This window comes from Oncorhynchus nerka, linkage group LG26 (assembly GCF_034236695.1).
Source record: "Oncorhynchus nerka isolate Pitt River linkage group LG26, Oner_Uvic_2.0, whole genome shotgun sequence".
NCBI lineage: Eukaryota > Metazoa > Chordata > Actinopteri > Salmoniformes > Salmonidae > Oncorhynchus > Oncorhynchus nerka.
The window spans coordinates 39,963,004-40,028,631 of record NC_088421.1 but is presented as its reverse complement, the minus strand read 5'-3'; the positions used below and the strand labels follow the sequence as shown (position 1 = coordinate 40,028,631).

Genomic DNA, 65,628 nt, shown 5'->3' with positions numbered 1-65,628 from the left:
TCTCTTGGTCCTCATCTTTGTAAGTCACCTTGATTTCACACCTGTGTGTTTATCAGTTTCTTTATGAAAATATTTAGTGAACTCCACGACAGTAGCTAAAGCAAGGGGTTAAAGCAGCACACAAGTAGCCTACAGATGCATGCTGGTCCGGGCATGGACTGAGCTGGTGAAGTGAGCGGTACTGGAGTGGTAATGGAGCAATATTGGAGGCGGTCGAGAAGACCGATGCTCCAGCCTTTGGGCAACTTGCTCTGCTCTTCAGTCAGATTTAAGAACGCTCTAACTCCGCTCCAGCTGTCCACTGCACCACCAGGATGGAGCTAGCATGCCATGTATCTTTAACTCATACGTAGCTGTTCATTTATTTTAGTCCATTCAAACAGACCCCATTTCAAAGGAAAAAAGCACTCATTAAGATCAGGTGTGGTACGGGAAACACACCTAAACACACACACAGGATAGATTAAGTTTTGTTGACGTTGAGAACAGAATGTTTATGTTTTTAAATAACATTTTTAGAACGTTCTTTGAGCATTACCAATGTTTTCTTGTGGTTTTTATAGAACGTTTTCTTAATGTGCTGAGAACATGACCTTATAAAGAACCAAAAGGAAACCTGTAGAAAATGTTATGTTGAAGTACTGCAATTCCCACAGGAGAACGTTGTTTCTTAATGTTCCCTGGAAAATTTGAGAACATTACTTTACATAGAACCATGAGCAAACCAGAAGGAAACATTATGCGGAAGTACTGAAATTCCCACCTAAGAAACATATGGTTCTCAGAACGTTATGTGCTTGCTGGGTATCCTGCACCATTCCCATAAAGTTGTGGCAGGACCAGCGCTAGAAGGAATCAGTTGGAAAGGCATTTGATTTCTATATGCAGGCACGCATTTTTAATGGGTGTAAGAGTAAAGACCATAGGCCGCTCGTGAGTTTCAATTTTGGGGAAGCTTACAACTTATCCTACTATTACTACTTCAACTAAGTAACATACATAGTCCTAAACCCAACAAATAAAAACAGAAGAAAATATCCTGATGAAAATGCAGGTTCTATCAATCACATGAATCTATCTTCTCTGCCTATCTGCCCCCCTTTCTATCTGTCTTGACTCGCTGGTGAAGTGCAACATTGTAGGCTACCAAATCAATCAACTGGGTTTGGGCTGAAGCTGTTGCTAGTGAACTTGCAACATTGTATCAACTAGAGTAGGCTTATTCTGGGCCTTCAAAGTATCAGACAGCTTTTAAAAAAATTCGTTTCCACTGGATATATGGGATCATCCATGGCTGGATCATCAGATCATGATATTTTCACATCGAGGCTTGGTGATTATCGGGTGTTGGAAAGATTTTTCAAACACTGTGAGGAACAATTCTTATTTGTAATGGATGTTTTAAAAAAAACAGACTTCATTGACTCATTGAAACAAATACTGAGAAGCTCAGCTTATTAGTGGTGGACGTGATGAGTTAAGACAATCAGAAATCCGATATCCCCTAATGGGCACTTTCCTACATTTGCCCACAGCAGGTCAGTTCGCGTGGCTTTATGCACGCTCAGGTGCGCGCTCACTCGACATTATCAGGAGAGAGAAACCAGACACATGCTCATTGCGCACATCCGGCACTCCAAACAAAGGTAAATGGGAAAATGACAAAACTCGTAAATGACGGTTATGAAATAAAGTGTAGCAGGTTGAACTCTGCAAATAATGTTTCCACACGGAAAGTGAGAACGGTAAATTAATGTAATTAATATCTGCATTAACAGAAATCTATGTAACCAAACGATGGGTATTAACAGTACAATTACTAGGCCTACTGGTACATATGTAATGGGGAATTTATCAAAATTAACAAAGGGCAAACAATTCACACAATGAAACAATGAATGTGAAAGAATTGTTGGGAGAGCTGAGCACATTCTAGAGAGCTGAGTGCATGCATTCTGGACTGAAACGCGCCATATCCTCGCCACACACCCCTCCCCGCCACAACCCTCCCCTTCTCCATCTCAATATTTTAAATTATACTCAAAACACTTTATCTCCACATATTTTTTAGTTGCTTTTCACTGACAGCCACAACTCAATAATCAAGTATTTCTACGGCCACGCGTGCTAACACAATTTCGGGCTTCCCAATAAAATAGGCCTGGCCTACACACTTGTAATTTGAAACAATACAGAGCTATTTTTTTTAAAGAAGCTAATTATACTCTATGGTTAAGTCATGGTCTCTGGTGAAGTATTTTCAATTGTTTTTTTTTAGACAGGAGTAATTATATAATTTTGGCAAAAAATACATTTAATTTAGGGGAACCCAGCATCCGAACAGTGCACTGTGCACCCACCAACGTACTGAAACCAGATATCTGTTATAATGACTGGATGCTCATGTCTCCGCCCTAACAATGGGAGTCGTTCCAAAGGCAGGAAGGCAGGCGACAAGCTTAGGTCTGCATTTAATGCCCATAGAAACGCATTGGGCTCATTCTGCACAGATCTTTTTGTGAGAGTGTGTCCTCTCGCTTCGACTCTTCCTCTCTGCTGAAAATATCATACCAGAGAAAACATCTGTGCGAGCAAAACAGCGCCACTCTGTCTTACTATATGTGACCCATGTATCTGATGCTGTCTGGCCAGAAATAGCATGACATGCCGTGCTATTTTTGTCCAGACAACGTCAGATACATCTTTCTATCTGCATGTGTAACGGATGTGAAACGGCAAGCTTAGTTAGCGGTGCGCGCTAAATAGCTTTTCAATCGGTGACATCACTTGCTCTGAGACCCTTGCTCTGCAAGGGCCGCGGCTTTTGTGGAGCGATGGGTAATGTAATGATGCTTCGTGGGTGACTGTTGTTGATGTGTGCAGAGGGTCCCTGGTTCGCGCCGGGGTATGGGCGAGGGGACGGTCTAAAGTTATACTGTTACACATGCATGTCTGTCAAATAAATGATCAATATGTTAATGTTTTATTTGGACAGGCAAGGAGGTAAGGTGCGGTGGACGAGAACACTTAAGGCCCACCCCTAATGATGGGCCTGCATTGGTGGAAGATTTTACGCAAAATAACCATAGCACGACCTCACTCACACCAAGCTCTAAGAAAGAAATGGTTCTCAGAATGTTATGTGCTCGCTGGGCTAACACTGCCTTGTTGGCAATAGAATACCTTTCAAATGATGCCCACCCACCTAACCCAGATTGCGATTTATAGTGGAATGTTTTTGGATTGGAAACTACAAGTGTGCTTGATTCAGTTCCTCAATGGTAAGCTAGGAGCGCTCAAAAAAGCGCCTTATAGTTTAAGGCTCTTTTCTTGAGTCATAATAGAGCATTGAAATGATTTAGGAACGGTCTACAGTTTGGAGAGTTGTGTTGCCACTTGGAGACACCAGTGGGACCTCTCACTCAAACCCTTGTCATCGTTCTTTCTTATCTTGCACCTAATCCAAAATGTGAATGAATATTCTTATTTATGTTACTGAACGTTTACAGAGTATTTTCAGATTTCGTTATTGACAAATGCTGTAAATAGTGCAGTAAATGTCAAATGCACATAAATTCAACAGTGTAATGTTTGGATTCAGTCTTGTGTCAGGTGAACTGTTTTGTCCTCACCTTTGGTGTTCCTTTCCAATTGCTACCATGTCTTGCATATCCTTTTAATAGTTATTCTGTTGGCAAAATAAAAATGTTTCTCAATCCATACAGGCCAATTTTCACAAGATTAAGGAGTTAAGAACCCTGCTACAACTAGGTTCCAAAATGTTACCTGGTTACCATCAGGAGACAAAAAATGGCCACTGCCACCTCTGTGTCCAATCAGATTCCCAGAAATCGCAGGTCAGGCATGGCACAAGTCTATAGAAAGCAGAGTGCGCATTCCACTTTCATAAGGTATTATTTTAGCAAAAATAACAGAAAACACAAGCAAAAACTCTTTAGAGAAATGTTGTAGCAGCCTAACTCACTCATTAGTGATCTGACCTGAAAGACACAAGCAAAAACTCTTTAGAGAAATGTTGTAGCAGCCTACACCTAAACATTAGTGATCTGACCTGCAGTATCAGTCTGATCAACTGTAGGCCTCTATACACCCTGTCCCATCTGGCCAGGGGAAACAAAGTGGTGGTAACAATGTTGTAGCAGCCTACACCTAAACATTAGTGATCTGACCTGCAGTATCAGTCTGATCAACTGTCCCATCTGGCCAGGGGAAACAAAGTGGTCTAGCCTACGTGATCTCTGTCCCATCAATCAATCAATCAATCAATCAAATGTATTTATAAAGCCCTTCTTACATCAGCTGATGTCACAAAGTGCTGTACAGAAACCCAACCTGAAAACCCAAACAGCAAGGAATGCAGGTGTAGAAGCATCTGGCCAGGGGAAACAAAGTGGGAAAGTTATGTATTTATAGCCTAAGACAATGTATTTGTCTTATGAGAAAATGTGAATGTGATTAACTTCTTTAATCCAAATAGTGATGACATAGGCTAGACTGTGTTAATGGACCTGTCACTTAATTACAAATGTATATAGGCCTACACAGGGATGGAATTGAAGGATTTGGGGCATTGGCTGTTTCCATCCATGGGCCTACATGATGCAACCCTGCCTAAAGCAAGCTCAGTCCTGTTAGTTCTATTGTCTAATCACAGTTGTCTGTGTAACAAAACCCCTTTTAAAATATAATTCATATGAACAAGTACAAGGTTTTACTATAACTACTGCTCTCCACACCTTTTCTATGCATTTACTGTCCAGACTGTCTATATTTCAGACTCTGATATTGCTCGTTCTGATAATTATTCATTGTTTTACTTTCTAGATTATTTGTGTGTTGTTTTTTAATTTATAGATATTACTTCACTTTTGGAGCTAGAAAACACAAGCATTTCGCTGCACATCGATGTACACAACCAAACAAACTTTGATTTGAAGGTTGCTGCAGTTTGACAGAGTTTTCATCCTCCCTATAGGCCCAGGAGTTTTTCCAGGAGTTTAAAACTATGTGATTAATCACTATATCATATCCTGTCCTGAGATTTAATTTCAGGTCTAAAAGACACTTTCCCATCGGCCAAGTCAGCAGTATCAAAGATGATGGTCACGAAAAAGTGAGTAAAGTCTTAGAGAGGTCAGAGAGTAGTTTGACCAAAGAGGAACTCATACCGTTTAACCCTCCCGTGGTCCTGGGGTCAGGGTGACCCAGGTCCTGCGTGTGGGGGGCTCCCCTTTCTGTGCTAGGTGCACGCGGGTCAGAGCGACCCAGGCCCTGTGTTTTCCAGGGCTCCCGCTCTGCGCTCGCGGGTCAGAGCGACCGTGCCAGCCACTGGCGAGGCGTGTGCCGTTGAGCGTAGTAGAGAGTCTGCGAGTGTGGCGAGGTTGTGCCCGGCTCCCCCGCTCTGCGCTCTGCTCTCTGCGCTCACGGGTCAGAGCGAACCTGTCAGCCACTGGCGAGGCGTATGCCGTTGAGCGTAGTAGAGTGTCTGCGAGTGTGGCGAGTGTGGCGAGAATGTGCCCGGCTCCCCGCTCTGCGCTCTTGTGTCAGAGCGACCCTGCAAGCCGCTACACAGGTCCAGACGTGCCCCGCTGTGTGCTAGAGAGCAGCCAAGTGTTATAGTTGCGCTCTGCGCTCTGCGCTCATGGGTCAGAGCGACCCAGGCCCTGTGTTTCCAGGGCTCGCGCTCTGCGCTCCTGAGTCAGAGCGACCCTGTCAGCCACTGGCGAGGCGTATGCCGTCGAGCGCAGCCGCTCTGAGCGACCCAGCCAGCCGCTGCACAGGTCCAGATGTGCTCCGCTGTGTGCTAGAGAGCAGTGTTAGAGTTGTGCTCTGCGCTCGTGGGTCAGTGCGACCCAGGCCCTATGTTTCCAGGGCTGGCGCTCTGCGCTCTGTGCTCTGCAAGTCAGAGCGACCCTGTCAGCCACTGGCGAGGCGTATGCCGTTGAGCGTAGTCCCAAGAAGACTACTCGGATTGCCAGGAGGAGGAGGAGGAAGAAGTTTCGGAAGACGAAGACGGGGAGGAATACAACCCCGAGCACCGCGAGGTCGACGATGCCTCTTCTCCCTCTTCTGAGGAAGAGTCCGAGGAAGAGCCGCCCAAGGACGAGCCCGAGGACGGGCACGAGGACCGACGCGAGGAAGAGATCTCCTCAGCCCCGGACCAACGGGAGACGCCGTTGCTGTCGAAAAATGGTAAAATCGAGTTGTCCCCCGTGGCCTACGGCCGCCACCGCGGGGCCTTCGCGATCTGCCACGCCGGGCCGGACCAGACTCCGGGCCCCACGGCCTATGCCGCGGCCCAGGCCCGCGACATCGCGTCGGCCTTCCACCTGTTTGTCACACCGGCGATAGAAAGGATAATTGTGGAAATGACGAACCTGCACGGGGCCAGAAAATACGGTGACGGCTGGCGACCCATGGACACCATGGACCTGCGCGCCTACGTAGAGCTGCTGATCCTTGCGGGCGTCTACAGGTCCCGAGGCGAGGCCGCGGCAAGCCTGTGGGACGCCGAGAGTGGCAGGACCGTGTTCCGAGCCACCATGCCGCTCAAGGTCTTTCACAGGTACTCGAGGCTGGTGCGATTCGACGACCGCCAGTCGAGACCCGCCAGACTCGCCACGGACAAACTCGCAGCCATACGGGAGGTCTGGGACCTGCTGGCCCTCTACAACCCGGGGTCCGACGTGACGGTGGACGAGCAACCATTCAGAGGTACTGTGCTTGTGCGTGTGCGTGCACGTGCGCGTGTGCTTATATGTCTATAGAGAGGTAGTGCTGCCGTAGCAGCGGTACAAGCAGCGGCTGTAGCAGCCCTGGCAGCGTGTGTAACACAAAAGGCCCTTGGCCCCCGTGACACAGTAACGACACTAATCTCTTGTCCCCTTTCCAAAAGGCTGCTGTCCTTTCCGTCAGTACATCCCCAGGAAGCCGGCAAAATACGGCATCAAGTCGTGGGTGGCCTGCGACGCCAAGTTCAGCTACGCTTGGAAGATGCAAGTGTACACCGGCAAGGCGGCCGGCGGAGGCCCCGAGAAGAACCAGGGGATGCGCGTCGTCCTCGATCTGACAACGGGGCGGAGCGGTCGCAACGTCACCTGCGACAACTTCTTCACCTCCTACGACCTGGGCCAGCGGCTCCTCGAGAGGAACCTCACCATGGTGGGCACGGTGAGAAAGAACAAGGCTGAGCTCCCGCCCGCGCTGCTCGAGTCCAGGGGCAGACAGGTCCTGTCCTCCAGGTTTGCCTTCATGCCAACCACCACTCTGGTGTCCTACCTGGCAAAGAAAAACAAGAACGTGCTACTTTTGAGCACGCTGCACACAGAGGGCCACATTAGCGATCGCCGCGACAGGAAGCCGGCCGTCATCCTAGACTACAACTGCAACAAGGGCGGCGTGGAAAACATAGACAATGTGGTCTTCACCTACAGCTGCAGACGGATGACTGCCCGCTGGCCCCTGGTCGTCTTCCACAACATCCTCGACGTGTCCTCCTACAACGCCTTTGTCATATGGCGAGAGATCAAGCCTGACTGGATGCCTCGCAAGCGGAACAAGCGCAGGGTGTTCCTCGAGCAGCTGGGAAAGGGACTTGTGAAGCCGCTGATCCAAAGAAGGCAGCATCTGCCCCGCACCGAAGCGGCGTCAGCGCTTGTCAAAGTCCTACAGAGTGCTGCGGCGGCGCCTTGTGATCAACAGCGCGAGGGCCCCGCCGCTGGCACGGCCGCTGCCCCGCTCGTTGCCCCGGCCACCGGGGCAAGCAAGAGGAAGAGGTGTCAGCTCTGCCCACCCAAGTAGGACTCCAAGACACACACGGTGTGCTGCAGGTGTAAGAAATACATCTGCAAAGGCTGTTCACACGCCTACTGTCACACTTGCGCACATTGGGCCTTTAGCCAGGATGGGACAGGGTGACCCGGAGGATGCGGGGACTAGACACAATACGAGGACGACGGGAGGGATAAAGCAATGAAATGATGTCATGATCTGTATATAAACTGTTGCTCGTGGTTAAGTGGCAGCGCGATCTTCTGTTGAATCTGACAATTAATCTTAATGGTTGTACAGTCGTCTCAAATAAAACTGTGAAGGACCTCGGCGTTACTCTGGATCCTGATCTCTCTTTTTTGATGAACATATCAAGACTGTTTCAAGGACAGCTTTTTTTCCATCTACGTAACATTGCAAAAATCAGAAACTTTCTTTCCAAAAATGATGCAGAAAAATTCATCCATGCTTTTGTTACTTCTAGGTTAGACTACTGCAATGCTCTACTTTCCGGCTACCCGGATAAAGCACTAAACAAACTTCATTTAGTGCTAAATACAGCTGCTAGATTCCTGACTAGAACCAAAAAATGTGATAATATTACTCCAGTGCTAGTCTCCCTACACTGGCTTCCTGTCAAGGCAAGGGCTGATTTCAAGGTTTTACTGCTAACCTACAAAGCATTACATGGGCTTGCTCCTAACTATCTCTCTGATTTGGAGAGATCTTGGCAAAGACTGGGGAGTTTTTCAGGATAAAAAGATACAGGATGGAGATAAGCACAGGTCAAATCCTAAAGAAAAACCTGCTTCAGTCTGCTTACACCAGACACTGGGAGAGGAATGCACCTTTCAGAAATACAATAATCTACAATGTTCCTGACTGGTCACATTAGTTTTGACTGAAATGTCATTGAAAATTGCTGTCTAGCCATGATCCCCAACACTTTGACAGAGCTTGAAGATTTCTGAAAAGAATAGTGGGCAAATATTGCCCAATCCAGGTGTGCAAAGCTCTTAGAGACTTAGGGCTCTATTCAATTTTTATTTTATTTTACCTTTATTTAACTAGGCAAGTCAGTTAAGAACAAATTCTTATTTTCAATGACAGCCTAGGAACAGTGGGTTAACTGCCTGTTCAGGGGTAGAACGACAGATTTGTACCTTGTCAGCTCGGGGATTTGAACTTGCAACCCGGTTACTCGTCCAACGCTCTAACCACTAGGCTACCCTGCCGCCCCAATCAGATCCTCTTTAGCCAACATTCGTATAGCAGTTGTTTTGGCGGTGTCTGAGGTGGAACCGTGTTAGAGCTGTCAAATCCACAAGCGGCTCCTGGAATTATAGCTAAAACAGATATTGCCGTTGACTGCACGGAGTTGCATTAAGAGAAAACCCTGTAATCTTGTTTAAAGTTTCAACCACCCCAAAAGATCTCACTATAAAGAACACATAGCCGATAAAACACTATATTACTACCATTACTACTGCCATCACTACCAATACTACTACTACTACTTCACAATAAGTACTACTTCACAATAAATACTTCTAGACGAGCAAGCATACCACATTTACTTCTGTAAATGTCCTTTTCTAGTTGTTTTAATACATTTCATAGGTGTCCTGATTAGACAAACTCTGTTCTCATTATGGCCCATATAAAACCGTTTTACAACTGATGAATCACTGTCTTACCCTACACCGAGATTGATAAGGTCTGAAAGGGACATCCCCATTGGCCAAGCCTGCAGTCTTTCTTGGTTAACTGATGATTTTGGTAACTTGCCTGAAAAAGGGAAAATTGTTGTTTACACACAGAAATGCCAGAACTTGTCGGTCTCTTAATTAAACAACAGGAAAGAAGCTGAAAAATCTAGTTTTCTGACAATGTGTAGCACTACCTAGCATGCTTGCTAGCTTGTTATCACCCACATGAGGGCAAAGCTGGTGTGGTTAGGCTGGTTAGTTACCGCTAAATAGTGTATCTCGGCCTGAGTAATAGGATAAATGTGTCTCTGCTCGCCCTGACTAAAAGTTACACTTCCAGTGTAGCAGGCTTAAAAAACATGTATTTTGTGACGCCCCTGGAATTCTTTGCAGTTTGGTTGTTTTCTGTTAAAAATTCCCTGCCTAATGGGACAACAACAGAGCAGGCTCAACTTGCCTAGCTGTCATAATGGACAAATATTGTCCATCTTTCACTTAAAAAATGGGTATAAACCAGAAAGATCAGTTTTTTTACTGGAATTCCTTACAATTTTGTGGTTTTCTGTAGAAGAGAACACTTGGGTCAACTCTAACCCTGTAAGCCTTAAAGTCCCTGCATCAGCTCTTGGACCAACGGGCTCTGAGACAGCTTCTACCCCCAAGTCATAAAACTGCTTAATAGGCATAAGACGACTAAATAGTAAATTAATTGGTGACTCGGACTACATGCATTGACCCTATCTTACAATGACTATATTCACATCCACACGACTCTAAATAAATACACAGTACATACTGTACACGCACACTGAACGTACACTCTCACACAAAACCCACACATGTTGACATACACTACACACACACTTTTACACATCATATGCTGCTACTCTGCTCTTTATTTTACTATTATTATTATCTATCCTGATGCCTTGTCACATTACCCTGCCTTCATGTACATATCTACCTCAAATACCTTATTATTATTATCTATCCTGATGCCTAGTCACATTACCCTGCCTTCATGTACATATCTACCTCAAATACCTTATTATTATTATCTATCCTGATGCCTAGTCATATTACCCTGCCTTCATGTACATATCTACCTCAAATACCTTATCTATCCTGATGCCTAGTCACATTACCCTGCCTTCATGTACATATCTACCTCAAATACCTTATTATTATCTATCCTGATGCCTTGTCACATTACCCTGCATTCATGTACATATCTACCTCAAATACCTTATTATTATCTATCCTGATGCCTAGTCACATTACCCTGTCTCATTGTACATATCTACCTCAAATACCTTATTATTATCTATCCTGATGCCTAGTCACATTACCCTGCCTTCATGTACATATCTACCTCAAATACCTTATTATCTATCCTGATGCCTAGTCACATTACCCTGCCTTCATGTACATATCTACCTCAAATACCTTATTATTATCTATCCTGATGCCTAGTCACATTACCCTGCCTTCATGTACATATCTACCTCAAATACCTTATTATTATCTATCCTGATGCCTAGTCACATTACCCTGCATTCATGTACATATCTACCTCAAATACCTTATTATTATCTATCCTGATGCCTAGTCACATTACCCTGTCTCATTGTACATATCTACCTCAAATACCTTATTATTATCTATCCTGATGCCTAGTCACATTACCCTGTCTTAATGTACATATCTACCTCAAATACCTTATTACATTATCATGTCCTTATGCCAGAGCGACACAAATTACCCTGCCTTCATGTGGAACATATCTACCTAGGTCTTTTAAATACCGGATTATTATCTATCCTGATGCCTAAAGTCACATTGACCCTGCCTTCATGTACATATCTGAGCGGGACCTCAAATACCTTATTATTGTCCTATCCCTGGAGGTATGCCTAGTCACATTACCACTGGTCTTCATGTACATATCTACCTCAAATACCTTATTATTATCTATCCTGATGCCTAGTCACTTTGACACCTGGATTAGGACCTGCCTTCATGTACATATCTACCTCAAATACCTTATTATTGTCTATCCTGATGCCTAGTCACATTACCCTGTCTTCATGTACATATCTACCTCAAATACCTTATTATTATCTATCCTGATGCCTAGTCACTTTACCCTGCCTTCATGTACATATCTACCTCAAATACCTTATTATTATGTATCCTGATGCCTAGTCACATTACCCTGTCTTCATGTACATATCTACCTCAAATACCTTATTATTATCTATCCTGATGCCAAGTCACATTACCTTGTCTTCATGTATGTACATAAATACCTCGTACCTCTGCACATTGATCTGGTACTAGTACCCCTGTATATAGCCGCAATCTTGTGTATTTTATTCCTTTTGTGTTACTATTTTCATAATAATTGTTTTACTCTGTTTTGTTGGGAAGGGCTCGTAATCAAGCATTTCATGGTAAAGTTGATCCCCGTTGTATTCAGCTCATGTGACGAATAACATTTGATTTGACTTGAAATGAATAGGACTGTCTCACGCTCTGCAAAAGTATTTAGTATTTTGAGTATTTAGCAGCTCTTCTTCCTGGGATCCAAACAGGAACAAAACAATTACATCACAACAAAACAACACCCTACATCATAAATAAACCAATACATCATACAATAAATTACTATGTTATTACTCTAATATTACACATTTACAATATAAAATGTACAATACTACAATCTTAGTGTGTGTGTGTGTGAGAGAGAGTGTGTGTGTGTGTCTGTGCACGTGTGTCCTCACAGCACGTCAATACCTCTCACAAAGACACGTTGTGATGCAGTCAATCTCTCCTCTACTTTGAGCCAGGAGAGATTGACATGCACGTTATTGATATTAGCCCTTTGGGTACATTTAAGGGGGAAGGGCACTCAAAATGTATGGCACTGAAACAAATGAATGATGATTGGCTGAAATTAATTGAAAATAATAAGATTGTGGGAGCTGTTTTGGTTGACCAGTGCAGCTTATTACATTATCAATTAGTCTGGTATTATAAAAAACACATGTGTTATGTCTTTACATTATCTGCTATATCGTGGATTGAGAGTTAGCTGTCTAATAGAACACAGCCTGTTCTTTAATGGATGCCTCTCTAACATAAACCAGGTAGAACTAAACTTAATCTAAAACCCTCAACTTAATCTAAAACCCTGAACCTAATCTAAAACCCTAAACCTCATCTAAAACCCTAAACCTCATCTAAAACCCTGAACCTCATCTAAAACCCTGAACCCTCATCTAAAACCCTGAACATCATCTAAAACCCTAAACCTCATCTAAAACCCTGAACCTCATCTAAAACCCTGAACCCTCATCTAAAACCCTGAACATCATCTAAAACCCTGAACCCTCATCTAAAACCCTGAACCTCATCTAAAACCCTAAACCTCAACAAAAACCCTGAACCTCATCTAAAACCCCAAACCTCATCTAAAACCCTGAACTTCATCTAAAACCCTGAACATCATCTAAAACCCTGAACCCTCATCTAAAACCCTGAACCTCATCTAAAACCCTGAACCCTCATCTAAAACCCTGAACCTCATCTAAAACCCTAAACCTCATCTAAATCTTGTCACGATCTTGGCGTCAGTGAAGGTCTGTGAGGGAACACTGGTGGCGCATTCCGTGTGACAGCGTGAGGGAGATTCCTGTCTGACCAAAGACGACCTGGACCCGCCCAGACCAGACTTTTACTGAGAGGTGCCCGGGGGAAGATACCTGATCCGGCAAACCTCTGAGGGACATGTCTACTGAATTTCAGTAAGTCAACTGTCACGCCCTGACCATAGAGAGCTGTTTATTCTCTATATTGGTTGGGACGTGACAGTGACTAGGGTGTGTTATCTAGGTGATTAATGATCAATGTTGGCCTGGTATGGTTCCCAATCAGAGGCAGGTGTTTATCGTTGTCTCTGATTGGGGATCATATTTAGGCAGCCATTTCCCCATTGTGCTTTGTGGGATCTTGTCTAGGTATAGTTGCCTGTGACGGTCTACCGTCTAGCGACGGTCTGCAGTCCAGAGCCTCCAGCGACGGTCTGCGGTCCAGAGCCTCCAGCGACGGTCTGCGATCCAGAGCCTCCACTCTCCCCTGGGTGAAGGCGTCTTTGCCGAACCTGGCAGGTGGACCTGGGCACTTTTTGATCCCAGGTGATCTCGTGGTGGTCAAAGACTTCAGGAGAAAGATTTGTCAGGACCCCCGTTGGAGAGGGTCGTACCAAGTTCTTCTAACCATCCCCACTGCAGTGAAGGTTGCTGGGAGATACCTGGATCCACGTGTCACACTGCAAATGATCCAGGAGAAGATGGGGCCTCGCCAGTTACGGTGGTTCAGTGTGGCCCCCTGCATTAGCACAGGAGTGCTAATAAGTACAATGGTACAAGTACTGTATCATCGCCAACCGGCATGAAGGCAGTCAAATTAGACTTCTCCAAGCACTGATGCTGCTGATGGTCATTAGTAGACTACCAAACGTGCTAACTGCCTGGTATATTGTCCCTCTAATCACTCTGACATCAATGCAAGTGTAATTGTAAATCTAATCAAAAACTTAATGAGAGCCCATGAGCTCATGTTGCACAACATTTCTATAGGATATACAATTGCACATGAAAACATGTAATGGCCTCTATTAAAAAGAGGAGGTTCCCATCAGGTTTCTATAGGCCAGGCCTACTATATTTATTTCTCAACTTTCCTAATATCAAGCATATATTAAGCACTCCGCTTATCTTTACAACAGGAGTATAGCCTACGTGGCTGGTCAATCAGATTTGTGATCATAATCCCAAGCTGTGTATTGCCGCTTTCCATGTTGTCTGTAGCTTGTGAGGTGTGGAAACACTGCTTTTATGAATTTTGTCTTGCTGCTTTTTGTTCTATGTTGCTCTGTCTGTATGCTATGTCTTGCTTGTCCTATGTTTCTCTGTCTGTATGCTACATCTTGCTTGTCCTATATTGCTCTGTCTGTATGCCACGTCTTGCTTGTCCTATGATGCTCTGTGTGTGCTCACTGCTCAATGATTGTCTATATTGTAATTGTTTTTAATAACCTGTCCAGGGACTGCGGTTGAAAATTTGCCAGCTATGTAAAACCGGCACTTTTACTGAAACGTTGATTAATGTCCACTGTCCCTGTAAAAATAAAATAAACTCAAACTCAAGTGCAGAGATGTATTTTTTCCCCTGACCTTGTTTCGAAACAGGTGCATGAAAATGGTCTAAATCAAAACAAATTTCACATATATTTAGTATATGTAAAGATAAGATCAAATCAAGAATAGTCTGATGGGTGACAATATTAGCATATCACTTGTGAATGATGCCCATCTTAAGGCAGGAAACAATGCCTTTTTTGGGGGGGGACTGTTTTGATTCATAGTCGCACACCTCATGTAGTTGTCACGAACGTTATACGGAGAGGACCAAGATGCAGCATGGTATGTTTCCATCCTTTTAATTAGGAAGAGAAAAACTAAAACACCAAAAACAATAACGCGCACTAACGAGCACTAACGAGCACTAACGAGCACTAACGCACTAACGAGCACTAACGAGCACTAACGAGCACTAACGAGCACTAACGAGCACTAACGAAATGTGCCGCTGATACTGGCAACTATACCTAGACAAGATCCCACAAAGCACAATGGGAAAATGGCTACCTAAATATGATCCCCAATCAGAGACAACGATAAACAGCTGCATCTGATTGGGAACCATACTAGGCCAACATAGAAATATAGTTAACCTAGATAACCCACTCTTAATCATACCCCGACCTAACCAACATAGAGAATAAAAGCTCTCTGTGGTCAGGGTGTGACAGTAGTAGCCTAGCCCATAGGCCTATATGTTTTGATAAGGTTTGTATCACAACTAAAGTGGCCCAAAAATGTCTAAAATTAAGTACATTAATTCGCTTTACAACGAGTGTAGAGCCTAACTGGCATACATACTGTATGCAGCGAGCGAGTTTCAAGTTTGGGGCAGATAATTTTACCATAAAAATGCACCTTTATAATAAAAGCATTAAACGCATAAATGCATTTGTGGTCACTTTTGAGAATTGTGTTTTCCGCTAATGGAACGTTTGCGCTTAAAGCATACTGTCGTGTGCACATTGCTGCACTTATTATGTGAATAAATAGCCTAGTAGTTTATCAACATTTAAGCAAAACACTATGATCTGCTGGGTCAGCCTCATTGCATAAAAACGTTTTTTTAATGCTAGTGGTAGTACTAATTTGGGATCTATCGTATTCCACAACTGTCCCAGACTATGTTTGGAATATTTATTTCTCACACAGAATAGAATAGGTAAACTGTTGTACTATGGGGGATAGTAGATTGACAAAGGCTAGTGCTTTTGCTGTTCGTTAGGCCTACTCATCTTGCTGGCTGACGAAAAGTAAATGTGGACAGTTGTTCCAATATCTTCAATATGCACCTCAGAATTGGATAAGGACGTGCACAGTTGCGTCCCCGATGTGTCTGCCGTCGCCTGTATCCTATGAGAAAGACCCGATCATTTGATGGAGAGCGGTGTGAATGAGAGGTGCTTCAGAGCGGGCAGCATTTAGGGAGAAGGGCTGTAAAAGACATGGATATTTTAGGGTGCATTATGGCCACACAAAGGGGATGCCTCCGGGAAATTTAAGGCATTATCAATAGCTACTCAAATTGCGAATGAGAGAGTGACGAAGTGTTTACAGCCTGCGCAACAAAACAAAGCAGATCTCATGCCTTTCAAGCGACTTTTTTCAAATCAACATTAGAGTTGCATAATGCAAGCTTACAATGTATTAAAAATCAAAACATATAGCCCAACGTTTGTTGAACAACTACAGTTTCATTAATACCTCTAAATTAAGTATATAGGAGTACCTATTTATTTGTTAACCGCTCAACACAGAATAGCCGCACGTGCGCACTCTCAAATCGTTTGGAGAAAATATAAATGTTATTTTATTCAGCTTTGTTCAATTTTATTCTAAAATAATTTCACGGAATTATAAACTAAACTTGTCTGCTAAATGAACTAGTGCAGCCCACAACCATATGGCAGAGCCAGATCAGGACCTGACATAAGGACAACTCAGTATGCTATTCTGTTCTTCTGAAATATACTATTTTTCTTAATTTCATGTTTCTTTAGAACTGTCTAAAATACATGATGGATTTATTGTGAAGGTGTAGTCTATATTACATGGATTTATTATACTTTGTCTAATGTAAATGTTCCAAAATTCTGCGTCTGTGGCTTGTAGGCTATATGTGGAAACCAGGAGATGCTGAATGTGTTCATGTTAATTAACGGTAAATTACCTGACACCCACAGTTATTTGCTTGACAATCACCAGCTGACGAAATGTCGTGACCGCCACAGCCCTACTTTACATTTACATTTAAGTCATTTAGCAGACGCTCTTATCCAGAGCGACTTACAAATTGGTGCGTTCACCTTAAGATATCCAGTGGAACAGCCACTTTACAATAGTGCATCTAAATCTAGTAAGGGGGGTGTTAACCCGTTAACAATGCCCTACAATAAGGAGAAATGTGCCATGTTTGTTTTGTTTTTAAACCTTACAATAGGGGTAAAAACAGAACATTGTTTGAGAGTGATTTGTGTGTATTAGCAGTAGTGGTTGTCCTACAAGAAAGAGTAGAAGGGTCCTAGTTGAAAGTAATAAAGACAATCAGTTGATGTCCAATTTCATGAGTGTTGACAGTATGTGTTATTAGTGGCTTTCAGATATCACTCTAATATTGCAATATCTTAGTAATTTGAAGAATCTAAGGTTTCAATACAAGGCCACATGATGAACAGAGGGATTGAGCCTTGGGACTGATATTAAATGAAAGGCTGCCATCTGGTGTTTGGGTTAAAGATAAGCCTCCTGTGGACCAATAGATAACCCTCCAATGAAAGTGAGTGGTACTCACTGAACTCAGGGTGTAAGGGACACAGTGGAAGCATATGTTTTTCACCCTTTCCAATTATTTTCACTCAATTCGATAGTTTGAATAACACCAGTCCAGAATTGAAGTAGATCCAAGTAAATGTTTAAGTACCGAATATTGAATTGATAAGTCAGCACCAACTTAGTGGATTTGTTAAACAACACATTTTATATTTTGTCTATTTGACGTCCCAGAGAAAGTTAATACAGAACAGATGTCAACACAACCCGATTGTGGTAAGAGCTATGGAAACAATGATTAAACATTGAGAGATTTATTTACCTCTGAGTCTACGGATCCCTTGTGGATGTGTGTGTGTGATTTAATAGATTCACTCCTGTTGATAGAAGTACAAACTTGCCTGTAGATTTGACCTTCATTATGATGATAGTATTTCCATAAATTAAATTGTGTAATGAAGCATGTGTGTAACTGATTGACTTACTAGAATGAAGGGTTTGAAAGGATAAACTATCTGGTTTTATGTGTTGATTTAACTTACTTTAATATAAGCATTTTGATAGAACCTCATTTGACAGTTTAAGCCATAAATTAATGATTACCTTAAAATGTTACAATCGTTACCACAGAAGTGGTAAAAGGAGGGAGTGTGAGGGAACATTTTATTGTCTGCAGAGATAGCCTTGAATTGTACACAGCATTCCTCTCACTCTATCTTGCTTCGTGCAGTTGACTGTGACCTCTTCAGACCAATTGGCAGTACGCCCAGAACATTGCAAACGCAACACAGTACGTCCAGAACAAAATGGATTATCTCAGTTTCAAGGTCTCAGCTTTGAGAGAAGAAGCCTTGTGAGGTGTCACTCAGTCACATGCAGGAACCAATGTTAAAAATGAATAATGTAAATTATTATTGTATGACTGGTTTGTGTAGCATTACATAAGGACTGAAATCCCTTTGGCAGAGTTTTCATCAAGCTTGGACTGAGTTTGTGAACCTCTCCAGACATCATAATAAAGAGTGATTCATTTCATATTGACATCAGGTGTCCCTGGTGTTGAATCTCCACCACACCATGCAAATAAACTGATATGTCTAGCTTGAACAGACAGATTTTGATGGAGATTTTTATATTATGCCAATTAGATGTCCAAGGGGCGTGGTCATCAATTATAACGTTCTTTAAGGTGTAGGCTGCTACAAAATATGTTCCACACCCGACCCACATGACCTGTGATTTCCGTCAATCTGATTGGTCAAGGAGGTGGCACCACAGGTCCCAGAGTGTTTTTTTTTCTCCTGCTCTAGTGATTTATATTTTACTGAAAACAACAACACTGTAAGTAATTCTAGTAGGCGTAGCCTAAAACAGTTGTCTGGTTCATCCCCATTATTTAAGTGAAAGACGGACAGTTTATGACATGTATTGCAGCCGGGCATGTTGAGCCTGCTGTGTGGTTGTCCCATTAGGCAGATTATTTTTAAACTGAATACACCCGAACTGTAAGTCATTTCAGTAGGAGCTTCGCAAAATATATATTTTTTACCTGTTACACTGGAAGTGTAACTTTTAGTCAGGGCGAGCAGAGCGTGAGCCACTTTATCCTGCTACTCCAGCTGAGATACACTATATAGCGGTAACTCACCTAGCCATGTTAGCTTCGCCCTCATGTGGGTGCTAGCAAGCATGCTAAGCAGTGTTAAGTATCAACAGCCATTGTCAACCAATCAAGTAGGGGTTGGAAGCTCTGGTGAGGTTCGATTGTTTACCCGCAAGCAATATCACCAAATATTTGCTTGATGATCAGCTTTGCCCAACTTTAGTCCCGCCCTGTTCAGCTCCCTCTCCCATGCTCGCATCTCCCAATGGTCCCTGGTCACTCTGCTTCTCACCGCTTTACAGTCATTGAAAATGAATGGGAAGCTGTTGTTTCACCATGTGATACTGTCTCTAGTGTATATACCCTGTCAGACGTGAGCTGCACGTTGAAATCTTGAAATCACGCTCTGCAAAAGTTTGTAGTATGTGTCCGATGTAGCAGTCCAGAAAAACAGATTTTCTGCTTCCTCCCTGTCCTTTAATTAAGGGACCGACAAGTTCTGGCATTTCTGCGTGTTAACAACTATCGGGTAAATGACCATAATCTTCAGCAACCATAAAATACTGCTGATTTGGCTGATGGGAAAGTGCCTTTCAGACCTTAAAGTCTCTGTGTGTCGGGTATGACATAGTGATTAATCAGTTGCAGAATGATTTTATATGGGCTATGGTGGCCTTTTCTAATCAGGTCACACAGATTTAAACTCCTGGAAAAACTCCTGGCCCTATAGGGAGGATGAAAACCCTGTCATACTGCAGCAACCTTTCTCATATGAATTATATTTTAAAACTGGAATAACAGGGGAGTTTTCCTTACACAGACACAGAGACAACTGTGAATAGACAATACAACTAACAGGACAGAGTTTGTTTTATGCAGTGTTGCATCATGTAGGCCCAGGGATAGAAATGGCCTGTGTCCAAAATCCTTCAATTCCATCCCTGTGTATTCATACCACTTGACTTATTCCACATTTTGTTGTGTTCTAGTCTTAATTCCAAATGTATTACATTTATGTTTTTTCTTCACCCATCGACACAGAGTACCCCATAGTGAAAACCTGTTTTTACATAAGTTTTCACACCCATGAGTCAATATTTTGTAGAAGCAATTTTGGCAGTGATTGCAGCTGTGAGTATCTCTGGGTAAGTCTCGAAGAGCTTTTCCAAATCAAATCAAATCAAATGTATTTATATAGCCCTTCGTACATCAGCTGATATCTCAAAGTGCTGTACAGAAACCCAGCCTAAAACCCCAAACAGCAAGCAATGCAGGTGTAGAAGCACGGTGGCTAGGAAACACCTGGATTGTACATCATTTACCTATTATTCTTTTCAAAATGCTTAAAGCTCTGTCAAATGTGTTGTTGATCATTGCTAGACTATTTTCAAGTTTTGTCAATTATTTTCTAGCAGATTTAAGTCAAAGCTGTAACTCGGCCACTCAGGAACATTCACTGTCTTCTTGGTAAGAAAATCCAGTGTTGATTTGGCCTTGAATTTTAGGCTATTGTCCAGCTGAAAATAAAATTCATCTCCCAGTGTCTGGTGGAAAGCCTGTGCTGTGCTAAATTTGGTTTCTTCTTTTTTTTGTCCCAAAAACTCCTCAGTCCTAACATGATGCAACCACCCTTATGCTTGAAAATATGTAGAGTGGTACTCAGTAATGTTTTGTATTGGATTTGCCCCAAACGTAACACTTTGTATTCAGAACAAAAAGTGAATTGCATTGTAACATTTTTAGCAGAATTACTTTAGTTCTTTATTGTAAAATGGATGCATGTTTTGGAATATTTTTATTCTGTACAGGGTTCCTTCTTTTCACTCTGTCAATTAGGTTAGTATTGTGGAGTAACTACAATGTTGACCCATTGTCAGTTTTCTCTTATCACAGCCATTAAACTATGTTGCTGTTTTAAAGCCACCACTGGCCTAATAGTGATTAAAGCCACCACTGGCCTAATAGTGATTAAAGCCACCACTGGCCTAATAGTGATTAAAGCCACCACTGGCCTAATAGTGATTAAAGCCACCACTGGCCTAATAGTGATTAAAGCCACCACTGGCCTAATAGTGATTAAAGCCACCACTGGCCTAATAGTGATTAAAGCCACCACTGGCCTAATAGTGATTAAAGCCACCACTGGCCTAATAGTGATTAAAGTAACCACTGGCCTAATAGTGATTAAAGCCACCACTGGCCTAATAGTGATTAAAGCCACCACTGGCCTAATAGTGATTAAAGCCACCACTGGCCTAATAGTGATTAAAGCCACCACTGGCCTAATAGTGATTAAAGCCACCACTGGCCTAATAGTGATTAAAGCCACCACTGGCCTAATAGTGATTAAAGCCACCACTGGCCTAATAGTGAAATCCCTGAGCGGTTTTCTTCCTCTCCGCCAACTGAGTTAGGAAGGATGCCTGTATCTTTGTAGTGACTGGGTGTATTGATACACCACCCAATGTATATTTAATAACTACACCATGCTCAAAGGGATATTCAATGTCTGCTTTTTGTTTACCCACCTACCAATGGGTGCCCTTCTTTGTCATGCATTGGAAAACCTCCCTGGTCTTTGTGGTTGAATCTGTGTTTGGAATTCACTTTTCAACTGTGGGAACTTACAGATAATTGTATGTGAGGGGTACAGAGATGAGGTAGTCATTCAAAAATCATGTTAAACACTATTATTGTACACAAAGTGAGTCCATGCAACTGACTATGTGACTTGTTAAGCACATTTTTACTACTGAACTTACTACTGAACTAATGAGTGCTTGTTTCCTTTGAAATGGGTGTGTTTGCATAGACTCAAATTTACAGCTTCATATGACTTAGCATTCTAGCTCCATCCTGGTGGGACAGTGGACTAATTCCATGGATAGAGAACAGAAGAATTGAATTCCAAAGCAAATTAATTTCCATGTGTCCTGTCTGCTTAGAGTTGGAAACAGTCAACCCAAACTAAGCTAGCAGTATTATTAAAAGTCTTATGTGAAACATGTTCTCAGAATGTTATTTAATTATCTTCAAATAACCTATAATTTCTGTTAATAGAACATTAATAAAACTACCCAGGGAAAACTTTCAGGGAACCATAGTAAAACGTTCTCAGAACCTCCCTGCAACCTAAACATAAACGTTCCCAGAACAGGTGAAGTTCACACTTCAGTTCTCAGAATGTTTAAAAAACAATACCTTTTACCAGTTAGGAAACTGAGGGCTTTGTTCCCAGAACCAATGGGAAAACAAAAACCTGCATTCCCACAACCAAATGTGCTAGTTGGAAGGCTTTCAAACAGCATTTCACACAAACAGATTGTATTTTAGAATGGTATCATGAGTGCATTCAAATGTATGTTCTGTTGCTATTTTCTTCACAATATGACTCCGATAGGCTCATTCTGTTCAGGACAACCCAGGCTACACCAGATGTCATCCCTGTGGATAAAAAAGAGGTCATAAACATTGATACTGTAAATTACATTCATTTTTAAATAGAGAAATGTGTGTGGTTTGCTTGTATGACATTAAAGTGGTATTTATCATAATCTTTAATGTCGTATCTTTCATAACACATCGACTCCTCTCAATTTAACGCATTTCCCTCACTCAGACAACAACAAATGTGCAAAAGTAGCCCAATTAGAGGGAGGGATGGTGTTATCTTCTTGTCTCTTGTGGTGCTCAAGTTTATAACGGCGGTCAGTCAACCCCTACCAGTGCTGTGAAGTGGAGAACCTGAGCTTTTATGTTATGTATAGAGTGTTACTGTACTTATCAACTACAACAATCTGCCATTTTCATCTCATATATGGGGTGACAGGGGCAAGTGAACTGAGCAGTTGGGTAAATTGAACCTGCTCTTTAAGGAATTCCAGTAGGCTTAGACATTTTTTTTCTATTGAACCTTTATTTAACTAGACAAATCAGTTTAAGAACAAATTCTTATTTACAATGACTGCATACCCCGTCCAATCCCGGACTCAGCTGGGCCAATTGTGCGCCGCCCTATGGGACTCCCAATCAGAGTCTGTAGTGACGCCTCTAGCCCTGATAATGCAGTGCCTAAAATCGCTCCGGAGCCCCCAAAAAAACAAAAACCGAGCTTTCAGGTTCATTCCCAATTTATGGCATGTTGAGCCTGGTCTGTGGTTGTCCCGTTAGGCGGAGGATTTAAAAAAAAATGGAATGGTTACGGTTCTGGATTAATAGAATGCTCAGCCTACCCCAGGCTGGGTTCTGGCTGGAGGAGGAGCTCACAGCCTGCGATAAATAGCGGATGATGACGTTAAAGAAAAAAAATCGAAGAGGTATCCATCGGTCTGGGAACAGTCTCGCAGGAAATAGAGTCCAGTGTACTTTACGCCTCACGCTTTCATTCGTCAAATCCTTTTGTGATATTTTGGCGACCCCGTAATTCGATTCCAAATGACTCGGTATGTAAGCAGTTGTTTCATTACTCTGCTCGTTCTGTTCCTTTGGCGGGTCGAAGACATCGCGGACGCTTGCACATGCTTCCCTCGGCATCCTCAACAGGCTTTTTGCAATGCAGAAGTTGGTAAGGCAATTTGGCAACATTTTACTTTTCAGGTGAGAGCTATCAATACGCAACATGAGAACATTTTATGGATTGTCTGTGGTCGTAGTATAAATGATTTGGACATGATCATTAAGCCTATCTACATCTTCTCACACAGTTATTTACATAGTTAAGTAGGTGACAGTAAGATGGTTTACAGCCAGGACTCTCCAACCCTGATCCTGGAGAGCTGCCTTCCTGTAGGTTTTCAAGCCATCCCCTAGTTGTAATGAACCTTGTTCTGTTTATCAACCAGTTAATAATTAGAATTAGGTGTGCTGGCTTAGGGTTGGAGGAAACCTACAGGACTGCAGCTCTCCAGGAACAGGATAGAACCCCACTACACTATTTTGCTTAAGGTATGAAGTGTGCCTACAAATGAATTATTTGAGATGTATGTGTTTACATAACATTAAGGATACCTGCTCTTTCCATGACATGGACTGGCCAGCTGTAAACTATGATCCCTTATTGATGTCACCTGTTAAATCCTCTTCAATCAGTGTAGATTAAGGAGAGGCAGGTTAAAGAAGCATTCTACACTGTTCTCTCTCCATATCACCCTTAAACCATCAGTGTGACTGACTAGTATACCGGAATACATTTCAATAGCGTTAGTTAAACCATGTCTCCCTCTTCTAGTGATCAGGGCGAAGGTGGTTGGAAAGGAAGCGGTGTCGAACGCCATCAAGTATGACATCCAACAGATCAAGGTATGTTTCTCCTTTTAAGTGGTTCTATAAGAATGGCTTTCTCTAAATGGTAATGTAATTATTCAGTCGCACTTCCTACTGGTCCTAGACTATGGTGACATCCCCTATGAACTCAGCTGCTACTTCGTTAAAGATATCACTACATTCTCTACCAGAGTTGGTTGGTCCTTTTTAGTAAGAAGTCCACTGCCTTACATCATTATTAAGACATAAGTTAGCCATGCCTGAGACTGGTAACTGGAAGTTCCTTATGGAGTTAGGTAAACCAGCTTTTATTGTGTATTTGGATTGTATTTTTGCACCTGATTTGTGGAGCCTTGTTAAAATATTTTACATTTTGGGAGAAAATGCATACAAAAAAGCAGAAAGCTGGTCTCATTTCGGAGTTTCTTATTTTGAGTTCTTTGTTTATTTTATTGTATTTATAATTCAGGGCTCATCTGTAAAATAGATCTGGGTTAAATAATGATTGCTTGCACATTACAGATCTGTTGACATTAAAGGGTAAAGACTAACAGTGCCTGAGTGCTGCAGTCAGTGAGGTTCCAAACTATATATGTAGCTGGTTGACAGATCTTCCTTTCTCTCCTTGTGATTGGCTAGATGTTCAAAGGTTGTGACCAGGTTATCCACGCCATCTACACTTATACCACTTCGTGCAGCGTGACTCTAGAAATCAACAAGGAATATCTCTTCACAGGTGCGGTTCTCACTACGTTACCCAAGTTCAATAGCCAGCACTGGTTGCTGTGCATTGAAATTGCCATTGATAAAATGCAGTTTTCATTGTCCGTAGCATATGTCTGCCCGTAGCATAACCTCAACGCCTCCATGGGGCACTCTGACCACAATGTTTACATCAGCAAATCGCTTGCACACAATGCCATACACGTGGTCTGCCGTTGATCGGTTTGGAGGTACTGCTAAATTCTCTAAAATGGGGGTGGCTTATGGTAGAGAAATCAGCATTCAATTCTCTGGAAACCGCTCTGGTGGACATTCCTGCAGTCAGTATACCAATTGCACGCTTCCTCTACTTGAGACATCTGTGGCGTTGTGACAGAACTGTGCATGTTATTGTCCCCAGCACAAGGTGCACCTGGTATGCCACACCTTTCAAGTGGATGGATTATCTTGGTAAAGGAGAAGTGCTCACTAACATGGATGTAAACAAATTTGTTCACAATTTGAGTTTAAGCTTTTTGTGTGTTTTGATCATTTCTGCCATCTTTTATTTTGGCTCATGAAACATGGGACCAACACATTACATGTTGCGTTTTTATATTTTTGTTCGGTGTAAATGCAGGAGACGGACACAACAATGTGACAAGTTCAAGGCGCTTAGACTTTCTATAGACACTGTAAATGTATACAACTAATGCATTAGTTAATACTAGTGTGTGTGTGTACACTTATGATGATAAATCTGTTCTGTGCTGCATCAGTGTCTTCATGCTCCAGGGTGATGTATCCTAACCATTAGTGGAGCAAATGCTAAACTGAGCCAAGATCAGCATCTAGGGGCAACTGTACCCTACACCATGTTTTCCCCACAGTACATTGACTCACTATCTCTTGTCTGTAGGCAAGCTGAAGACTGGAAGGATGTCTATAACACAGTGTGGCTATAATCCGCCTTGGGAGGACTTGAGTGCTGCACAAAAGAACAGCTTGACTCACCGCTACCAAAGCGGCTGTGATTGCAAGGTGTGTGTGTTGGGAATTATAGTAAATACTATACACCAGTTTTGTTAAATAGTTACATGGCACATTTTCTTCAAGGGAGTATACTATTCTGTTCACATTTGCAAATGCTTGAGTATTGGGGTAATGGACAGTCAGTGATCTTGGTCTTATCTCTCTACTCTGATCCACAGATCATACGCTGCACTTCCCTCCCCTGTCCAATCAGCACCTCAGATACGTGCCTGTGGACAGACTGGGGAACCGACAATGGCCAAAACCTTGCCTGTATCAAGAGGCCAGATGGGTCCTGTGCCTGGTAAAAGGGGATAGCACTACCCAAGAAGTAGTTCCTGGATATTGGAGACTCCTAAACTCTACAGGCCACATCCACTCACTGCTCAGTGACTAAAGATGCCTGCAATTAATACATGAGGAAACACAGCTACAAATGCAAGTTGTTGTGATTTTTAAATTGTTTCCTGGTCACTTCTACAAGTGCATTTTAAAATAAACATATCTAGCACTCAAGGTAATCATTTCTTATGTCATTCATTTGTCGCTTGTTTTTAAACTGGAACCAAAGGTGTTATTGAAACCCCAAATCGTTTTCGATATGCTTGTCTGTAAATGGAACAGTGTTCCTGAAAAACCATAAAGCCTGGGATGCATTCAACAGGGTGTAATGTATAAAGTTCAGATGGGATGTTCTATACATGAATAACAAAGTGTCTTCTGACATGAAAGGAATCATGTCGGTTTGAATGGAATCTCTGTAACATTAAACATTTGTCTACTGAATGTGGCCCTTCAGTAGTTTGGGGTCTAAACCAGGGCTTCAGCATTGTAATGTCATTGACGTTCTTCCTTGCTTTATAAGTCGGAGAATATTGTTCTTCAGTGGAATAAATGTTCTGTACATTTCAATAATTTAGCAGACGCTGTTATTTAGAGTCACTTAAAAAAAATCACCTTACTGGACCCAAGTGGGAATAAAACCCACAACCCTGGTGTTGACAGAACCCTGCTCTACCAACTGAGCCACGTGTCCAACCCTATTGACAAAACCCTTTGATTTATTGGCAATGGAGATGGTAAACTTGGCTGCTGTGGTCCACAGTGAAGGGTAGTGGTTTTTGTCATGAATCTTGTTCTGGAGATCACACTGCATATGGGCACAGTCATAAAATCTGAATTTAAACAACCTTAACCTCAACTTCGAATATATACGAATATTTAATGTATAACCAGTTTTTTTGGTTCCTGAAACTTTAAACTAAAATGGATATAAGTATCAACCTACTTTGTTTAGGTAAGCCTAAATTAGTTAAGGAATAAAATGTGCCTTAAATCACAAGTTACATGGACTGAAATAATGGGGGTTGACATGATTTTTGAATGACTACCCATTTGTCTGCCCCCATAAATCTGGAAGGTCCCTCAAAGACCAGGGAGCTTATTGAAAGCATTCTAAAGGGCTACTTGGTAGATGGTTAACAAATCAGACTTCTCTTTAAGCATGGTAAAGTTAATAATTAGGTATGAAACCACCCAGACATTATGCATACCCACCATGGTATTGGGTAGCTGCTGACATTTGATAACTTATCTGGTTTAGAAATTAAACTCTGGTCATCTAATTGCAGAGAACATATACCTTTTGGCAAGCTTTTTTTGTTCAGATTGTATTACAAGGTATTGCTATATGTGTAGGATATGCCATGTTAGTATATGCAGCTGTAGGTTTTAAACCCCATTCTAGGCTGTTACAACATTTCTGTAAAGAGTTTGTCTATCGGGAGTGAGTTTCTGTTAAAATAATACCAGCGCTCTGCTTTCTATAGACGTTCCATGCCCGACCCACACAACCTGTCATTTCCTTGAATCTGATTGGACAGAGGTGCCACCACAGGTCCCATAGTGGCGGGGCAATTATTTTTCTCCTGATTGTAACAAAGTTCAGGTTTGCCCTCCCAAAAAATGTTTGATTGTAATATACACCAGATGGGTGCAGTGAAATGGGTTTTTAGAAGGTCAGTTATATTAGTATGCTTGTCCTTGGAGCAAATTGGAGGTAAGTGCCATGTACAAGGGCACACAGACTGCTCAGTTATTCCAACCAGCAACGTTTTGGTTACTGGCCACACTAACCACTAGGCCAGTGTTCCCAACAGTACACATTTGTTGTAGTCTGTCAGGAAGTCCAGGATCCAGTTGCAGAGGGAGGTGTTTAGTCCCAGGGTCCTTAGCTTAGTGATGAACTTTGTGGGCACTATGGTGTTGAACACTGAGCTGTAGTCAATGAGCAGCATTCTCACATGTGTTCCTTTTGCCCAGGTGGAAAAGGGCAGTGTGGAGTGCGATTGCGTCATCTGTGGATCTGTTGGGGCGGTATGCGAAATGGAGTGGGTCTAGTGTAACCGGAATGATGCTGTTGATGTGAGCCATGACCAGCCTTTCAAATCACTTCATGGCTACTGATGTGAGTGCTACAGGGCGGTAATCATTTTGTCAGGTTACCTTCGCTTCCTTGGGCACAGGGATTTTGGTGGTCTGCTTGAAAGATGTAGGTATTACAGACTCAGTCAGGGAGAGATTGAAAATGTCAGTGAAGACACTTGCCAGTTGGTCAGCGCATGCTTTGAGTACACGTCCTGGTAATCAGTCTGGCCCCGCGGCTTTGTGAATGTTGACCTGTTTAAAGGTCTTGCTCACTTCGGCTACCGTCGTCTGGAACAGCTGGTGCTCTCATGCATGCTTCAGGGTTGCTTGCCTCGAAGCGAGCGTAAAAGGCATTTAGCTAGTCTGGTAGGTTCGCGTCACTGGGCAGTTCGCAGCTGGGTTTCCCTTTCTAGTCCATAATAGCTTTCAAGCCCCGATGAGTGTCATAGCCGGTGTAGGAGGATTCAATCTTAATCCTGTATTGACGCTTTGCTTGCTTGATGGGTCGTCTGAGGGCGTAGCGCGATTTCATATAAGTGTCCGGATTAGTGTCCCGCTCCTTGAAAGTGGCAGCTCTAGCCTTTAGCTCGATACGGATGTTGCCTGTAGTCCATGGCTTCTGGTTGGGATATGTACTTATTGTCACTGTGGGGACGACGTCGTCGATGCACTTATTGATGAAGCCGATGACTGAGATGGTATACTCCTCAATGCCATTGGATGAATCCCGGAACATATTCCAGTCTGTGCTAGCAAAACTGTCCTGTAGCGTAGCGTCCGCGTCAACTGACCACTTCCGTATTGAGCGAGTCACTGGTACTTCCTGCTTTAGTTTTTGCTTGTAAGCAGGAATCAGGAAGATAGAATTATGGTCAGATTTTCCAAATGGAGGGAGAGCTTTGTATGTGTCTCTGTGTGTGGAGTAAAGGTGGTCTAGAGTTTTTGTTTTTTCCTCTCTGGTTGCACATGTGACATGCTGGTAGAAATTTGTTAGAAACTGATTTAAGTTTGCCTGCATTGAAGTCCCTGGTCACTAGGAGCATCGGTTCTGGTCTACTGTGTTTCTCTGTGTAGTACTTACCCTCCTCTAAAAGCCCTATGAGTGTGTTTCTCTGTGTACTTGTCTACCTCTGTGTAGTACCCCTCTAAAAGCCCTCATGAACCATGTCTTTTTTTTCACCTTTATTTAACCAGGTAGGCTAGTTGAGAACAAGTTCTCATTTGCAACTGCGACCTGGCCAAGATAAAGCATAGCAGTGTGAACAGATAACACAGAGTTACACATGGAGTAAACAATTAACAAGTCAATAACACAGTAGAAAAAAAGGGGAGTCTATATACATTCTGTGCAAAAGGCATGAGGAGGTAGGCGAATAATTACAATTTTGCAGATTAACACTGGAGTGATAAATGATCAGATGGTCATGTACAGGTAGAGATATTGGTGTGCAAAAGTGCAGAAAAGTAAATAAATAAAAACAGTATGGGGATGAGGTAGGTAAAAATGGGTGGGCTATTTACCGATAGACTATGTACAGCTGCAGCGATCGGTTAGCTGCTCAGATAGCAGATGTTTGAAGTTGGTGAGGGAGATAAGTCTCCAACTTCAGCGATTTTTGCAATTCGTTCCAGTCACAGGCAGCAGAGAACTGTAACGAAAGGCGGCCAAATGAGGTGTTGGCTTTAGGGATGATCAGTGAGATACACCTGCTGGTGCGCGTGCTACGGATGGGTGTTGCCATCGTGACCAGTGAACTGAGATAAGGCGGAGCTTTACCTAGCATGGACTTGTAGATGACCTGGAGCCAGTGGGTCTGGTGACGAATATGTAGCGAGGGCCAGCCGACTAGAGCATACAAGTCGCAGTGGTGGGTGGTATAAGGTGCTTTAGTGACAAAACGGATGGCACTGTGATAAACTGCATCCAGTTTGCTGAGTAGAGTGTTGGAAGCAATTTTGTAGATGACATGGCCGAAGTCGAGGATCGGTAGGATAGTCTGTTTTACTAGGGTAAGTTTGGCGGCGTGAGTGAAGGAGGCTTTGTTGCGGAATAGAAAGCCGACTCTTGATTTGATTTTGGATTGGAGATGTTTGATATGAGTCTGGAAGGAGAGTTTACAGTCTAGCCAGACACCTAGGTACTTATAGATGTCCACATATTCAAGGTCGGAACCATCCAGGGTGGTGATGCTGGTCAGGTGTGCGGGTGCAGGCAGCGAACGGTTGAAAAGCATGCATTTGGTTTTACTAGCGTTTAAGAGCAGTTGGAGGCCACGGAAGGAGTGTTGTATGGCATTGAAGCTCATTTGGAGGTTAGATAGCACAGTGTCCAAGGACGGGCCGGAAGTATATAGAATGGTGTCGTCTGCGTAGAGGTGGATCAGGGAATCGCCCGCAGCAAGAGCAACATCATTGATATATACAGAGAAAAGAGTCGGCCCGAGGATTGAACCCTGTGGCACCCCCATAGAGACTGCCAGAGGACCGGACAGCATGCCCTCCGATTTGACACACTGAACTCTGTCTTCAAAGTAATTGGTGAACCAGGCAAGGCAGTCATCCGAAAAACCGAGGCTACTGAGTCTGCCGATAAGAATATGGTGATTGACAGAGTCGAAATCCTTGGCAAGGTCGATGAAGACTGCTGCACAGTACTGTCTTTTATCGATGGCGGTTATGATATCGTTTAGTACCTTGAGGTGGCTGAGGTGCACCCGTGACCGGCTCGGAAACCAGATTGCACAGCGGAGAAGGTACGGTGGGATTCGAGATGGTCAGTGACCTGTTTGTTGACTTGGCTTTCGAAGACCTTAGATAGGCAGGGCAGGATGGATATAGGTCTGTAACAGTTTGGGTCCAGGGTGTCTCCCCCTTTGAAGAGGGGGATGACTGCGGCAGCTTTCCAATCCTTGGGGATCTCAGACGATATGAAAGAGAGGTTGAACAGGCTGGTAATAGGGGTTGCGACAATGGCGGCGGATAGTTTCAGAAATAGGGGGTCCAGATTGTCAAGCCCAGCTGATTTGTACGGGTCCAGGTTTTGCAGCTCTTTCAGAACATCTGCTATCTGGATTTGGGTAAAGGAGAACCTGGAGAGGCTTGGGCGAGTAGCTGCTGGGGGGGGGGGGGAGCTGTTGGCCGAGGTTGGAGTAGCCAGGTGGAAGGCATGGCCAGCCGTTGAGAAATGCTTGTTGAAGTTTTCGATAATCATGGATTTATCGGTGGTGACCGTGTTACCTAGCCTCAGTGCAGTGGGCAGCTGGGAGGAGGTGCTCTTGTTCTCCATGGACATCACAGTGTCCCAGAACTTTTTGGAGTTGGAGCTACAGGATGCAAACTTCTGCCTGAAGAAGCTGGCCTTAGTTTTCCTGACTGACTGCGTGTATTGGTTCCTGACTTCCCTGAACAGTTGCATATCGCGGGGACTATTCTATGCTATTGCAGTCCGCCACAGGATGTTTTTGTGCTGGTCGAGGGCAGTCAGGTCTGGAGTGAACCAAGGGCTATATCTGTTCTTAGTTCTGCATTTTTTGAACGGAGCATGCTTATCTAAAATGGTGAGGAAGTCTCTTTTAAAGAATGACCAGGCATCCTCAACTGACGGGATGAGGTCAATGTCCTTCCAGGATACCCGGGCCAGGTCGATTAGAAAGGCATGCTCACAGAAGTGTTTTAGGGAGTGTTTGACAGTGATGAGGGGTGGTCGTTTGACTGCGGCTCCGTAGCGGATACAGGCAATGAGGCAGTGATCGCTGAGATCCTGGTTGAAGACAGCGGAGGTTTATTTGGAGGGCCAGTTGGTCAGGATGACGTCTATGAGGGTGCCCTTGTTTACAGATTTAGGGTTGTATCTGGTGGGTTCCTTGATGATTTGTGTGAGATTGAGGGCATCTAGCTTAGATTGTAGGACTGCCGGGGTGTTGAGCATATCCCAGTTTAGGTCACCTAACAGAACAAACTCTGAAGCTAGATGGGGGGCGATCAATTCACAAATGGTGTCCAGGGCACAGCTGGGAGCTGAGGGGGGTCGGTAGCAGGCGGCAACAGTGAGAGACTTATTTCTGGAGAGAGTAATTTTCAAAATTAGTAGTTCGAACTGTTTGGGTATGGACCTGGAAAGTATGACATTACTTTGCAGGCAATCTCTGCAGTAGACTGCAACTCCTCCCCCTTTGGCAGTTCTATCTTGACGGAAAATGTTATAGTTGGGTATGGAAATCTCAGAATTTTTGGTGGCCTTCCTGAGCCAGGATTCAGACACGGCAAGGACATCAGGGTTAGCAGAGTGTGCTAAAGCAGTGAGTAAAACAAACTTAGGGAGGAGGCTTCTGATGTTGACATGCATGAAACCAAGGCTTTTTCGATCACAGAAGTCAACAAATGAGGGTGCCTGGGGACATGCAGGGCCTGGGTTTACCTCCACAGTAGTATGAGGAGTAGTATGAGGGTGCGGCTAAAGGCTATCAAAACTGGTCGCCTAGAGCGTTGGGGACAGAGAATAAAAGGAGCAGATTTCTGGGCATGGTAGAATATATTCAGGGCATAATGCGCAGACGGGTGGGGTGCGGGTACAGCGGAGGTAAGCTCAGGCACTGGGTGATGATGAGAGAGGTTGTATCTCTGGACATGCTGGTTGTAATGGGTGAGGTCACCGCATGTGTGGGAGGTGGGACAAAGGAGGTATCAGGGGTATGAAGAGTGGAACTAGGAGTATGCTTCGGTGGTAGCACAGGAGCTCTGGCCGGGCTAGCTTCAAGCTAAGTGGGTGGAAACGCTAGCCAGGAGTAATCATCCGGGGTTGCGGTTAGCTAGATAGCTAGTTGTGAAGATCCAGCTGAAAATGTTCCGTTTGCGGTGGGAATCCGGGGATAAAAAAATAATAGGTCCGTTATGCTCTGGTTAGAGTCGCGTTGTTCGAACTGGCGAGAGCTTTCCGAGCTAAAGGTTAGCTGATGACCGGTTAGCTGAAGACCGCTAGCAATGGTTTGCTGACTGATAGCTGGTAGTTAGCTGGCTAGCTTCAGTTGAGGGGTTCCGGATCCGAAGTAAATATAGCAACATTGGGTGAGGCGGGTTGCAGGAGAGTATTTGGAAGTTGAGGTTTAGCAAAATGTTTTAAAAGATATGCGAAGAAAAATATGTTTAAAAAAAACGATATATACAAGGGACACGACACGACAAGACGTCTGACTGCTACGCCATCTTTGGATGCACCATATAGGTCTACTGTGTTTCTCTGTATAGTACTTACCCTCCTCTAAAAGCCCTCATGAACCATGTCTATCTAGGTCTACTGTGTTTCTCTGTATAGTACTTACCCTCCTCTAAAAGCCCTCATGAACCATGTCTATTATTCCTCCACTAGATGGGGTCATTCCTTCAATCATATTCAGTTGTAAATACTCCTTGTGGAGGCTGAATTGGGTAAAACGGTATGAGTTCCTCTTTGGCCAAACTACTCTCTGACCTCTCTGAGACTTTACTCACATTTTCGGTTAAGTGACCATAATCTTTGAGCAACCAATAAATACTGCTGACTTGGCCGATGGGAAAGTGTCTTTTAGACCTGAAAGTAAATCTCTGGATAGGATATGACATAGGGATTAATCACAGTTTTAAACTCCTGGGCCTATAGGGAGGATGAAAACTCTGTCAAACTGCAGCAACCTTCAAATCAAAGTTTGTTTGGTTGTGTACATCGATGTGCAGCGAAATGCTTGTGTTTTCTAGCTCCAAAAGTGAAGTAATATCTATAAATTAAAAAACAACACACTAATCTAAAAAGTAAAACAATTAATAATTATCAGAACGAGCAATATCAGAGTCCAAAATATGGACAGTCTGGACAGTAATTGCATAGAAAAGGTGTGGAGAGCAGTAGTTATAGTAAAACCTTGTACTTGTTCATATGAATTATATTTTAAAAGGGGGTTTTGTTACACAGACAACTGTGATTAGACAATAGAACTAACTGAGCTTGCTTTAGGCAGGGTTGCATCATGTAGGCCCATGGATGGAAACAGCCAATGCCCCAAATCCTTAAATTCCATCCCTGTGTAGGCCTATATACATTTGTAATTAGACTAGACTGTGTTAATGGACCTGTCACTTATTTCATCACTATTTGAATTTTGGATTAAAGAAGTTGATCACATTCACATTTTCTCATAAGACAAATACATTGTCTTAGGTTATAAATACATAACTTTCCCACTTTGTTTCCCCTGGCCAGATGCTTCTACACCTGCATTCCTTGCTGTTTGGGTTTTCAGGTTGGGTTTCTGTACAGCACTTTGTGACATCAGCTGATGTAAGAAGGGCTTTATAAATACATTTGATTGATTGATTGATTGGACAGAGCGTATAGAGGCCTACAGTTGATCAGACTGATACTGCAGGTCAGATCACTAACGTTGAGGTGTAGGCTGCTACAACATTGTTACCACCACTTTGTTTCTTCTGGCCAGATGGGACAGGGTGTATAGAGGCCTACAGTTGATCAGACTGATACAGCATGTCAGATCTCTAACGTTGAGGTGTAGGCTGCTACAACATTTCTTTAAAGACTTTTTGCTTGTCTATTGGGAGTGAGTTATTTTCCTGTTTGTTAAAATAATACCAGTGGGAAGATGATGGCACATGTCTATATAAATCAGAGCGCACTCTGCACAACCTGTAATTTCTGTGAATCTGATTGGTCAAAGAGGTGGGACCACAGGTCCCAGAGTGGTGAGGACATTTTTTTTCTTCTGCTGTAAAGTTACCCCAAGAGATTTTTTCCCCTGAAAGCAACAAACTGGAAGGATGTATGGAAGGATGCGACTGGAAGGATGTATGTAACACTGTGTGGCTATAATCAGCCCTGGGAGGACTTGAGTGCCGCGCAAAAGAAGAGCTTGACTTGCCGTTACCAAAGAGGCTGCAAATGCAAGGTGTGTGTGTGTGATGGGAATTAGTCATTACTGTACAGCAATATACTGTACACCTTGTACTTTACAGGCCATTTGCTTTGTTATTTAAAGATGCCTGCAATTAATTTTTTTAAATATTATGATTTATATTAAATAAAAGTGCTTACTGGTCACTTCTAAAAATGCAATAAAATGAACTACAAATGAATTCTAGTGCTCCAAGTGTTAATTTCTTCTGCCGTTCATTTGTTACAAGTTTTTAAACAAACAAAAGGTGTTATTGAAACCCAAAATGGTTCTGTGTTGTTGGCCCATGTGGTTGTTTCGAAATAGAACAGTTCCTGAAAAATGCCATCCTTAAATCCTGGGGTGTGTTCAACAGCGCACAATGTAGAAAGTTCAGATGAATAACAAACTGTCTTCTCTGACAGGAAGAAAGGAATCATGTCGGCTCTAATGGCATTTCTATCAGCAACGTTCAACATTTGTCTACTGATTGTGGCTCTTTAGTAGTTTGGGTCTAAACCAGGGCTTTAGCTATGTAATGACATTGACCAAATTAAATCACTTTGATTCTTTCTTCCTTGCTTTATAAGCCAGAACATTATTCTTGGTGTATATTCTTCAGTGGATGAATATTCTGTTCATTTTTATGCACAATGGTATGTTCCTGTGCTAATAGAATTAGGAAACTGAGGATGTCTTGCAAACTGGTTGTTATACAATTGCCATATTCAGCCAGTTGGATTATTATGTTATTAGCAGTGGTAAAAGTGCCACACTGACTGACATCACTGGGTTGAATTCACTATAACTGCTTTATTCAATTGAATGGCTTCTCTGCTTATCTTACTACGGACAAAAATATTCAATTTCTCTGCAACGTAGATGGTAAACCTGGTTGATTTGTTTCACAGTGCAGGTTAGCGTTTCTCTTCAATCTTGTACTGGAGTCCACATTGCAGATGGGCACAGGCATAAAATCTGATTTTAAACTTCACTTTCACCACACTGCTAACCTTAAATTAAGATAAAAAAGCTAATTTCCTTAATGAATTGTTATAATTTTGACTGTGCAGCTGGCCTAAGGGGAAATTGCCCAGGTCTGCCTCCAGGACAAGACTCATGACAAACATCAACCTGTTCAGTGGAATGTTTACAGTGGGTATTCATTCACCACCCCTTGGATTTTATTCTTTTTTTTTTAGCGGGATTGAAATCGATTTTGAAAAAAATAGGGATCCCCTCCAAAAAATACAGACAAATTAACAAAAAATAGGGATCCCCCAAAATAGAGACAAATGAATAAAAACTAGTTGTAAAGTATTCACCACCTTTAGACAAGCCTAAATTAGGTTAAGGGAAAGCATTTGGCTCAAATCACATAAATGACATGGACTGAAATAGTGGTTTTTGAGTGACTACCCTTCCTCTGTTCCTTATACATCTGCAAGGTTCCTCAAAGAACAGGGAGCTTTTTGAAAGGCTTATAAAGAAGGGCAGTGATTGGTAGATGGGTAACAAAGTTAACAATTATGCTGTGGATTATGTATAACACCACCCAGACATAAAAGATAGTCGTCTTTCTGAACTGAGCTGCAGGACAGGAAGGAAACTGCTGTGGGGTGTCACCACAAGGCCAATGGGGATATTAAAATGACTAAGGACATCAATGGCTGTGATGGGAGAAAACTGAGGATGGATCAACATCGTAGTGAATCTACAATAATGACCTAAATGACAGTGAAAATAAAAATATTCCAAAACATGCATCTTGTATGTAAAAAGGCACTAAAGTAATACTGCAAAAAACATCTTGAATGATACACTTTTTGGTTTAAATGCAAAGTATTAAGTTTGGGGCAAATCCAACAACATATCACTGAGTAACTGCCTCCTTATTTTCAAGCATGGTGGTGGCTGCATCATGGTATGTGTATCCTTGACCTTGGCAAAGACTGGGGAGTTTTTCAGGATTAAAAGATACAGGATGGAGCTATGCACAGGTCAAATCCTAAAGAAAAACCTGCTTCAGTCTGCTTACACCAGACACTGGGAGAGGAATGCACCTTTCAGAAATACAATAATCTACAAAGTTCCTGACTGGTCACGTTAGTTTTGACTGAAATGTCCTTGAAAATGGCTGTCTAGCAAATATTGGGCAAATATTGCCCAATCTAGGTGTGCAAAGCTCTCAGAGACTTAGGGCTCTATTCAATCAGATCCTCTTTAGCCAACATTCGCATAGCAGTTGTTTTGGCGGTGTCTGAGGTGGAACCGTGTTAGAGCTGTCAAATCCACAAGCGGCTCCTGGAATTATAGCTAAAACAGATATTGCCGTTGACTGCACGGAGTTGCATTAAGAGAAAACCCTGTAATCTTGTTTAAAAGTTTCAACCACCCCAAAATATCTCACTATAAAGAACACGTAGCCTATAAAACACTATATTACTACCATTACTACTGCCATCACTACCAATACAACTACTACTACTTTACAATAAGTACTACTTCACAATAAATACTTCTAGACTAGCAAGCATACCACATTTACTTCTGTAAATGTCCTTTTCTAGTTGTTTTAATACATTTCATAGGTGTCCTGATTAGACAAACTCTGTTCTCATTATGGCCCATATAAAACCGTTGTGCAACTGATTAATCACTGTCTTACCCTACACAGAGATTGATAAGGTCTGAAAGGGACATCCCCATTGGCCAAGCCTGCAGCCTTTCTTGGTTAACTGATGATTTTGGTAACTTGCCTGAAAATGGGAAAATTGTTGTTTACACACAGAAATGCCAGAACTTGTCGGTCTCTTAATTAAACAACAGGAAAGAAGCTGAAAAATCTAGTTTTCTGACAATGTGTAGCACTACCTAGCATGCTTGCTAGCTTGTTATCACCCACATGAGGGCGAAGCTGGTGTGGTTAGGCTGGTTAGTTACCGCTAAATAGTGTATCTCGGCCTGAGTAATAGGATAAATGTGTCTCTGCTCGCCCTGACTAAAAGTTACACTTCCAGTGTAGCAGGCTTAAAAAAATGTATTTTGTGACGCCCCTGGAATTCTTTGCAGTTTGGTTGTTTTCTGTTAAAAATTCCCTGCCTAATGGGACAACAACAGAGCAGGCTCAACTTGCCTAGCTGCCATAATGGACATAAATTGTCCATCTTTCACTTAAAAAATGGGTATAAACCAGAAAGATCATTTTTTTAACTGGAATTCTTTACAATTTTGTGGTTTTCTGTAGAAGAAAATACTTGGGTCAACTCTAACCCTGTAAGCCTTAAAGTCCCTGCATCAGCTCTTGGACCAACGGGCTCTGATACAGCTTCTACCCCCAAGTCATAAAAATGCTTAATAGGCATAAGACGACTAAATAGTAAATTAATTGGTGACTCGGACTACATGCATTGACCCTATCTTACAATGACAATATTCACATCCACACGACTCTAAATAAATACACAGTACATACTGTACACGCACACTGAACGTACACTCTCACACAAAACCCACACATGTTGACATACACTACACACACACACTTTTACACATCATATGCTGCTACTCTGCTCTTTATTTTACTATTATTATTATCTATCCTGATGCCTTGTCACATTACCCTGCCTTCATGTACATATCTACCTCAAATACCTTATTATTATCTATCCTGATGCCTAGTCACATTACCCTGCCTTCATGTACATATCTACCTCAAATACATTATTATTATCTATCCTGATGCCTAGTCACATTACCCTGCCTTCATGTACATATCTACCTCAAATACATTATTATTATCTATCATGATGCCTTGTCACATTACCCTGTCTTCATGTACATATCTACCTCAAATACATTATTATTATCTATCATGATGCCTTGTCACATTACCCTGTCTTCATGTACATATCTACCTCAAATACATTATTATTATTATCTATCCTGATGCCTTGTCACATTACCCTGCCTTCATGTACATATCTACCTCAAATACCTTATTATTATCTATCCTGATGCCTAGTCACATTACCCTGTGTACTATGACTGTGTACATAAATACCTCGTACCTCTGCACATTGATCTGGTACTAGTACCCCTGTATATAGCTCCAATCTTGTGTATTTTATTCCTTTTGTGTTACTATTTTCATAATAATTGTTTTACTCTGTTTTGTTGGGAAGGGCTCGTAATCAAGTATTTCACGGTAAAGTTGATCCCTGTTGTATTCAGCTCATGTGACGAATAACATTTGATTTGACTTGAAATTAATAGGAGTGTCTGACGCTCTGCAAAAGTATTTAGTATTTTGAGTATTTAGCAGCTCTTCTTCCTGGGATCCAAACAGGAACAAAACAATTACATCACAACAAAACAACACCCTACATCATAAATAAACCAATACATCATACAATAAATTACTACGTTATTACTCTAATATTACACATTTACAATATAAAATGTACAATACTACAATCTTAGTGTGTGTGTGTGTGTGTGAGAGAGAGTGTGTGTGTGTGTGTGCACGTGTGTCCTCACAGCACGTCAATACCTCTCACAGACACGTTGTGATGCAGTCAATCTCTCTCTACTTTGAGCCAGGAGAGATTGACATGCACGTTATTGATATTAGCCCTTTGGGTACATTTAAGGGGGAAGGGCACTCAACATGTATGGCACTGAAACAAATGAATGATGATTGGCTGAAATGAATTGATAATAATAAGATTGTGGGAGCTGTTTTGGTTGACCAGTGCAGCTTATTACATGACCAATTAGTCTGGTGTTATAAAAAACATATGTGTTATGTCTTTACATTATCTGCCATATCGTGGATTGAGAGTTAGCTGTCTAATAGAACACAGCCTGTTCTTTAATGGATGCCTCTCTAACAAACCAGGTAGAACTAAACCTCATCTAAAACCCTAAACCTCATCTAAATCCCTGAACCTCATCTAAATCCCTGAACCTCATCTAAAACCCTAAACTTCATCTAAAACCCTAAACCTCATCTAAAACCCTGAACCTCATCTAAAACCCTGAACCTCATCTAAAACCCTGAACCTCATCTAAAACCCTGAACCTCATCTAAATCTTGTCACGATCTTGGCGTCAGTGAAGGTCTGTGAGGGAACACTGGTGGCGCATTCCGTGTGACAGCGTGAGGGAGATTCCTGTCTGACCAAAGACGACCTGGACCCGCCCAGACCAGACTTTTACTGAGAGGTGCCCGAGGGAAGATACCTGATCCGGCAAACGTCTGAGGGACACGTCTACTGAATTTCAGTAAGTCAACTGTCACGCCCTGACCATAGAGAGCTGTTTATTCTCTATATTGGTTGGGACGTGACAGTGACTAGGGTGTGTTATCTAGGTGATTAATGATCAATGTTGGCCTGGTATGGTTCCCAATCAGAGGCAGGTGTTTATCGTTGTCTCTGATTGGGGATCATATTTAGGCAGCCATTTCCCCATTGTGCTTTGTGGGATCTTGTCTAGGTATAGTTGCCTGTGACGGTCTACCGTCTAGCGACGGTCTGCAGTCCAGAGCCTCCAGCGATGGTCTGCGGTCTAGAGCCTCCAGCGACGGTCTGAGGTCCAGAGCCTCCACTCTCCCCTGGGTGAAGGGGTTTTTGCTGAACCTGGCAGGTGGACCTGGGCACTGTTTGATCCCAGGTGATCTCGTGGTGGTCAAAGACTTCAGGAGAAAGAGTTGTCAGGACCCCCGTTGGAGAGGGTCGTACCAAGTTCTTCTAACCATCCCCACTGCAGTGAAGGTTGCTGAGAGATACCTGGATCCCCGTGTCACACTGCAGATGATCCAGGAGAAGATGGGGCCTCGCCAGTTACGGTGGTGCAGTGTGGCCCCCTGCATTAGCACATTAGTTTAGTCACGGTAATTACACTTCTCCGGGCACTGATGCTGCTGATGGTCATTAGTAGACTACCAAACTTGCTAACTGCCTGGTACTCTGCAATATATTGTTTCTCTAATCACTCTGACATCAATGTAAGTGTAATCGAAAACCTAATCAAACACTTCATGAGAGCCCATGGGGTCATGTCGCACAACATTTCTATAGGATATACAATTGCACATGAAAACATGTGATGGCCTCTATTAAAAAGAGGTGGTTCCCTTCAGGTTTCTATAGGCTAGGCCTACTATATTTATTTCTCAACTACTGCCGCTTTCCATGTTGTCTGTAGCTTGTGAGGTGTGGAAACACTTTGTTGCTTTTATGAATTTTGTCTTGCTGCTTTTTGTCCTATGTTGCTCTGTCTGTACGCTACATCTTGCTTGTCCTATGTTGCTCTGTCTGAATTTTTTGTCTTTGCTGTCTTTTTGTCCTATGTTGCTCTGTCTGTACTGTCTGTCTGTACGCTACTCTTGCTTGTCCTATGTTGCTCTGTCTGTACGCTACGTCTTGCTTGTCCTATGTTGCTCTGTCTGTACGCTACGTCTTGCTTGTCCTATGTTGCTCTGTCTGTACGCTACGTCTTGCTTGTCCTATGTTGCTCTGTCTGTACGCTACGTCTTGCTTGTCCTATGTTGCTCTGTCTGTACGCTGCTTTTTGTCCTATGTTGCTCTGTCTGTACGCTACGTCTTGCTTGTCCTATGTTGCTCTGTCTGTACGCTACGTCTTGCTTGTCCTATGTTGCTCTGTCTGTACGCTACGTCTTGCTTGTCCTATGTTGCTCTGTCTGTACGCTACGTCTTGCTTGTCCTATGTTGCTCTGTCTGTACGCTACGTCTTGCTTGTCCTATGTTGCTCTGTCTGTACGCTACGTCTTGCTTGTCCTATGTTGCTCTGTCTGTACTTGCCTATGTTGCTCTGTCTTGCTTGTCCTATGTTGCTCTGTCTACGCCTTGCTTGTCCTATGTTGCTCTGTCTGTACGCTACGTCTTGCTTGTCCTATGTTGCTCTGTCTGTACGTCCTATGTTGCTCGTCTGCACTTGCTTGTCCTATGTTGCTCTGTCTGTGCTCCTATGTTGCTCTGATTGTCTCACTGCTTGTATGATTGTTTTTGTATTGTTTTTAATAACCTGTCCAGGGACTGCGGTTGAAAATTTGCCGGCTGGCTAAAACCGGCACTTTTACTGAAACGTTGATTAATGTCCACTGTCCCTGTAAAAATAAAATAAACTCAAACTCAAGTGCAGAGATGTATTATTTCCCCTGACCTTGTTTCAAAACAGGTGCATGAAAATGGTCTAAATCAAAACAAATTTCACATATATTTAGTATATGTAAAGACAAGATCAAATCAAGAATAGTCTGATGGGTGACAATATGAGCCTATCACACTTGTGAATGATTTATTATCACTTGTGAATGATGCCCAATGCCTTTTTTTTGGGGGGGGGGCACTTTTTTGATTCATAGGCGCACACCTCATGTAGTTGTCATGAACGTTATAAGGAGTGGACCAAGATGCAGCATGGTATGTTTCCATACTTTTAATTAGGAAGAGAAAAACTAAGAACAAAAACAATAAAGCGCACTAACGAAATGTGCCGCTGATACTGGCAACTATACCTAGACAAGATCCCACAAAGCACAATGGGAAAATGGCTACCTAAATATGATCCCCAATCAGAAACAACGATAAACAGCAGCATCTGATTGGGAACCATACTAGGCCAACATAGAAATATAATTAACCTAGATAACCCACCCTTAATCCAACTAACCAACATAGAGAATAAAAGCTCTCTATGGTCAGGTTTGTATCACAACTAAAGTGGCCCACAAATGTCTAAAATTAAGCACATTAATTCGAGTGTAGAGCCTAACTGGCATACATACTGTATGCAGCGCGCAGGTTTCAAGTTTGGGGCAGATAATTTTACCATAAAAATGCACCTTTATAATAAAAGCATTAAACGCATAAATGCATTTTTGGTCACTTTTGAGAATTGTGTTTTCCGCTAATGGAACGTTTGCGCTTAAAGCATACTGTCGTGTGCACATTGCTGCACTTATTATGTGAATAAATAGCCTAATAGTTTATCAACATTTAAGCAAAACACTATGATCTGCTGGGTCAGCCTCATTGCGTAAAAACGTTTTTTTAATGCTAGTGGTAGTACTAATTTGGGATCTATATCGCATTCCACAACTGTCCCAGACTATGTTTGGAATATTTATGTCTAGCACAAAATAGAATAGGTAAACTGTTGTAATATGGGGGATAGTAGATTGACATAGGCTAGTGCTTTTGCTGTTTGTTAGGCCTACTCATCTTGCTGGCTGACGAAAAGTAAATGTGGACAGTTGTTCCAATATCTTCAATATGCACCTCAGAATTGGATAAGGACGTGCACAGTTGCGTCCCCAATGTGTCTGCCGTCGCCTGTATCCTATGAGAAAGACCCGATCATTTGATGGAGAGCCGTGTGAATGAGAGGTGCTTCAGAGCGGGCAGCATTTAGGGAGAAGGGCTGTAAAAGACATGGATATTTTAGGGTGCATTATGGCCACACAAAGGGGATGCCTCCGGGAAATTTAAGGCATTATCAATAGCTACTCAAATTGTGAATGAGAGAGTGACGAAGTGTTTACAGCCTGCGCAACAAAACAAAGCAGATCTCATGCCTTTCAAGCGACTTTTTTCAAATCAACATTAGAGTTGCATAATGCAAGCTTACAATGTATTAAAACATATAGCCCAACGTTTGTTGAACAACTACAGTTTCATTAGTACCTCTAAATTAAGTATATAGGAGTACCTATTTATTTGTTAACCGCTCAACACAGAATAGCCGCACGTGCGCACTCTCAAATCGTTTGGAGAAAATATAAATGTTATTTTATTCAGCTTTGTTAAATTTGATTCTTCATACTATAAAATAATCTAAAATAATTTCACGGAATTATAAACTAAACTTGTCTGCTAAATGAACTAGTGCAGCCCACAACCATATGGCATAGCCAGATCAGGACCTGACATAAGGACAACTCAGTATGCTATTCCGTTCTTCTGAAATATACTATTTTTCTTAATTTCATGTTTCTTTAGAACTGTCTAAAATACATGATGGATTTATTGTGATGGTGTAGTCTATATTACATGGATTTATTATACTTTGTCTAATGTAAATGTTCCAAAATTCTGCGTCAGTGGCTTGTAGGCTATATGTGGAAGCCAGGAGATGCTGAATGTGTTCATGTTAATTAACGGTAAATTACCTGACACCCACAGTTATTTGCTTGACAATCACCAGCTGACGAAATGTCGTGACCGCCACAGCCCTACTTATAAGTTAACCCGTTAACAATGCCCTACAATAAGGAGAAATGTGCCATGTTTGTTTCGTTTTTAAACCTTACAATACGGGTAAAAGCAGAACATTGTTTGAGAGTGATTTGTGTGTATTAGCAGTAGTGGTTGTTCTACAAGAAAGAGTAGAAGGGTCCTAGTTGAAAGTAATAAAGACAATCAGTTGATGTCCAATTTCATGAGTGTTGACAGTATGTGTTATTAGTGGCTTTCAGATATCACTCTAATATTGCAATATCTTAGTAATTTGAAGAATCTAAGGTTTCAATACAAGGCCACATGATGAACAGAGGGATTGAGCCTTGGGACTGATATTAAATGAAAGGCTGCCATCTGGTGTTTGGGTTAAAGATAAGCCTCCTGTGGACCAATAGATAACCCTCCAATGAAAGTGAGTGGTACTCACTGAACTCAGGGTGTAAGGGACACAGTGGAAGCATATGTTTTTCACCCTTTCCAATTATTTTCACTCAATTCGATAGTTTTAATAACACCAGTCCAGAATTGAAGTAGTTCCAAGTAAATGTTTAAGTACCGAATATTGAATTGATAAGTCAGCACCAACTTAGTGGATTTGTTAAACAACACATTTGATATTTTGTCTATTTGACGTCCCAGAGAAAGTTAATACAGAACAGATGTCAACACAACCCGATTGTGGTAAGAGCTATGGAAACAATGATTAAACATTGAGAGATTTATTTACCTCTGAGTCTACGGATCCCTTGTGGATGTGTGTGTGTTTTAATAGATTCACTCCTGTTGATAGAAGTACAAACTTGCCTGTAGATTTGACCTTCATTATGATGATAGTATTTCCATAAATTAAATTGTGTAATGAAGCATGTGTGTAACTGATTGACTTACTAGAATGAAGGGTTTGAAAGGATAAACTATCTGGTTTTATGTGTTGATTTAACTTACTTTAATAGAAGTATTGCAATAGAACCTCATTTGACAGTTTAAGCCATAAATGAATGATTACCTTAAAATGTTACAATCGTTACCACAGAAGTGGTAAAAGGAGGGAGTGTGAGGCAACATTTTATTGTCTGCAGAGATAGCCTTGAATTGTACACAGCATCTCCTCTCACTCTATCTTGTTTTGTGCAGTTGACTGTGACCTCCTCCTCCTCAGATCAATTAGCAGTATTCCCAGAACATTGCTCTGGGAATAAAAAAAAGCAGTATCTCAGTTTCAAGGTCTCAGCTTTGAGAGAAGAAGCCTTGAGGTGTCACTCAGTCACATGCAGGAACCAATGTTAAAAATTAATAATGTAAATTATTCTTGTATGACTGGTTTGTGTAGCATTACATAAGGACTGAAAGGGAACACCCTTGGCAGAGTTTTCATCAAGCTTGGACTGAGTTTGTGAACATCTCCAGACATCATAATAAAGAGTGATTCATTTCATATTGACATCAGGTGTCCCTGGTGTTGAATCTCCACCACACCATGCAAATAAACTGATATCTCTAGCTTGAACAGACACATTTTGATAGAGATTTCTGTATTATGCCAATTAGATTTCTGTGGGGCGTGGTCATCGACTCTTACACTTAAGGTGTAGACTACTAAAAAATGTGTGCCACACCCGACCCACGTGACCTGTGATTTCCGTGAATCTGATTGGTCAAAGAGGTGGCACCACAGGTCCCTGAGTGGTGGGGACATTTTCTTCTCCTGCTCTAAAGTTACCCGATTTTTTTTTTTACTGAAAGCAACAACACTGTAAGGAATTCGAATAGGCGTAGCCTAAAACTGACATTTCTAAATCATCCCCATTGTTTAAGTGAAAGACGGACAGTTTATGACATTTTATGGCAGCCAGGCAAGTTGAGCCTGCTTTGTGGTTGTCCCATTAGGCAGAGGATAAAAAAAAACTAAATACAACCAAACTGTAAATAATTCCAGTAGGAGCTTCACAAAATATGTGTAACTTTTAGTCAGGGCGAGCAGAGTGCGAGCCACTTTATCCTGCTACCCCAGCTGAGATACACTATATAGCGGTAACTCACCTAGCCATGCTAGCTTCGCCCTCATGTGGGTGCTAACAAGCATGCTAAGCAGTGTTAGGTATCAACAGCCATTGTCAACCAATCAAGTAGGGGTTGGAAGCTCTGGTGAGGTTTAATTGTTTACTCGCAAGCAATATCACCAAATATTTGCTTGATGATCAGCTTTGCCCAACTTTAGTCCCGCCCTGTTCAGCTCCCTCTCCCATGCTCGCATCTCCCAATGGTCCCTGGCCAGTCCATTTCGCACTGCTTTACTTTCATTGAAAATTAATGGGAAGCTGTTGTTTCACCATGTGATACAGTCTAGTGTATATACCCTGTCAGACGTGAGCTGCACGTTGAAATCTTGAAATCACCCTCTGCAAAAGTTTGGATTATGTGTTCGATGTAGCAGTCCAGAAAAACAGATTTTCTGCTTCCTCCCTGTCGTTTAATTAAGAGACCGAAAAAATCTAATTTTATTTGCCACATGTGCCGAATACAACAAGTGTAGACTTTACCGTGAAATGCTTACTTAACAAGCCATTAACCAACAGTGCAGTTTAAAAAATATATATTTATTTATATATTTATCAAGTAGGCTAAAATAAAAAGTAATAATAAAAAGTAACGCAATAAGAATAACAATAACGAGGCTATATACAGGGGACACCGATACCGAGTCAGTGTGCAGGGGTACAGGCTAGTTGAGGTAATCTGTACATGTAAGTGGGGGCGAAGTGACAAGTTATGGCATTTCTGCGTGTTAACAACTATCGGGTAAACGACCATAATCTTCAGCAACCATAAAATACTGCTGATTTGGCCAAGTGCCTTTCAGAATTTAAAGTCAATCTCTGTGTGTAGGGTATGACATAGTGATGAATCAGTAGCAGAATGATTTTATATGGGCTATTTTTTCTAATCAGGTCACATAGATTTAAACTGGAAAAACTCCTGGCCCTATTGGGAGGATGAAAACCCTGTCATACTGCAGCAACCTTTCTCATATGAATTTTATTTTAAAACTGGAATAACAGGGGAGTTTTCCTTACACAGACACAGAGACAACTGTGATTAGACAATACAACAGGACAGAGTTTGTTTTATGCAGTGTTGCATCATGTAGGCCCAGGGATAGAAATGGCCTGTGTCCAAAATCCTTCAATTCCATCCCTGTGTATTCATACCACTTGACTTATTCCACATTTTGTTGTTACAGTTTACATTCAAAATGGATTACATTCATGTTTTTTCTTCACCCATCTACACAGACTACACCATAGTGAAAATATGTTTTTTTTTAATCATTGCAAATTTATTGAAAATTAAATACAGAAATATCTAATTTACATACGTTTTCACACCCCTGAGTCAATACTTTGTAGAAGCAACTTTGGCCACGATTAAAGCTGTGGGTATCTTTTGTTAAGTCTTTAAGAGCTTTCCCCACCTGGATTGTACATCATTTACCTATTATTCTTTTCAAAACGCTTAAAGCTCTGTCAAATGTGTTGTTGATCATTGCTAGACTATTTTCAAGTTCTCTAGCAGATTTTCTAGCAGATTTAAGTCAAATCTGTAACTCAGTCAATCAGGAACATGCTCCGACTTATTGGTAAGAAACTCCAGTGTAGATTTGGCCTTGTGTTTTAGGCTACTGTCCTCCTGAAAGGCAAATTCATCTCCCAGTGTCTGGTGGAAAGCGGACTGGACAAGGTTTATTTTTAGGATTTCTCCTGCTCTTAGCTAAATTTGGTTTATTTTTTATCCGAAAACTCCTCAGTCCTTAACGATGACAAGAATACCCATAACAGGATGCAGTCACCACTATGCTTGAAAATTTGTGGAGTGGTACTCAGTAATGTGTTGTATTGGATTTGCCCCAAACATAACACTTTGTATTCAGAACAAAAAGTTTTTAGCAGTATTATTTTAGTCCCTTATTGCAAACGGGATGCATGTTTTGGAATATTTTTATTCTATACAGGGTTCCTTCTTTTCACTCTGTCAATTAGGTTAGTATTGTGGAGTAACTACAATGTTGTAGATCCATCTGCAGTTTTCTCCTATCACATCCATTAAACTTTGTTACTGTTTAAATGTCCCCACTGGCCTCATGGTGAAATCCCTGAGCGGTTTTCTTCCCCTCCGAATTAGGAAGGATGCCTGTAATCTTTGTAGTGACTGGGTGTATTGATACACCACCCAATGTATATTTAATAACTACACCATGCTAAAAGGGATATGTGTCTGCTTTTTCTCCCATCTACCAATAGGTGCCCTTCTTTGTCATGCATTGGAATACCTCCCTGGTCTTTGTGGTTGAATCCGTGTTTGGAATTCCTTTTTCAACTGTGGGAACTTACAGATAATTGTATGTGAGGGGTACAGAGATGAGGTAGTTATTCAAAATTCATGTTAAACACTATTTTTGCACACAAAGTTGGTCCACGTAACTGATTATCTGACTTGTTAAGCACATTTTTACTTTTTAACTCAGGTTTGTTAGCTGCGCCCAGTAATTGTCCACACCTGATCTTAATGAGTGCGTGTTTCCTTTGAAATGGGTGTGTTTGAATAGACTCACAAACAAAACTTTAAGGAATTCCAGTAGGTTTAGCCTATTTTTATATTGAACCTTTATTTAACTAGACAAATCAGTTAAGAACAAATTATTATTTACAATGACTGCATACCCCGTCCAAACCCCGGTCCAATTGTGTACCACCCTATGGGACTCCCAATCACGGCCAGATTGTGATACAGCCTGGAATCGAACCAGGGTCTGTAGTGACACCTCTAGCACTGAGATGTACAAAGAGAGAACAGTGTAGAATGCCCCCCCAAAACGGGTCTTTCAGTTCCATCGTCAATTTATGGCAACTGGGCATGTTGAGCCTGTGGTTGAGCCATTAGTCAGAGGATTATTTTTAATTGAATGGATACGGTTCTGGATTAATAGAATGCTCAGCCTACCACACACTGGGTTCTGGCTGGAGGAGGAGCTCACAGCCTGCAATAAATAGCGGATGATTACGTTGCGGGGAAAATACTTCTAAGAGTTATCCGTTTACTCGGTTCCTTTTGTGATATTTGGGTAACCGTAATTCGTTTCCAAATGACGCGGTATGTAGGCAGTTGTTTCATTACTCTGTTCGTGCTGTTCCTGTGGCGGGTCGAAGACATCGCAGATGCTTGCAAATGCTCCCCTCCGCATCCCCAAAAAGCTTTTTGCGATGCAGAAATCGGTAAGGCAATTTTGGCAACATTTTACTTTTCAGCCTTCACATGTTGAGAGCTATTAATACGCAGCATGCACACATTTGTTGTATTGTCTGTGGTCGTAGTAGAAATAATTAGGACATTATCATTAAGCCTATTTACATCACACAATTATATATAAAATAGGTGACAGTGAGATGGGCTATCAACCTTGTTCCTGGAGAGGTATGCTCCTGTAAATGTTGAAACCAAACCTATTTGTAACGAACCTGAGTTAATTTATCAACCAGCCAATTATTAGAATCAGGTGCGCTAGATTAGGGATGGCGCAAAAATGTACAGGACTGCAGCTCTCCAGGAACAGGGTTGAGAGCCCTGCGTTGCTTTAGGAATAGTGTCACTACACTTTATTGGAGATGTTTACAAAACATTAATGACATCTACTCTTTCCATGACATGGACTGGCCAGGTGTAAACTATGATCCCTTATTGATGTCACTTGTTAAATCCCCTTAAATCAGTGTAGATTAAGGACAGGTTAAACATTTACATTTACATTTAAGTCATTTAGCAGACGCTCTTATCCAGAGCGACTTAAAGAAGGCTGTTTAAGCCTAGAGACAATTGAGACATGGCTTGTGTGTGTCATTCGGGGTGACTGGGTAAGACCAAAGATATAAGTGCTGTTAAATGGGGCAATGGTAGTATGTGCCAGGCGCAGCTGCTGTTTGTGTAAAGAACTGCAACGCTGCTGGGTTTTTCACACTGAACAGTTTCCTGTGTGTATCAAGAATGGTCCACCACCCAAAGGACATTCAGCCGACTTGACACAATTGTGGTACGCATTGGAGTCAACATGGGCCAGCATCACTATGGAATGCTTTTGACGCCTTGTCGAGTTCACGTGCCAATGACTCGTTGTTCTGTTCTATGGACTAGTCTTATAGCAACAGCTACTGTACTGCATCTTCTTACCTGAACCAATCCTCTACAGAGGGCATGTTTAAACCGGGTGTGTCAAATTAAAAGCAGAAGACCAGAACTAGGAATGTAGAACCAGGAGGGAAATGGACTCTGTCATCTGTTTTGACGTTAACCTAGCCAAAATGTTACATCCATTAACTTATGCACAAACATTCTGAACAGACTGTTGGGTATTGGGTCTGTAAAGCGTTCTACACTGTTCTCTCTGCTCCATATCACCCTTACACCATCAGTGTGACTGACCAGTGTACCAGAATGGTTTAACGAACATGATTGAAATCCATGTCTCCCTCTTCTAGTGATCAGGGCGAAGGTGGTTGGAAAGAAAATGGTGTCTAACGCCATCAAGTATGACATCCAACAGATCAAGGTATGATCAGCCTTTTTATTAAGTGGTTGTTCCTTCCTGCACTGACACATTGAAGCCCCCTGAACCCCAGTCTGACAGCTGAGCCCAGTTCTCGCTTCCTCTTGGCTCCAGCCCTTCAATGTCTACAGATCTGGATAGGTATAAGCAGTGTCGTTGTGGAGCTTCCACCATATGAAATTAGTATACTTCTATAAAAAGCCTCTCCCTAAAGTGTTGACGTTCCTGTTGGTCCAAGTCAGTTGACATCCTCTATATGAACTCAGCTGCCACTTCATTAAAGCTACATTCTCTAACAGATAGTTAGTTGGCCCTCTGATGTCACAGGTTGCTGCATTTCTATATTTGAATGTATAAAGTCATTTAACTTACACTCCCACGGTGCCTTACATCATTACTAACCTTTAGTCATGAGCTAGCTGTCCTTGAGGCTGGGTGTGGTAACTGGAATAAATGATCGCTTGCACCTTACAGATCTGTGAATATCAAAGGGTGAAGACTGACAGTGCCTGAGAGCTGTAGTCGGTGAGGTTCCAAATGATATATGTAGATGTTTGACAGATCCTCTGTTCTCCTTGTGATTGGCTAGATGTTCAAATGCCCAGACCAGGTTATCCACACCATCTTCACTGCACCATCCCCAGCCGCATGCGGTGTGACTCTGGACCTCAACAAGGAGTATCTCTTCACAGGTGAGGTTCTCACTACGTTACTCACGTTCTGTTGCCAATACTGGTTAACCCTCTGTCCTCAGACTCCAGCACAAATCAGCTTTCCATATATCTGCATGTCCAGCCCTTAGATTTCACCTCAAGTGTTTTAGCACTTGTATATTCAGGACAACCAGGGCTACAAGTAAACCACAAAACAATTTGATGTGGACTTTGGCATTGAGTTATATTGGCAAATGTTAACATGAGGTCTGCCAAAGCTTGATATTACTTTTAAGTAACTTTATTTAACTAGGCAAGTCTGTTAAGAACACATTCTTATTTTTAATGACTGCCCCTTGTTCAAGGGAAGAACGACAGATTTTTACCTTATCAGCTCGGGGATTCGATCTTGCAACCTTTCAGTTACTAGTCCAACGCTTTAACCACTAGGCTACTTGCAGCGCTCATAAATGTTTATCTTCTCTTTAGAAGAACCCCTTACCTTCTAATGTCTCTTACCTTGTGCACATCATATAGAATAACATGTTACATGTTCATGAGTCTTAGCTTTTCATTAATCTACTGAACATAAATATCAATGCCACCGCTTCTAAAATTTTAACCTTGTTACAGTTCATATAAGGAAATCAGTAAATTTAAATATATTTATTAGGCCCTAATCTATGGATTTCCCATGACTGGGAATACAGATTGTAAACTGTTGGTCGCAGATACGGTACCTTAAAAAAAAAAAAAGGTAATGGATCAGAACCAGTATCTGGTGTGACCAACATTTGCCTCATGCAGCTCAACACATCACCTACGTGTAATTTAGGCTGTTGCTTGTGGCATGTTCAGCTCGACGTTGCTGGATATTGGCTGGAACACTTCGAACCAGTGCATCCCAAATATGCTCAATGCGTGACATGTGTGAGTATGCAGGCTCTTAGAAGAAGTTGGAAATGATCAGCTTCCAGGAATTATGGGGAGATCGTTGTGACATGGGGCCATGCATTATAATGCTTAACATGAGGTGATAGTGGTGGATGAAGGGCAAATTCTCTAAAACAGAGGTGGGTTATGGTAGAGAAATTAACATTAAATTCTCTGGCAACAGCTCTGTGGACTTCCCTGCAGTCAGCATGCCAATTGCATGCTGCCTCAACTTGAGCCATTTGTGGCACTGTGACAACTGCACATTTTAGTGGCCTTTTATTGTCCCCAGCACAAGGTGCACATGTGTAATGATTTTGTTTCATCAGCTTCTTGATATGCCACACCTGTGAAGTTGATGGATTACCTTGGGGAAGCGGAAATGCTCACTAACATGGATGTAAACAAATCTGTGCACACCTTGGCAGAAATTTCACAAGAAAGCTAATTTCTCATCTCTTATTTTGGCCGTTGAAACATGGGACCAACACTAAACTCAGCAAAAAAAGAAACTTCTCTTTTTCAGGACCCTGTCTTTCAAAGATAAGTCGTAAAAATCCAAATAACTTCAGATCTTCTTTGTAAAGGGTTTACACTGTTTCCCATGCTTGTTCAATGAACCATAAACAATTAATGAACGTGCACCTTTGGAATGGTCGTTAAGACACTGACAGCTTACAGACTGTAGGCAATTAAGGTCACAGTTATGAAACCGTGGGGCACTTTCCCCATGGTACATTGACTCACTATCTCCTCTATCTGTAGGCAAGCTGGAGACTGGAAGGATGTCTGTAACACTGTGTGGCTATAATCCGCCCTGGGAGGACTTGAGTGCTGCACAAAAGAAAAGCTTGACTCACCGCTACCAAAGTGGCTGTGATTGCAAGGTGTGTGTGTGATGGGAAATGGTCATATTACTGTACACCAATATTTACACCGCACATTTACTAAAAGGGAGTATATTACTCTGGTCACATTGGCAAAACACATGCGCTAGAGTATTGGTATCATAATCGGTGATCTTGGTCTCTCTCTGCTCCACAGATCATCCACTGCACTTCGCTCCCCTGTCCAATCAGCACCACAGATTCATGCCTGTGGATGGACTGGGGGACAAACAATGGCCGAAACCTTGCCTGTATCAAGAGTAATGGTTCTTGTGCTTGGAAGTAGTTCCTAGATATTGGGGACTCCTATACTCTACAGGCCATCTGCTTACTGACTCCAGATGACAAAGCTGCGAATGTGTAGTTTTAAATGAACCAACATGTCTTACTGGTCACTTCTTGTAAAATAAACAGAACAAATATAGCATTGTTAATGTCTTCTGCCCTTTTTTAAATTGATTCAATTTAACTGGAACCAAAGCTGTTATCAAAACCCCAAATCGTGATCAGTGTTGTCCGATATGGTTATTTGTAAATGGAACAGTATTCCTGAAGCATCAAGCAGGGCGTCATGTAGAATGTTCAGATATGTTCTATACATGAAGAACAAATTGTCTTCTCTGACATGTAGGCTCTAATGGCGTTTCTATCTGGAACATTCCTCATTTTTCTACTGATTGTGGCCCTTTAGTTGTTTGGGTCTAAACCAGGGCTTTAGCTATGTAATGATGACCATTAAACAACTGACTTGTTCTGTAATATTCTTTAGTGGGATGAAAAGTTTATTTCAGTCATTTAGCAGACCCTCAGACCAGGGAGCGTTTTGAAAGCCTTCTAAAAAGCAGTAATTGGATGTGGAACAAATAGGACATTGCTTCTCATAAGAATGGTAAAGTTATGAACCACCCAGACGTGTACCCACCATGGTATTGGGCATCTGCTGACATTTGAACTAACCTGGTTTAGAAGTCAAACACTGTATACATTTGGCCAGCTTTATTTGATAAGATGGTATTGCAAGGTATGCTGTGTGTAGGACATGCCGTGTTGGCATATGCAGCTGTAGGTTGTAAACCCCCATTCTAGGCTGTTATATTTCTGTAAAGAGTTTACTTGTCTATCTGGAATGGGTTGTTTTCTGTTTCTTTCTATAGACGTTCCGTGCGCCATGCCCGACCTTTGATTTCCGTGAATTTGGTCACAAGTCCCAGAGTGTTGGGCAATTTTGTTTTCTCCTGATTGTAATAAAGTTCAGCTTTTCCCCACAAACGTTTAATTTTCACCAGATGGGTGCAGTGAAATGGGTTTTTAGAAGGTCAGTTATATTAGTATGCTTGTCCTTGGAGCAAATTGGAGGTAAGTGCCATGTACAAGGGCACACTGCTCAGTTATTCCAACCAGTGACCTTTGGGTTACTGGCCACACTAACCACTAGGCCAGTGTTCCTGGAGGACCCCCAACAGTACAAATTCTAGATGTATCAATGGACAATAAGCTCATTGACGGCTTGATAAGTTGAATCGGGTTTGCTTGTCCAGGATTAAAATACAAATGTGTAATGTTTGGGGTACTCGGGAGTTGGAAAACACCACCAGGCCAGCCGGAGTTGGAAAACACCACCAGGCCAGCCGGAGTTGGAAAACACCACCAGGCCAGCCGGAGTTGGAAAACACCACCAGGCCAGCCGGAGTTGGAAAACACCACCAGGCCAGCCGGAGTTGGAAAACACCACCCGTGGCCCCGCTGCCTCATCGCCCCATGCTTGCATTGTAGGCTGCCTCGTCACTGTTTGTAATCAGGCCTACATCTGTCGTGTAGTCAGCAAATTTGAGTTGGAGTCTGGTATTATTTTGCTGTAATAGCTACTGTAAATTTGACAGTGCAGTTAGATTAACAATAATTTAAGCTTTCTGCCAATATCAGATATGTCTATGTCCTGGGAAATGTTCGTTACTTATAACCTCATGCTAATCACATTAGCCTACGTTAGCTCAAATGTCCCGCGGGAGGGACAATGATCCCGTAGCGGTTTTAAAAGGCCAACATTTCATGAACTTCACTTTGGAGAAGGTGATATGCTTCGGTTTGCTGCCTTATTACTGATTTCAAATTTGTCTCGAGCAATCATAAGGCAAAATAGATCTTAAACATGTGTCATTTATATTTACAATTCCCTTATCCAAACAACTTTCTCATTAACCTATTGTACAGGTCATCTTCCAATCTTTCAGGATTTTTATTTCCCAATATTTTGTGTGTAAAGGACCAACACTATTTATTCCGGCTGACAGTCTCCTAACCCTAAATAATATATACAAGATCAGAGTACTGTCTAGTGCCACGTTCACATGCTAGTCGGAATTAGGAAACTTCTGACTTGTTAACTGGTTGAACGCGGCACATGTACACTGCATTCGGGAAGTTATGACTTCTTCCACATTTTGCTACGTTACAGCCTTACTCTTATTCCTTCCTCAATCTGCAGATCCTCTCAAGCTCTGTCAGGTTGGATGGGGAGCGTCGCTGCAGAGCTATTTTCAGGTTTCTCCAGAGATGTTAGATCGGGTTCAAGTCCAGGCTATGGCTGGGCCACTCAAGGACATTGAGACTTGTCCCAAAGTCCCGCTTTGTCTTGGCTGTATGCTTAGGGTCGTTGTCCTGTTGGAAGGTGAACCTTCACTCAAGTCTGAGGTCCTGAGCAGGTTTTCATTAAGGATCTTTCTGTACTTTGCTCAGTTCATCTTTCCCTAGATTCCGACTAGTCTCCCATTCCCACAGCATGCTACACTGTACATATGGTGCCAGGATTCCTACGGATGTGACACTTGGCATTCAGGGCAAAACGTAAATATTGGTTTCAGGTGCCTTTAGGTAAACTTGCAGTGGGCTATAATCTGCCTTTTACAGAGTGGATTCTGTCTGGCCACTCCCATTGTTTAATTGGAGTGCTGCAGATATGGTTGTCCTTCTGCACAGAGGAGCTCTGTCAGTGACCATCGGGGTCTTGGTCACCTCCCTGAGCAAGGTCCTTCTCCCCCAATTGTGCAGCTCTGAAGAATCTTGGTGGTTCCAGACTTCCAGTGAGGGAGGTTGTGTTATTGGGGACCATTGAGGCTGCAGACATTTTTTGGGAACTTTGACAATTCCAACCTCATGGCTCATGTAATTGCGCAGTCAACTGTGGGATCTTCGGTGCCTTTCCAAATCAATTTACCAGAGGGTGAATCCAATAAAGTTGTAGAACAATGATCCAAGACAGGATGCACCCAAGCTCAATTTTGATCCTCATAGCAGGTCTGAATACCTATATAAATAAGGGATTTTAATTACATTGGCAAATATAATCTAAACCTTTGCCATTATGGGTGTAGACTGAAGAAAAATGTATTTAATCCATTCTAGAATAAGGCTGTAACTTAACATGTGACAGAAGGGGGTCGGAATACTTTCCCGACTGCACTGTACTACCAGTTATGAAGTCGGAAATTTCAGTTTTTGCTAGTGCTGACTAGCACTTGTGAAGAGATACTCCTTGTTGATTTCCAGAAACGCGCGACACGGGCCTCCAGTGAAGATGACGTGGATATCCTGGTTAGGACCTTTGAACATCTAGCCAATTACAAGGAGAGAAAGGATCTGTCAAACATCTCCATATATAGTTTGTTCTATATGGCATGTAGGGACAACTTAACCTCACTGGTCTCTTTTACAGAGGAGCCCTGAATTACACATCAAAATACAAGCAGAACAGAAGCAGTCATAAACAAACATTCAGTAATAAGGTCCTCAACACTTTGAATTGCCCTAGATGCAGCAGACAGTTTTATAACAAGGCACAAAAAAATAATATATTTACCTAACGGAGTAAAGACCGAAGGAAATTTCCAAAGTTATTCATCCCAGGTGTGGTAACTCATGTCTAAAGGTTAGTAATGCTTTTAGTGAGGTTTCGTAAAGGGATTAATACATTAAAATATTGCAATGCGTCAACCTACGTGACATCAAACAGGACCAACTTCCTAGTTGAGAATGTAGCGTTGAGTACTAGACCTGTCGCCCATAATAAAGAGCAGTGCACTATGATAAACTGCAACAAACTGCTTTAATGAAGTGGCATCTGAATTAATATAGATGATGTCACCATTGTCTAGGACTGGTAGGAGGGTTGACTGAAACATGCCTCTTGCTCAGTGGTAAAGGCATAACTCATTTCTATAAATAACCCCTTTTTTATTAATGGTGGAAGCTCCACAATTACACTGCTTATACCTATCCAGATCTTCAATCATTTAAGGGTTGGGTCCAAATTGGGACCAGCTGTCAGACTGGGGTTCAGGGGGCTTCAATGTTTCAGTGCAGGAAGGAACAACCACTTAATAAAAAGGCTGATCATACCTCGATCTGTTTGACATCATAGTTGGTGTTACCAGACACAGCTTCCACGCCAACCACCTTTGCCCTGATCACTACAAAATAAGAGACATGGTTTAACTACTGAAATAATCAATTTCTGGTACAATAGTCAGACATCAGTTTCAGGGTGTTAAGTGATCTGAGAGAACATATCCTATTACAGACCCAAGGTGTCAGGCTTTAGCACCATGCTCTACCAACAGAGCTTGCTCCCTCAACAGCAAAGTCATCACTCAATCATTTTAGAGAATATACCACAAATAAAGTCTTCACTTTTCCGTAAACTCAACAGGAACTACCCTCAGGGAAGAGTGTTGCATGTCATCACACCCCTTTACTAACAAACAGTAATTGAGTCAAGGTACATTTCTCTAAAAGGTCAAGTAGCTGCTCATGACGTAGTGCTGTCTAGCACCCACAACCATCCTGTCTTACCATACTGCATCAGTGGTTGAAGTAGAATGAAAGGTGCCAATACACTTTTAAAAAAATCACAATGCCGTATTGATGTTTTACAGTGACTAACTAACCTATTTTATATGAGGTGCCTATACTCACGTGGTTGATAGCTGTGTTACCAACAATTTATCAGCACATGTCAAAATAATAGAAATGACATCTAATTTATAGAATTAAATACCTATCTGCGAGATAAATAGCGCCAAAATCTGAATTAGTGAGTACAGTTTACAGAAGAGTGACATAATAGCTTAGAAATGTAGAGAAGTCCCATTTGCCATGTAGGCCTAATTTATTCTGATGAATTCTCTAAAATGTCAAGTATGTGAGGCGTTGGATAATGTCATGTTGAACATTTCGTTTAACAAGTTAGTCATCTTTAGGCCTAGAGCAAGGATGGGAAACCAGTCCTCAGGGATCAGAGTGGTGTCATCTCCGCGGGTGTAATCGTCAAGCAGACTTTTACAAAACGATTTGCAACAGAACCGTTTACACCAGACAGAAAACACAAACGAGAAGGTTGTAAAAATTGAGGTTGGTCCCTCACCGTTTCACTTGGTTCTTAAGTGGCAAACGTTTCCGTAATGAATACACCCAGGTGTAGCCCATATTGTTACCGACTTAATGTAAATACTTGCGAGAAGATGTAAACACAGGCCTAATGATCATGTCCTGAAAATAATTGCGACAGAAAATGCATAACATTGTTGCATGATGCACATTGACACGGTGTAGTAGGCAGCCTACCAACACGTGAAGAGAAATTACAGAAATGTCTAAATTGCCTTACCGACGTCTGCATTGCAAAAAGCCCGTTGAGGATGTACACTCACGCAAGTGCAAGCTTGTGTGATTTCATCGACCCGCCAGAGGAACACAACGACCAGAGTAATGAAACTACTTACGGACCAAGTCATTTTAGAAACTAATTAATTTACTGTCCACTCTATAGAAGACAAACAATATTGCTACCGTTTACCCCTACGACAGTGCAGGTTATTACTGCGCGAAAACCTTCTACATACTACATGGAATCAGCCGTCTTTTATTGCAGGCTGTGAGCTCCTCCCCGCAGGTAGAACCAAGCCAGTGGTAGGCTGATCACTCTATTCATCCTTAACCACAATCACCTGTTTATTGGACAACCACAGAGCAGGCTTAATTTGCTGACATAAATGGCATAAATTGTCTGCATTTCACTTAAACAATGGGGATGAACCAGAAATAAAAATGTTAGCTACACCTACTAGAATTCCTTATAGCTTTGTTGTTTTCATTTTTTTTTTTTATCATCTTGGGCAAGTTTAAAGCAGGCTCAATGTGCCCAACTGGTCAGTTCACTTGACCCAGGCAATGGGGTAACCCTTAAATCTCTGCTACAACTAGGTTCCGGATTTTCATCTAGTTACCATCAGGAGAAAAAAAAATGCCACACCACCAAATCACAGGTCGTGCAGGTCAGGCATGGGACAGGAAAATAACTTACTCCCATCAGACACAGGCAAAAACTCTTTACAGCAATGTTGTAGCAGCCTGCACCTCAACGTTAGTGATCTGACCTGCTGTATCAGTCTGATCAACTGTAGGCCTCTATACACCCTGTCCCATCTGGCCAGGGGAAACAAAGTGGTGGTAACAATGTTGTAGCAGCCTACACCTAAACATTAGTGATCTGACCTGCAGTATCAGTCTGATCAACTGTAGGCCTCTATACACCCTGTCCTATCTGGCCAGGGGAAACAAAGTGGTGGTAACAATGTTGTAGCATCCTACACCTAAACATTAGTGATCTGACCTGCAGTATCAGTCTGATCAACTGTAGGCCTCTATACACCCTGTCCCATCTGGCCAGGGGAAACAAAGTGGTGGTAACAATGTTGTAGCAGCCTACACCTAAACATTAGTGATCTGACCTGCAGTATCAGTCTGATCAACTGTAGGCCTCTATACACCCTGTCCCATCTGGCCAGGGGAAACAAAGTGGTGGTAACAATGTTGTAGCAGCCTACACCTAAACATTAGTGATCTGACCTGCAGTATCAGTCTGATCAACTGTAGGCCTCTATACACCCTGTCCCATCTGGCCAGGGGAAACAAAGTGGTGGTAACAATATGTATTTATAGCATACGCCACTTTATTTGTCTTAAGAGGAAATGTGAATGTGATCACCTTTGGTTCATATTATATAACTTCGGTTGGCTAGGCTACCTAGGCCCAGAGGTGGGAAAAGTAGTTTACCCAATTGTCATTGAGTAAAATGACTCAAGTAAAGGGGAAGGAACCCAGTAAAATACTACTTGAGTAAAAGTATTAATATACTAATGTAGTAGGCTACTTGAACATATTTTTTACGTAATTACTTTACACCATTGCCTTTGCCTTCTTTCATCCAACAATCAAATCAACAAATAGTGATGACATAGTCTAGACTGTTAATGCACCTGTAACTGGTAATTACAGGTGAACAGTATATGGATCACTCTACAGAAGTAGTGCACATTGGGGTTTGAAAAAAATATGTCATTTGTGTCCTATTTTTCCCCCAAACGTTCAGCACACGTCAACCAATATAGGTCAGGTAGGTATATACAGCATATTATTTAAACACTTACTGCATGTTTGAAATGTTTACTTGAATTCCTTACCACCCCAAACAATGTGTCACTACCAAAACATAGTGAAAAAGTTTTGAAGAATGGGGAAAATTAAATTTGTCTGAAGATTACAAAATGAGGGTTCTATGACCCTACTATGATATACCATCTGACTCCATTATCATGTGAATACTATGGGCCCATTATCGTATCCAGTGGGTATTGCCAGGGTTGCAAGCCTTGCGTCACCATTCGGCATACTATAAGATGTGTGTAGGTTTACCATTTTGCAATTATTAAGAGGCTAATGGACAAGGAGCTAATATCTTGCAATCGATGTCCTAACATTACATTATTGAGTTAACCTTAGCTCAGAGATGCAGTGAAATCTTGAAACAATCCAAACATGACAATGGAATTCACACAGTAACATTAATTTAGTTGATTCACGTTTCATCAGTCTTCACACTTCTCCTGGGGACAGGGACTACATGTACATTGAAGTATTATGACACAGGACACACCCTGAGAACACTGAATGGTCAGAAACAGTTAGAGACCTCAGGAATTGTCTGAACCAGTATCTGTGTGTTAGAAACTTCATGAATGTCTGAACCTGTATCTGTGTGTTAGAGACCTCATGAATGATCTGAACCAGTGTGTGTTAGAGACCTCATGAATGATCTGAACCAGTATCTGTGTGTTAGAGACCTCATGAATGATCTGAACCAGTGTGTGTTAGAGACCTCATGAATGATCTGAACCAGTATCTGTGTGTTAGAGACCTCATGAATGATCTGAACCAGTATCTGTGTGTTAGAGACCTCATGAATGATCTGAACCAGTATCTGTGTGTTAGAGACCTCATGAATGATCTGAACCAGTATCTGTGTGTTAGAGACCTCATGAATGATCTGAACCAGTATCTGTGGGTTAGAGACCTTAACAATCTTGTGTTACCACCTTATTAATAGGCAGCGTGCAGTAGGATGCGTTGATCAGTTGATTGACAGGTGCATGACTGAAGAATGATACGTTCCTCTAGTGTGGAGGCTCACCAACGTTTCATAGTTATGTAGCCTATAGTTTATCATTGTAGTTACCGTTATAGTTACTGGCTTTGTGGATGCCCTGAATGTGTTGTGGATGTGACAGACTGTTTTATAGTTATGTAGCCTATAGTTTATTATTGTAGTTACCATTATAGTTACTGGCTTTGTGGATGCCCTGAATGTGTTGTGGATGTGACACACTGTTTTATAGTTATGTAGCCTATAGTTTATCATTGTAGTTACCATTATAGTTACTGGCTTTGTGGATGCCCTGAATGTGTTGTGGATGTGACACACTGTTTTGCATGTTATTTTGGCACTAATACGTGTCACATATCAGGTTGCAAACAATGTAAACAAATATATATAATTGAGTTAATAAAGCTGCATACAAACGTGGTCTCTTTTTAGTTGCTGCTGCTCCAGTTTCAACTGTTCTGCCTTATTATTATTCAACCATGCTGGTCATTTATGAACATTTGAACATCTTGGCCATGTTCTGTTATAATCTCCACCCGGCACAGCCAGAAGAGGACTGGCCACCCCACATAGCCTGGTTCCTCTCTAGGTTTCTTCCTAGGTTTTGGCCTTTCTAGGGAGTTTTTCCTAGCCACCGTGCTTCTACACCTGCATTGCTTGCTGTTTGGGGTTTTAGGCTGGGTTTCTGTACAGCACTTTGAGATATCAGCTGATGTACGAAGGGCTATATAAATACATTTGATTTGAATTAGTTGTCTTCATAAGGCAGCTCCAAAATGCAGGTGTTTCAGCCTAGCTCAGTGCTTTCTGTGGTGGTGGGGCAAGCCAGCAGAAAATACAGAGCGTTGCGCCGTGATTGGCTCAGTGTTCTGTCACTAATGGGGATACTACGTCACCGCCAAGTCTAAGGGGAGAGCTAGAAAACATTAGCCCCTTGGATGCTGCCATAGATATACCTTAGAAGTGCCCATCCAAGAAGGCTCACAGTCATTGGTCACAGATATATGGACATCAAATCACGTTATGTGAAGAGTAGTTTCGATTGGACTGATCATGTCAACATCATACTTTCAAAATCTTAGCTAGCAGTCATCATCATGAATCAAGTCGAACATCTACTGGCAAATCCTTTTCAATCCTTGCCATATGAAGAGAAATAATGAAGAGAAATGATAGATAAAACATATTGGTGCTCATTGGCCATTGGACATAAACATTACACAACAAGATGGAAATCACAAATTCAGCAATGAGTGATTATGAAGGAATCAGTGACTGGCTAATGTTATCTGCAAGCATTGCAAAGCAATCACAAGTCTGCTATTCAGTGGAGTGGCTGTGTGATCCCAAATCTGGGATTTTTTATTTGATCTATTTAACCTTTATTTAACTAGGCAAGTCAGTTAAGAACAAATTCTTATTTACAATGATGGCCTACCAAAAGGAAAAGGCCACCTGCTGGGACAGGGGCGGGGATTAAAATATATATATATATAAATATAGGACAAAACACACATCACGACAAGAGAGACAACACAACACTACATAAAGAGAAACCTAAGACAACAACATAGCAAGGCAGCAACTCATGACAACTGATTAATTGCTATGTCATACCCTACACAGAGATTGACTTTCAAGGCACAGTGCAGTCAAAAAAACGTAATTGTTCTATGTTTTATATATATTTCTACACTATGAAGTTGGAAGAATACTGTAAAATTGTGAGAATTATGATAATTCCCTTTTAGTGTAAGAGCTGTTTGAAAAGAAATGTCAGCCTGTTTTGGTGGGATGGAGTTTTGGGCTGCCTGGTGACATCCTCACGTGGTAAATGAGTGAAAAGACCAATATGACCAAACCTCTCTGCTAATAACAACTTGTTTGACCATTTTAATTGAAAACAATCACAGTAAGGTACTTAACTGGAGCCCAAAAATGATTTTATATTGAGATATAAATACGGTTGCATTGGACCTTTATTAAGGTCTGAAAGTCTCTTTCCTATTGGCCAAGTATTATTTCAAGGTCTGAAAGTCTCTTTCCTTATTGGCCAAGTATTATTTCAAGGTCTGAAAGTCTCTTTCCTATTGGCCAAGTATTATTTCAAGGTCTGAAAGTCTCTTTCCTATTGGCTAAGTATTATTTCAAGGTCTGAAAGTCTCTTTCCTATTGGCCAAGTATTATTTCAAGGTCTGAAAGTCTCTTTCCTATTGGCCAAGTCAGCAGTATTTTCTGGTTGTCGGAAGATTATGGTCACTTACCCGAAAATATGAAGACAGTTGTTAACTAAGAAATGCCACAACTTGTCAGTCTCTTAGTTAAACAATAGGGAGGAAGCAGGAACATCTGTTTAAATGGCCTGCTACATCAGACACGTAGGCCTAACTGTTACAGAGTATGAGACGCTCCTATGCTCCATGAGAGGCTTGCACTCTCATGGACATTTTGACATGCAGCTCATGTCTGACAGGGCGTATACACTAGACACAGCATCCCGAGGTAAAATACAATCGAACATCCACAAACTAACAGAATAACAATCCCGCACAAACCTAGGCGGACCTAACAGGCTTAAATAGAAAAAAAATCAAGAAACACAATAAGGAACAGGTGCAACTAATAAGACCAAACGAACAGAAAAGGAAAAAGGGATCGGTGGCGGCTAGTAGACCAGCGACGATGACCGCCGAGCGCCGCCCGAACAGGCAGGGAAGTCACCTTTGGTGGGACTCGTGACAGTCACATGCTCTGAATACAACAGGTGTCAGGCTGTGGGTAACTGGTGCATGGAATCAGGCACAGGAGAGCAGAGATGAGTGTACAAGGTCATTTATTCCACAAACTAACCAGTTTAAAACAAATGCTAAAGGTGTGTGAAATAACCGGTCACTCGTAAATAACGTGAGTAATAACGAACCAGGCAAACAATACCAGCCAACACGTAACGACTTGAACATTATATACAAACACACACACAATCATGAGGGAAACAGAGGGTTAAATAATGAACATGCAACTGGGGAATAGAAACCAGGTGTGTAGAAAACAAAGACAAAACAAATGGAAAATGAAAAGTGGATCAGCGATGGCTAGAAAGCCGGTGACGTCGACCGCTGAACGCCGTCCGAACAAGGAGAGGGACCGACTTCGGGAGAAGTCGTGACAACGGGTGTTGACTTTACCATGAATTGCTTGCTCACGACCATTTCCCAACAATGCAGAGTGAAAAAAATATGATTAAAATAGTAACACAAAAGGAATAAAATACACAAGAATGAAGCTATATACAGGGGTACTAGTACCAGAACAATGTGCAGAGGTACGAGGTATTTATGTACATACATGAAGACAGGGTAATGTGACTAGGCATCAGGATA

General features: G+C 42.0%; 3 protein-coding genes across 3 annotated transcripts; all 3 read left to right on the top strand.

Annotated features, from left to right (window-relative positions):
* The first annotated feature begins 5,662 nt into the window (after positions 1-5,662).
* On the top strand, positions 5,663-7,821 carry LOC115116643 (piggyBac transposable element-derived protein 4-like). The gene is made up of 3 exons (XM_065010963.1): positions 5,663-5,836; positions 5,973-6,735; positions 6,917-7,821. Exons 1-3 carry the CDS (start codon positions 5,663-5,665, stop codon positions 7,819-7,821), a joined length of 1,842 nt encoding a protein of 613 aa, XP_064867035.1.
* Positions 7,822-23,363: 15,542 nt separating this feature from the next.
* LOC115121105 (metalloproteinase inhibitor 2-like) lies at positions 23,364-26,593 on the top strand. Its single transcript, XM_065010666.1, has 5 exons — positions 23,364-23,640; positions 24,304-24,374; positions 24,978-25,074; positions 25,960-26,081; positions 26,252-26,593. The coding sequence occupies exons 1-5, from the start codon at positions 23,511-23,513 to the stop codon at positions 26,378-26,380; spliced, it is 549 nt and encodes a 182-aa protein (XP_064866738.1). The 5' UTR covers positions 23,364-23,510; the 3' UTR covers positions 26,381-26,593.
* Positions 26,594-49,730: 23,137 nt separating this feature from the next.
* Positions 49,731-54,179, top strand: LOC115120325 (metalloproteinase inhibitor 2-like). Its single transcript, XM_065010665.1, has 5 exons — positions 49,731-49,952; positions 51,210-51,280; positions 51,867-51,969; positions 53,629-53,750; positions 53,908-54,179. Exons 1-5 carry the CDS (start codon positions 49,823-49,825, stop codon positions 54,034-54,036), a joined length of 555 nt encoding a protein of 184 aa, XP_064866737.1. The 5' UTR covers positions 49,731-49,822; the 3' UTR covers positions 54,037-54,179.
* The last annotated feature ends 11,449 nt before the right edge of the window (positions 54,180-65,628 follow it).

Excerpts from the sequence above, each read along its gene's own strand:
- LOC115116643 (XM_065010963.1), top strand. The coding sequence starts at position 5,663 with ATGGGTCAGAGCGACCCAGGCCCTGTGTTTCCAGGGCTCGCGCTCTGC. Across the intron at positions 5,837-5,972 it reads GCTGTGTGCTAGAGAGCAGT|TCCCAAGAAGACTACTCGGA; the intron begins GTTAGAGTTGTG and ends CGTTGAGCGTAG. Across the intron at positions 6,736-6,916 it reads GGACGAGCAACCATTCAGAG|GCTGCTGTCCTTTCCGTCAG; the intron begins GTACTGTGCTTG and ends CCTTTCCAAAAG.
- LOC115121105 (XM_065010666.1), top strand. The coding sequence starts at position 23,511 with ATGACTCGGTATGTAAGCAGTTGTTTCATTACTCTGCTCGTTCTGTTC. Across the intron at positions 25,075-25,959 it reads CAAGGAATATCTCTTCACAG|GCAAGCTGAAGACTGGAAGG; the intron begins GTGCGGTTCTCA and ends TCTTGTCTGTAG. Across the intron at positions 26,082-26,251 it reads AAAGCGGCTGTGATTGCAAG|ATCATACGCTGCACTTCCCT; the intron begins GTGTGTGTGTTG and ends TCTGATCCACAG.
- LOC115120325 (XM_065010665.1), top strand. The coding sequence starts at position 49,823 with ATGACGCGGTATGTAGGCAGTTGTTTCATTACTCTGTTCGTGCTGTTC. Across the intron at positions 51,970-53,628 it reads CAAGGAGTATCTCTTCACAG|GCAAGCTGGAGACTGGAAGG; the intron begins GTGAGGTTCTCA and ends CTCTATCTGTAG. Across the intron at positions 53,751-53,907 it reads AAAGTGGCTGTGATTGCAAG|ATCATCCACTGCACTTCGCT; the intron begins GTGTGTGTGTGA and ends TCTGCTCCACAG.